Source organism: Sesamum indicum, linkage group LG11 (assembly GCF_026168435.1).
Source record: "Sesamum indicum cultivar Baizhima isolate 11 linkage group LG11, ASM2616843v1, whole genome shotgun sequence".
NCBI lineage: Eukaryota > Viridiplantae > Streptophyta > Magnoliopsida > Lamiales > Pedaliaceae > Sesamum > Sesamum indicum.
Window position 1 is genome coordinate 8,074,091 of NC_142667.1, and position 72,089 is coordinate 8,146,179.

General features: G+C 34.6%; 5 protein-coding genes and 3 pseudogenes across 6 annotated transcripts; 6 read left to right on the forward strand and 2 right to left on the reverse strand.

Annotated features, from left to right (window-relative positions):
- Nucleotides 1-12,477: 12,477 nt before the first annotated feature.
- LOC105173786 (isopimaradiene synthase) lies at nt 12,478-20,355 on the forward strand. Its single transcript, XM_011095665.3, has 12 exons — nt 12,478-13,072; nt 13,421-13,604; nt 16,956-17,149; nt 17,914-18,034; nt 18,134-18,231; nt 18,317-18,531; nt 18,643-18,752; nt 18,859-18,957; nt 19,023-19,238; nt 19,333-19,474; nt 19,581-19,826; nt 19,949-20,355. Exons 1-12 carry the CDS (start codon nt 12,601-12,603, stop codon nt 20,249-20,251), a joined length of 2,400 nt encoding a protein of 799 aa, XP_011093967.1. The 5' UTR covers nt 12,478-12,600; the 3' UTR covers nt 20,252-20,355.
- Nucleotides 20,356-24,328: 3,973 nt separating this feature from the next.
- On the forward strand, nt 24,329-29,261 carry LOC105173396 (protein NUCLEAR FUSION DEFECTIVE 4). Of its 2 annotated transcripts, XM_011095115.3 has the most exons (4): nt 24,329-24,798; nt 27,451-28,313; nt 28,610-29,130; nt 29,214-29,261. In XM_011095115.3, the coding sequence occupies exons 1-3, from the start codon at nt 24,490-24,492 to the stop codon at nt 29,115-29,117; spliced, it is 1,680 nt and encodes a 559-aa protein (XP_011093417.1). In that variant the 5' UTR covers nt 24,329-24,489; the 3' UTR covers nt 29,118-29,130; nt 29,214-29,261. The 2 variants fall into 2 exon arrangements, with proteins under 2 accessions (XP_011093417.1, XP_020553405.1); XM_020697746.2 differs by having other exon boundaries at nt 28,610-29,261.
- Nucleotides 29,262-30,715: 1,454 nt separating this feature from the next.
- On the reverse strand, nt 30,716-32,319 carry LOC105173398 (Nucleotide/sugar transporter family protein). Its single transcript, XM_011095117.3, has one exon. It carries the CDS (start codon nt 32,114-32,116, stop codon nt 30,860-30,862), a length of 1,257 nt encoding a protein of 418 aa, XP_011093419.1. The 5' UTR covers nt 32,117-32,319; the 3' UTR covers nt 30,716-30,859.
- Nucleotides 32,320-34,877: 2,558 nt separating this feature from the next.
- LOC148785074 (uncharacterized) lies at nt 34,878-37,421 on the reverse strand (annotated as a pseudogene).
- Nucleotides 37,422-39,056: 1,635 nt separating this feature from the next.
- Nucleotides 39,057-43,325, forward strand: AUG7 (nuclear matrix protein). The gene is made up of 9 exons (XM_011095118.3): nt 39,057-39,363; nt 39,445-39,530; nt 39,885-39,946; nt 40,719-40,810; nt 40,920-41,045; nt 41,178-41,268; nt 41,404-41,511; nt 42,057-42,155; nt 42,889-43,325. Exons 1-9 carry the CDS (start codon nt 39,230-39,232, stop codon nt 43,084-43,086), a joined length of 996 nt encoding a protein of 331 aa, XP_011093420.1. The 5' UTR covers nt 39,057-39,229; the 3' UTR covers nt 43,087-43,325.
- A 135-nt stretch (nt 43,326-43,460) lies between these two features.
- On the forward strand, nt 43,461-44,956 carry LOC105173787 (aspartic proteinase CDR1 pseudogene; annotated as a pseudogene).
- Nucleotides 44,957-45,815: 859 nt separating this feature from the next.
- LOC105173788 (aspartic proteinase CDR1 pseudogene) lies at nt 45,816-47,141 on the forward strand (annotated as a pseudogene).
- Nucleotides 47,142-64,404: 17,263 nt separating this feature from the next.
- On the forward strand, nt 64,405-67,064 carry LOC105173789 (3-ketoacyl-CoA synthase 20). The gene is made up of 2 exons (XM_011095668.3): nt 64,405-65,231; nt 66,037-67,064. Exons 1-2 carry the CDS (start codon nt 64,479-64,481, stop codon nt 66,802-66,804), a joined length of 1,521 nt encoding a protein of 506 aa, XP_011093970.1. The 5' UTR covers nt 64,405-64,478; the 3' UTR covers nt 66,805-67,064.
- Nucleotides 67,065-72,089: the final 5,025 nt, after the last annotated feature.

Below are 72,089 nucleotides of genomic sequence, written 5' to 3' on the forward strand. Positions count from 1 at the left end.
TGTATATGTATTTGGAATATGGTAAATTACAACGAGCTTTTTTAAAATTGATATAATTATAGGTACCTCTCGTTGTTTGAAAAATTATCTGTACCCCCTGATTTTAACAAGCGTCTAGTAACTAGCCCAATCTGTTAGTCTCAGTTAGATTTTCATTGATTTTTTTGCGATGAGCTGGTAAAAATACCCTTGTGGATTATGAAACACAACAATGTTTGCCTCTTTGTTTTCACACCTTTATTGTATGTTTTTTTATTTTTGAACTTTCTATATCTAATAGATATAAACACACTTATATATATAAATATAATATAAAAAATATATAATTTGATAATGAACAGTAATTTTTGTCTCCAGAAAATACAACATTAAACATACAATATTTATATTTATACATAAAAATTATATAAAAGAGACATGATTTGACGATGAATAGTAATTTTTGTCTCCCAAATCCCAACAACAAACGTACACCACTTATTTTAAAATATCTTAAATTATCTCTAAAAATAAATCCAAACATACACTCTATCTCCAACTCTTATTTATCTCTATTTTTCTCTCTATATCTCTAAAACACAAAATAAAACACTCCAAAAATAAAACCAAACATAATGCATGTCTTCTTAGCAACTGGATTTACATTCCTACAACAAGTTAAAATATTAATATTAAATAATTTCTTTTTTCTAACAAATTAAATATTTATAAAATATATGGCCGTTTGACATGATATTAAAGTAAGGTCAAATAAAAGGTTTTGTATTTGAGTTTTGTTGCCGCACATTTCTAAAAGAAAGATTTAGTATCGATCAGTGCCCAAAAGTAATTATACTTACTAGTGAAACATTGCGGTGACGGCGGCCGGCGGGTTTGAGATGCTTTCAAGCACTTTGGAAGTAGAATAGAAGACGATAACGACAGAATCTGTATAATGTTTGAATCTGCTCTGCGTGTGGGACAATTAAGGAAGGTGGAATTAGGAACTAAAATAATATTGCCTGGAAATGATATACTTATAAGTATGATGTCTCACTGATTGTTCGAGGATTCTATTTATAGACTACCACTTCAAATCTGTAATGAAAAATATGGCCCAATGACCATTTGTTGGTAGGCCCATTCGGACCAAGGCCCAAACCCACTTGGATGCCCACACTCACACCCTACCCGGTAACTCGACCCGACCCTATTTACTTATACTGCTGCCCTAGTTCTTGTCTCTCATTTCTCACTCACTCTGCGCTGACAAGAAACCCTTTTCTCTCTTCTTCTCTTCTTGCGATTCCTCTTCTGTCATGGATTCTGTTTTCCATGTCCATCTCCTATTATTGAGATGGCTTTCCTTAGCCAAATTAATGGCAAAAGGAAAGCCACCTTAGACTTGCCTTCAACGACTCTTTCTCGCATCTATAAAAGAGGAAATTCTCCTTGTCCGTAAATATACAGTACTGTACTCATTCTCTTCTCAAAAGCTCTAAAACAGTTCTCTGTGAACATCCTAAGTGAGTTGTGAGTGATCTTTGAGAAAGATCTCGGTGATCGGTTGTTTGTGTGTGAGACCTTTGTGGAGTAACCGTGGGTATTGGCCGTCCTGTTGAGTAATCTTTGTGACTATTGGATAACTGGAGGAATTGTGGTGATCTTGGCAACATTCTGAGCCTACTCTCATCTTCACAAGTATTTCTGATTTTTGTATATCTTTTATACTTAATATCTTTTATATTTGGTCTGTATTAAGGAGTTTTGTACTCCAGTTATACCTGTAATAGTTGATTAGGAATTTTTGAAAAGAGATATCACTGAGGGATTTCAACCCTACAGTGGTATCAGAGCCATCTCTGATCCGACGCTTCCGGTGGTGGTACTCTCTGAAACCCCTCCTCTTTACTTTCTGTTGATATCTCTGTTATACTCTTGTCATATCTTATTATTTCTATTTTACCACGGTTAAACCCCTTAATATCCCTCTTGGCCGGACCCTCGAGGTCGTCGGGCATCTGGACGGAACTTAGGCTGGTGAGCCTCGGTTCGCACTATTTCGGTTCAATATTATTGACCTTGTGATTTCTTGAATCTTTGTTGATCTGTTGTGATCTCTTAATCCTTGTGATATCTATTAATCTGTGTGATTTTCGTAGCACTGATCTGTGTGATCTCCTATAAAAACTGTTGATATATATTCTGTAGTGATTCTCATTATTTATCAACTGTTGTGATCTCTGTGATCTTATAACCCTGCTGCGACATATTCACTGTTATTGAATCTCACGTATCTGCTGCATTTCTCTGATTTATTGAGACACCATCTTTCTGATTTTGTCATCCTCGTCTTAATTGATTAAATACTGTGATCTATTGTGATTGTCTGGTATTTCTGTGAACTACTTGCTGAGAATACTTGCCAAAACATTTTCTTAATCACTAAAATTTGCTTAAAAACCTTTCTGAAATCTTTCTTAAACTTGTTTTAAAATGGCCGGTTATAACCTACAACCTTTTGATGGAAAAAGCGATTTTTCAATTTGACAACAAAAAATGAAGGGAATTTTGATTCAACAAAGAGTTTTTAAGGCCATTGATGGAAACTATTTGAAAAATGTTTCGAAAGAAAAGATTCAAGAAAATGATGAATTTGCTTACTCCTCGATTATTTTGAACTTGTCTGACACTGTTTTATGTAAAGTTGGTAAACAAAATTCTTCTAAAGAATTGTGGGATAAACTTGAGGAGCTTTATACTGAGACATCGTTGCCTAGTAAACTGTTTTTATTGGAAAAATTTTTTAGATATAAACTTGACCTGTCTAAAAACATTGATGAAAATCTGGATGATTTTACCAAACTTATACAAGACATTAAACTCACGGGTGACAAAAATATTGATGAATATTCTCCGAGTGTTTTGCTGAATGCTATTCCTGAATCTTATTCTGATGTTAAAGCTGCTATTAAGTATGGTAGAGACACTGTTAATATTGAAACTGTTGTGAATGGATTAAAGAGTACGAAAATGGACCTTAGGGCTAATAAATCTAGTCAAAACCAACACGAGGTGAATTCTGTTAGGGGAAGATCTAAGTTTAGAAACTCTAGATATAATAACAGAAGCAAAAGTAGGAGTAAGAGTAGAAATGGAAATCGGAATAAATTTAGACCTAGGGAGAACTCTAATAATGATGACAAAACCAGAGAGAGACGTTGTTATAACTGTGGTATAAAAGGACACTACATTAAAGATTGTAGAAAACCTAAAAAGGATAATCGAGATAGATATGAAGAAAAAGAAAAGGTTAATAACGTTTCTGATGAGAATAATGGTGAAGTCTTTGTTGTGTGCGAAGCAAACTCTGTGAATTCTTTTGATATGCATGAATGGTTGATTGATTCTGGCTGCACATTTCATATGAGTCCTTTCAAAGATATTTTCACTAATCTGTGATATGAGCATGCTGGTTTTGTTTCTATGGCTAATGAGAAAAGATGTGAAATTGAATGTCTTGGTGACATTTCTTTGTGTTTTAAAGATGGCTATAAAATGACTTTGAAAAATATCAGATATGTTCCTGATTTGAGCTATAATCTTATTTCTTGTACCGCATTAGAGGAAGATGGTCTTGAGGGTAGATGGGGCAAATGCCTCATGAAAATCATGAAGGGCTCATTAGTTGTTTTCAAAGCTGAACACAAGCGTAATCTTTATATATGCACTGTTTCTTATGACTATCTTGTTGCATCTGTTTCTGAATGTGATTTAACTACTTTATGGCATAAGAGACTTGGTCATATCAGTCAAAAGGGTCTTGATTTCTTAAGAAAAGATGGCATTTTGAATGAAAATATTGAGAAACTGGATTTTTGTGATGATTGTGTTCTTCGTAAACATCATAAAGTGCATTTCCCTGCATCATCCTCCCCAAATCCCTCCATGTCTACTTGCATTCTTGATTATGTGCATACTGATGTTTGGGGACCTTCGAATGTGCCTACTCATGGTGGTAATCGATATTTCTTATCTATTATAGATATTTTTCTAGAAAAGTTTTCGTCTTCTTAATGAAGCACAATTATGAAGTGTTTGAAAAATTTGAAAATTGAAGAGTTTTAGTTGAAAATCAAACTGGAAAAAAGTTGAAATCTCTTCGTACTGATAATGGTTTGGAATTTCGTAATCAAAGCTTTTCTGAAATGTGTGATAAACATGGCATAAAAAGGCATAAAACCAATCCCTATACCCCCCAACAAAATGGAGTTGCTGAAAGAATGAATCGAACATTGCTTGATAAAGTTAGATGCTTACTTGTGAGTTCTGGTTTGCCAAAAACTTTTTGGGGTGAGGCTGTTCTTACTGCTGCACATTTGATTAATATGTCTCCTTCTGTGCCATTACTTGGAAAAACCCTTGAACATGTTTGGACTGGTAATATTCCTGATTTATCTGCGTTACGTGTTTTTGGATGTGCTGCATTTGTTCATCAATCTGTTGATAAATTAGAACCTAGGGCCATAAAATGTGTTTTTATTGGTTATCCTGTGGGGGTTAAGGGATATAAACTTTGGGTACGTAGTCAACCCGGTTTTAAGGTATTAATCAGTAGAGATGTTACATTCAATGAAAACGAAATGCCTTGCTTAGAGAAAACTCAAACTCTAGAAAAGGAGAAAACCTTTAATAAGGTGGAGAACAACTTAGGGGATAACCAACAAGAGGGAGAGATAGAAAACACTTTAGAAACTGAACCTGAAAATGAGACTGAAAATGCAGAAAATCCTGAACCAAACCCATTAGAAAACTACCAACTTGCTAGGGACAGAAATAGAAGGCAAATTAGGGCTCCTATGAAACTTAGAGACTTTGAAACTGCCCTAAATACTGAAATGACTGAACCTACTAGCATAGGTGAGGCTATGAAATCCAAACAGTGGCTTAGTGCCATAAATGAAGAGATGAAGTCATTAAAAGAAAACAAAACTTGGGTTTTAGTTCCAAAACCAAAAAGTGCCTCCATAGTAGATTTCAAGTGGATTTATAAAATCAAGCAAGAAAATCCTATTAAATACAAGGCTAGGTTGGTAGCTAAGGGGTTCTCGCAAAAAGAGGGGATAGATTACAATGAGATATTTGCTCCTGTCGTTAAATACACAACTGTTCGTATTATCCTTGCTCTCACTACACACTACAATTGGGAACTCAAGCAAATGGATGTTAAAACTGCTTTCCTTCATGGTGATTTAGATGAGAATATTTATATGTACCAACCTGCTGGTTTTGATGATAAATCCAAGCCTGATTTTGTGTGTTTGCTGAAAAAATCACTATATGGTTTAAAACAATCACCTAGACAGTGGAATAAGAAATTTGACTCATTCATGCATTCTTTGAAATTCAATAGGAGTCATTATGATCACTGCCTTTACTTTAAGCATGTGCATGATTCACCAATTTTTCTTGTTCTTTATGTTGACGACATGCTTATTGCTAGCCCAAATTCTCATCTCATTAGTGATTTACAAAAACAGCTTTGTAATGTTTTTGAAATGAAAGATCTTGGAAATGCAAAGCAAATTCTTGGCATGAACATCTCTAGAAATAGAGAAAAATCTTCCATTCTTCTAAACCAAAAATCCTACATCATGTCTGTTTTGAAAAAGTTTTTCATGGAAAATGCAAAACCTGTTTCGGTACCCTTAGCTGCACATTTTCAACTTTCAAAAGATCAATCTCCCAAAACAGATTCTGAAAAAGCCAAAATGGAAAAGGTCCCTTATTCAAATGTCATTGGTTCCATTATGTATCTTATGGTATGCACGAGGCCCGACATTGCATATGCCATTAGTTGTCTTAGTAGGTACATGTCAAATCCCGGTACACCCCATTGGGAAGCATTGAAATACTTGCTTAGATATTTGTGTGGTTCTATTGATATTGGTATTACTTTTTCAAAAAACTCTAATAATACTCAACTTGTTGGGTATGTGGACTCAAACTATGCGAATGATCGAGACAGTCATAAGTCTACTACCTCTTATGTAATTACTTTCTGTGATGCATGCATTAGTTGGAAGTCCCAACTACAACACATCGTTGCTCTATCGACCACTGAAGCAGAATACATAGCAACAACAGAAGCTTTCAAAGAAGCGCCATGTGGCTTGATGGTCTTATAAAAGAAAATTGGGTTTTCAAAAGAAAAATTAGTGATTTTTTTTGACAGTCAGTCCTCTATACAACTCTGTAAGAACCCTATCTTTCATGATCGCACGAAGCATATTGATGTGAGATTCCATTTCATCCGCGACATCGTGGGTAAGGATGTTATAAAAATAGAAAAGATCAAAACAGAGGAAAACCCCGCTAATATGGGAACCAAAAGCCTCCCTGTGGAAAAGTTCATTGCTTGTTTAAAAATCTTGAGATTAATCCCTGACTAACTTCTCTGTTGTCCTAGTTGGTCTTTCTTGCAGGTACAAACTGGGAGGGCCTCCAGGCTATGATGATGATTGCCAAGATCCACTATACTCCAGACCAAGTTCCTTTTAGGATCATTGGTCCAAGGTGGAGTATGTAATGAAAAATATGGCTCAATGACCATTTGTTGGTAGGCCCATTCGGACCAAGGCCCAAACCCACTTAGATGCCCACACTCACACCCTACCCGGTAACTCGACCCGACCCTATTTACTTATACTGCTGCCCTAGTTCTTGTCTCTCATTTCTCACTCACTCTGCGCCGACAAGAAACCCTTTTCTCTGTTCTTCTCTTCTTGCGATTCCTCTTCTGTCATGGATTCTCTTTTCCATGTCCACCTCCTATTATTGAGATGGCTTTCCTTAGCCAAATCAATGGCAAAAGGAAAGCCACCTTAGACTTGCCTTCAACGGCTCTTTCTCGCATTTATAAAAGAGAAAATTCTCCTTGTCCGTAAATATACAGTACTGTACTCATTCTCTTCTCAAAAGCTCTAAAACAGTTCTCTGTGAACATCCTAAGTGAGTTGTGAGTGATCTTTGAGAAAGATCTCGGTGATCGGTTGTTTGTGTGTGAGACCTTTGTGGAGTAACCATGGGTATTGGCCGTCCTGTTGAGTAGTCTTTGTGACTATTGGATAACTGGAGGAACTGTGGTGATCTTGGCAGCATTTTGAGCCTACTCTCATCTTCACAACTATTTCTGATTTTTGTATATCTTTTATACTTAATATCTTTTGTATTTGGTCTGTATTAAGGAGTTTTGTACTCCAGTTATACCTGTAATAGTTGATTAGAAATTTTTGAAAAGAGATATCACTGAGGGATTTCAACCCTACAGAATCATTTCTTCATATTGTCTTTTTATTTGTTCACACGTGTCACATAATCCGTCGCAAATTCATCCTGGAATTGGTGGGAGACCAATTTGTCGCAATCCGTCACTATGGACTATTGCAAATTTAACTTCCTGACAAAGTCGTTGCAAAATTCATTCGAATTTGTAGTGGAGTTTGTAACGGTAGTGTGTATGTCGCTAGCTTTGACACATTTTGAGGATATCTGTGACGAATTTTGGACGAATATATCGGAGAAGTGGATTCCATGGCAAAACCGTTGCAAAGTTCATCTTGAATTGGCAATGGATTTGTAACCACTATACGTATGTCACAAGTTTCGATACATTTTATAATGAATTTAGGTCAACGAGTCTCTTGTTTGCAATTTCAAGAGTGATTTTAAAACTTCTGTCACAAAGACATCGCAGACTTCATCCTTAAAAAAATTTAAAAAACTGTTTAATTGAAAATTTCCCAGCAAATAAAAATGTTAATACCACCATTGCAAATCCATCCTAAATTTCATGACGAAGCTGAAGAATATTTCGAACCCATAAATTCAAAAATACAAATAGAACTGCAACGGGCGGGATGAATTTTATTTTTATTTTAAAATAAAAAAAATATTTTTGGGGATTGGAAATTTTTATTCATCTCAATTGTTAAACTTATTGGGGGAAAAAAACACATAAAAAAGTTCATTTCAAATTCGTCAGAAGATCCATCACAAATTTCATGAAGAATTCGTTACTGGATTTAGATTGTACCAAAAAACCGTTGCAAATTTGTGCCAAACTTCGTCAAACTTTTGTGCTGCACATGGAAATCCCATAGAATAAAATATCAGATTTCAACACCATTGCTCAAATATTATCTCTGACTGTCATATTCGAAGTTAATAACATAAGACTAAAATCACCACGAAAAAGCCAAGGAACATTAGTTATCTTTAAAATCAAAATTAACAATAAACAATCTTTTAATTTGTCTGACATCCAGAAAAATTTATTACCATCACCAGCACGAGATAAGATCAATATTAATTAGGAGTTAAGTCAAACCATATGAAATTATTAATTTATTCTAACAATAATGCGACGTGTCTAGATTTAAATATAAATGTACATAGATTTAAAGAAGAAAAACTAGTTGAAAACTTTATTTTATTTGCAAAACAGTCGATATGAACTCCCCCTATCATTAAAAATATTTTAGAATAAATATTAATTAGCGTGAGATTCGTGCTATGTTTAGATAATTATTTTCGAAGATAGAAAAAGTTAACCAATAAAATAGTCCTGATGAGTTGTGTGTTGTAGGCAAAGTTTAACATAGGATTAAAGGTAATTTTCGTCCCCTAATTTCAGGTTATTTTCGTTTTTGGGGTTCTATTTGGTCCCATAAAACTGAAAAAATCTCAATTTTGATACAAATTTGATTCGGAAAGTTGAGTCACTTGCCGAAAAAAGTGACATGCTAGGCATGTGACTTTTTAAATTAGGGCTTACATTGTGATTGGCTAAAAATAAAAGGTTTAAAGGCAATTTTCGTCCCCTAACTTCAGGCCATTCTCATTTTAGTCCCCTAACTTCAGGCCATGTCTTCACCACATCATCTTTCTCAGCCAATCACAATGCAAGCCCCAATTTAAAAAATCACATGCTTGGCATGTGACTTTTTCCGGCGAGTGACTCAACTTTCCGACCAAATTTGTACCAAAATTGAGATTTTTTCAGTTTTACGGGATCAAAATAGAACTCTAGTAACTTAGGGGACTAAAACGTGAATGGCCTAAAATTGGGGACGAAAATTGCCTTTAAACCATTAAATGTGGACATCCAACATATTGATGTGAGTGGTGAATATCAATTTTGTGGATTTTTGTATAGTCTGAATTACGAAGGTATGCAAAGCTACTCAAGTTCATAGAGGTCTTTTTCATCTAGTGGAGAAGAAAAAATATGGATACTGCATTTTGTACTAAAGTTTTTGATTTTGTGGATTTTATGAATTCTTTAAAAGATTTTTAAAATGTATTTTTTTTTTATCTCAAATTGATATAACAACCTTTTAATTTGTCCGGCAATGGAAAATTTTCATTAACCAATTTGTTAAATTTGTTGTGAAAAAGATAAAAGAACGCGATAGTTATGTATCAAAGAGTCCTTTTTTCACTTCTACCTCCCCCTATTTTCTCCTAATTTGAGGATTAGTGTTGATTCCTCAATTACCCTCTAAGCGACTCAAAACCCATGACCAAAGTCATAAGTGCAACGTGCTCTTGTCGACAGACCACCTTGTATCAGGGAGTCGATGTAAGAGTTGCACTCTTTATTTTTAAACAATTATTACCCCGCTCTGGTGCTAAAGGTGATGGCAATTCGTCTCACAGGTATAACGACTTACAATAAATCATGGTAAATAAGTTTTATTGACCACTATCAAATAAAATCGATGAAAAAATATAAATTTTCTATCAATAAAAAGTTTTTTGCCATGGCTAAATATTTTAGACACTATTACCACGGCCAACAACTATTGCGTGATCGCGATCAATGACTATTTGCTATTATCATTTTGTTCTGAACCATGATTAATATTATATTTTTTGTAGTGTCTGCGTCACAAAATGCAACTAATTACTAAATGTAACTAAATACTAATAAATTATCATCCACATGATGCATATATAAGACTAGAAAAATGCTAATTGTCTGACTTACTTTCTTTTTCTTTTTCCGTTTTTCTTCACATCTTAATAAAGAAAAAATATTTTTTAACACATTCCTCCACGCAAGTTCTATCTACAATTTAAATTATAGAGGGTTACTGAACTATGTAACACATTCTTCCACGCAAGTTCTATCTACAATTTAAATTATACAGGGTTACTGAACTATGTACATAATCAGATTGATTTTTATATTTCTTTTCACCCTTGATTTTTTAAGGACCAAAAGCGAATTAGTGGTATCGTTTGAGGGCTAAAAATGTAATTCTCCCCAAAGAACAACTTTTACATGTTAAAAATATTGGGACAATTTTACTTTTGGTTCCTTAAGTTTGTCATAAATCACTCCATGTTCCGACCTCACCAATTTTGGTCTACGAGTTTTTTTTAAAATGATTAAAGTTAGTCCTGATTATTAGTTGACCTTCTAAAGTACTAAATGACCTTTCAAGGACTAACTTTGATCATTTTAAGAAAATTTAGGGACCAAAATTGATTAGGTCGGAACATCGATGTCTTGATGCATTTTTTCCCTTAAAAAAGGTTTAACTGTTAGTTTAGACGATCAACTAACGATTAAGACTAACTTTGATTATTTTTTAACAAAGTTTGAAGATCAAAATCATTGAAGTCGGAACATGGGGTAACTAAAAGTAATTTAGTGACTAATTTAAAAGACAATAATAAAATATTTATAATTTTGACAATTATAAATATTTTAGAATTTCGAGATGCATAGTTCTCGAAATTCAAATTCACTGCAAACATCATTTCTAATCACTCTGTTATAATTTTCAAAAGAAGTCATAAGAGTTACGGCAGTACATAGATCTATACACTATTTGAACCAGCTGCCATGATCTATGTTTTGCTCTAAAAAATACAATAAGGGCAAAATTGACAATTCTAGACCTCCGTCCAAAAATTACATAATTTTGTTAAATATTAGGGGGTATTGATAAATTTTCAAAAAAATAGGGAGTATTTATGATTTTGTCAAATTTTAGAAAATTCGTTATAATTTGTCTGACAATTGGAAAATTTCATTAACCAGTTTGTTAAACCAGTTTGTCTCTTCTTTTCTTCTAATTTAAAGAGGATCAGTGTTGCTTTCCCAACTACCTTTCAAGCGACTCGAACCCATAACCAAAGTTATAGATGCAAGGTGCTCTTGCCAATAGAACACCTTGTGTCACGGAGGGAGTCAATGTAAGAGTTGGACACTTTATTTTTAATCAATTATTGCCCACTGGTGCTAAAGGTGATGACAATTTGTCTCTCAAGTATATCGACTTACAATCTCAAAATATTTTCAAAATGTTATAACTTTTCATGTGAATGGATGTATCATTTTATTCAAAACATGTACTGTTTTACCAAAATAAGTACATCACTTCAACCAAATGACACATTTATTAAGTTGATTAGACACAGGTAGATAATGATTGGGTGTCATCAACCATCATTCATGTATCACAAACTTGTTACGACTCGTACACCGTAACTAATCACTTGTTATGATATAATATAATCGAAATAAATTTATTAATTAAATTTATCTTTCACTATTTTTGAGCAAAACTATCACCGACATGAGCTAAGATTAAAAATAATTAGGAAGTTGAGGCATCTCGGAACTATGTATACAGACTCTCACATGCATTGAAAGGATTTGTGCATTTTTTAGACACCGATCCAACGCATTTTTCGCAAGCCAAATGTATGGACTAATTTACTGTTAAAATTAATCATTAATCCAGCAGGATTTTCGGGACAAAATCAGCTGCCCATCAAACCCTTCTAACTATAAAAAACAAAAATCACCATCTTAAATTACAAAACTAAAGTTGCATTTTTTCTCCTCTCATAACTAATTATTATTGTCAACTGCACAACCGCAAGGCGAGGTTGGACATGAAAAGTCAAAAGTATTATATATATATATATATATGATGTAGGTCGCACGAAATTCGAATCGAGTCGTAGAAATGGATCCCAAGGTTGGGTCGCTAGATCCTTCTTTCGAGCTACCTGTTAGTGGATACTGAGAACAAAACAAACATAAAACTAGATGGCTGTTCGATGACTAAGTTAGAAATGTGGGGTCGAAAAAGTGAGATCGAAAATAAACTGAGATCGAATGAGATCAGAAAATAGCGGTAAACAGTAATAAATGTGTGTTGAAATAATAATAAATGAAGATATTTATAGTAGTACGGTACCCTCTGTATTTGTGGCACGTGGCACCAATGAGAGCTTGCCACGTCATCTCTCCCAAAGGCTGCTGCAGTGGTTGACTAAGCCTGGTCAAATAGGTCCCACTTGGTCAGTTATATAACATAAAAATGTCATAAAATGCAAGGGTATTTTGGTAATTAAATACATCTCCCCCATCAATAAACATGTGTCCTTTTGCGTGCAAAGTGCAAACCATTGATCCTTAGCCTGGACTGAAGAATTCCTTACTACCAGTACCATTTTATGAGCGTTCTACCATAATCTGCTATTCATATTCATATCGCCTATTCTCTCCGCCAACCCATCGGTTTCTTGTGTACGGGAATGTTACTCTCTTACAAAATCGAACCCATCATCTCCATCCCAGACAACAACCTTATCTGGAGTCGCAAACATTCGTCAGGCAGATCATTGCCAGCCAATAATAGACCAATCCTCGGTCAACTCAAGAGCAGCCTCACCAGTTCTTCAACTGAAAGCAACCCTAGCCTCATCACCAATGCAGGTCAAGTTTCCATTGAGAAGATACGAAAGAGGCTGTTCAATGGGAAGAGGATATCGCCATCTGCATACGACACCGCGTGGGTGGCGATGGTGCCGGACACCGGAGGCAGCAGGCCCTGTTTTCCGCAGTGCTTGGATTGGATAATCGAAAATCAGAAGGCGGACGGGTCATGGGGCCTGCAGTATCCGGGACCGGGCCATCCCTCGCTGGTCAAAGACTCTCTTGCTTGCACCCTGGCATGCTTGCTTGCCCTCTGCAAATGGGATGTCGCCCACCAACTTGTCCAGAAGGGTAGCCCAATAAGTTTTTTTGGCTTTAATTTTTTACTATATTTCAAAGTCAATTTTTTAGTTGAAACATTTTTTTTAAGGTATATGGTAGTCGAGTTTAACTAATTTAATATTTTTATGTATTTTTTATTTTTTAAATTTATCATTTTATGTTCAAATTAATTGGATGAAGCTTAATTGATGATAACGGAATGAGGTCGTTGTTAGAAGAGCGTTAAAATTAAGGAGATATTTGAATTTTTAAAATAATAATAAAATTATTTATAACTATATCAAATTTGAGGAAATTTGATTGTAATAATTTGACCCAAAGAATAATTTAGAGTCGTGACTAAAAAAACAAATGCAGGTTTGGACTTCATCGGATCGAATTGTTGGGCTCTTTGTAATGACAAGGATCAATATTGTCCAATCGGATTTGAAATCGTTTTTCCCCAAATGATCAGTTGTGGGTATGACCTGGGTTTGACTCTCCCTTTGGACTCGAATTTAGTGGATTCCATGCTTCGCCAACGACATTCAATTATCATGAGGTGAGTTATTATCTTCTCTTTTCAATCTTTTGCAACGGTTTTTAGATGGTTGTAAGAAAGTCGGAATTAGATCCATTTTGCGACAGATTGTAGTCACCGTAGCAAAACATTAAAACGAGTGCTAGAATCGTCGCAATGAATATTGTTATTTTGATAGGCAACAAAAAATGGACTTTGTGACGGTCTTTTTTTGTGAGTATTAATGACGGCTAATTTCTAGGGCTGAATTTTGCGATGGAAACCCGTCACATGATGGGGACGTAGGTTGTCAGGATGGAATTTGAACGGATATCCGTGGTAGATGTAGTTGGTATAGTTGTCATAGTTTTGCGATGGAATTGTCGTTGCAAGATTTTGGGATAACTACTTGGGACAAATTTGTCTTTTGTCATGGGTGCAACGCGTTTTAGCATACAAAGTACAACTGGTTAGACAGTCTTAAATCTGTTGCAAAATATTTTTTTAATTTAATTAATGTGTAAAAAATATGTACTATTTAAAAATTATTATTTACATATAAAAAGAATCAAATTTAGGTTTGTTGCCTCCTAATTATCATTAAGATTAAGCCTTTCAAGGTCGGGTGTAAGGTCCTATGCCTCTAGGTAGACTAGGGCCTTGTTGACTAGGACGACAGACGGCTCATCAGTAGGGGCTGAGATGCCATCTTGGCCCACTACTTAAGGATGCCAAGGTGTTGCATCGTATAAAGCATCAATCCATGCTGCTCATATCCTATTGTTCACCCTTGTCATCGAGTGCTACAGATGCAACTTACGTCCTCATACAACTTGTGAAATTCGATGCTTAATAAATAGTAGAGAGAGATATGTGTGCGGATAAGTTATAAGAGTGCAAGAATATAAATGAGATGATAATTTCAGTATGAAGATGTTTGAGGCAGACGTAGAGACAGATTTGGGAAATGACCCTTGGAACATAGTCATTGAATTGAGAGGCTTTTGTGACGGATGTGGGGATGGGAAAGAGTTGTTGCATTTCCAACGAATTTGTGACAGATTTTGAATTGAAACCAAGAAAGTATTGTAATTTTACCCTGTTGCAAGTTGAGACAAAAGCAAAATTTGTAGAAAAAGCTGTGACAGGACTTGCCATACTATAAATCTGTTGCGAAATAGTCGCAAGTTTTGACGGATTCTGCGACACATTTCCAACAGATGCCATCTTTAAAGACAATCTATCTAAAATCCTTCGTGTCCTTGCAGATTAGCAACAAGTCAACTCCATCACAAGCCCCACAAAAATTTTGGACAAAATAAAATTTGCAATAACTTAGCGACAAATTGCGACAAAACACCCTCCCGCCAAGTGTGCACCCAAACTTGAGACAAATTTCATCAACTTTGTGCGACATTATTTGACCATTTGGTTACTTTCCTTCCCAAATTTGTTACAATGTCCCTGGCAAGTGAGACTATAGCTATCCTAAATTTCTGTCACTAATAAACTATTCTTTCGTGATGAAGAATATGATATTTTGTTAATATTAATAAATTCGATAAATTTTTCAGATAGAAAGATCTATTTGTTAGATGAAAAACAAACTTCAAAGATACTAAATATGATTTATCAAATCACAGAAAGTTTACATGTAATTATATCAAATCTCGGGGAGGGCTATATAATTATCCCTTTATTTTATCCGTAATCATTTATAATTTAGAAAATAATTCATTTTTTATAGGGACAAATTTTCATATATATATATATATATAAGTTATTTCCTTAACTATATAGGTGTCACTACAAAAAGATTTGCATCTTTGAAATAAATAGCAATAAAAGAATTCGTCGCTGCACTTAGTAGTTGAAGATCCCGTGGCTAAATTCCAGAGACAAAAAATTTTCATCTCTCTTTCGAGACGGAAAATTCAATCTGATTCTGTCTCAAATAACACCTAAATTTAGAATAATCCATTTAAAATTTATTAATAATTTGAGGAAAAAAAATTATAATTTTAGTCTTGTAATTTAAGGGGGTGGCATTTTTAGTCCCGTATGAATTGATTTTCTTATTCCTGTAACTTTATAATTTTAGCTATTTTAGTCCTTCTCCGACCAACTTGGCTGAAAATTGCAATTTACTTGTAATTTTAGTCCTCCAAATAAATTCATGTAGGACCAAAATGGCCAACTCCCCTAGGTTATAAGAGTAAAAATGTCATGCCCCTAAATTACAGGACTACAAATGTAATTTAATTGAGTGAAAATCACATGTAAAGTTCCCGGCCAAATTGACCGAAAAAGATGAAAATTGTCAAATTTTTATAGTTACAGGACTAAATTGTTAAAATCAATTCATTTAGGATAAAAAATGCCACCACTATAAGTTACAGGACTAAAATTGCATTTTTCTCCCAAAAAAATGACTTCCCATCTCTAAATTTGTATCGATCAAGACAAAAAACTATCATAATGTTTGGTTTCAATTTTGTTTCATCTTCGAGATGGGCCAAAATATGGACAATGTTTGCCTTGATTTGCTTTAGAAGTTTTGGTAGTGTTCTGAGATGTTTTGAAACAGTGCCTCATTTATTTTTTGTCAAAATAAGTACACTAATTATAAGCCCTACAACTAAAAAAATTATATACATACTCATACATATGTATAAATATATATAAAAGAGACATGATTTGACAATGAATAATAGTACTTGTCTCCTACTAAACAACATCAAACATACCATAATTATCTCCAAAAACAAAGCCAAACATACACACTATCTCTGACACGTACTTATTTAATTTTATTTTTCTTTCTCTATCTCCACAAAACACATCAAAATAAGTTAAAAATAAAACCAAAAATAGTGTATATATTTGTCCCTAATCTTTCATCTGATACCCTTTTTTTAGTAGGGTATGTGAATTTTGTATACGTGGAGTATAATCTGAGATGCAATAGTACCGATACGAAATCAGTTATGGTATATTTATGAATTAATTATCTCTAGTCATTTAAGATTCTAAAACACAGTGGTTGTATTTGGATTTGTGTCTTCCCATTTTCTGACACAAGATAAAACATACTCAATGTTTGTTTTTGTGTTTTTACACCTTATTTGCGTGTTTTTCTATTTTTCAACTTTTCATAAATATTTATATGAACAGTGATTTTTGTCTCTCAAATCCCAACATCAAACCTACACCACTTATTTTAAAATATTTTAAATCACCTATAAGCACAAATCCAAACATATCATCTATTTTTAACACACACTTACTTATCTCTATTTTTCTCTCTCTATTTTCAAAACAAAAAAACAAAACACTTAACACAAATCCAAACGCAAGGAGTGTTTTCTTGAAATAACTGTAATAATTGTTAAGAAATGGGAAGCTGGGATATGTTGCTGAGGGACTTGGAGAGTCTGGTAATTGGAAGAAGCTATTGATGGCTGAGCAAAGAAGCAATGGGTCGCTCTTCAATTCACCAGCCACTACTGCTGCTGCTTTGATTCACTGTCCAGACCAAAAATGCTTGGAATACTTGCACTCCCTTCTCAAAATTTACAACACATGGGGTACCTACTTCTTTCTTTTCTTGGTTAAAACCAATCATTTTTATTTCAATTATACGGAACAAAAAATTACGATTTTTGGTATCTCCCATTTGTGAGTGGAAATGTAAATTGGTTGAGGAAAAATGATGGTTGACAAAGACGAAGCTTTGTTCAGAAGGCCAGCGTCGGGGTCATTCGCTGGAGGGAGAAATTGAGGGATGAAATGCTAGGGTTCAAATTCAATTGAAATGTTATAATTCAAATTCGCTCAATTTGAACCTAATATTTCATCCCTCAATTTCTCTCTCCGATGAACGATCCCAGTGCCGGCCTTCTGACCATAGTTTTGTCATTGTCAACCCATCATTTTCCCTTAACCAATTTCCATTTCCATTCACTCCCTTTCAACCAATTTTCATTTCCATTCACTTCTCCTCATATAGGTAGAAAGAGTGGTCTTTTTTTTTTTTATTTACTTTTTCTTACGCCAGCATCCTACGAGGATGCCACGAATTTAATTCAAGCCAGTTGGCAGTCGGAATCTTAAGCCCCAATTTATCCGACTAAAATCTAATAATTTTTGATCGAAAGGACTAAAATTGCCACTAAATTAGAACTTATAGGACTAAAATTGCCCGTCCAATACTTACAGGACTAATTTAATAATTTTGCCCCGTATTTTTATGCTGATTCTTTTTACGTGCTTTTGAATAAAAATAAATAAATAATACAAGAATAAAACATTGTTTACTACTCGTCCCATATTTTACTTACTATGGATGCAGTACCTACTATTTATCCTATGGACATATACACTCGACTCTGCATTGTGGATACCACGGAAAGGTTGGGAATAGATCGGTATTTTCAATACGAACTCGACAGCATTCTAAATGAAACGCACAGGTGATTGGTTTAGAACACAAATGTCCCAAGAATTTACGTGCATATATGTATTGTATGTCCGCAGTTAGTACAGCTGTTGCCACTGCTCTTATGAAACAGGTTATGGCAGCAAAGAGAAGACGAGATTTTTGAGGATATTAGGTGTCGAGCCATGGCATTTCGACTCCTGCGAATGAAAGGATATAATGTCTTGTCAGGTATTTGAAATTTTTATCCACTCAAAATTTAGTTACCTATTTCATCAAGATTGTGAGACTGGTTTTTTCTCGAGCATTGGTTTAGATGAATTGGCAGCGTTTGTCGATGAAGAGCATTTCTTCAGCTCGGTGAGTGCGCAATTCACTGGTGTGACTACAATTCTTGAGCTTTACAAAGCTTCACAGCTCCGAATGCACGAAGATGAAGCTGTACTTGAGAAAATACATTCTTGGACCGGCATGTTTCTGAAGCAACAGTTGCTAAATCAAACTATTCTGGATAAGCGATTGCAGAAACAGGTACTAGTTATGATTTTCATAATGAAAAAACAATTTAGCATGGTGGCATAGTGACTATTTTCAGCAAGCGATAACTGTAACGTTTTTGTGACTGTAAACGTTCGAATTAAGGTGGAAGGCGACCTGAAGGACTTTCGAGGAACATCAAATATAATTGAAAGAAAACTATGGATTGAGCTATATGATGTCAACCATTTTCAAATCCTAAAAACAGCATACAGGTAGTGATATGTGACATATAATTGCATAGGATCTGCAGTTTTAGTTAACTGGTCTAGACCTTTCCCACATCTTAGTATTTGTATTCATTTGTGTTGTCTGGTTTAGGTGCCCCACCATTTATAATGAAGACATTCTTGAATTTTCAAGGAAAGATTTTAGTATTTGCCAAGCTCAGTACCAGAAAGAACTTCAACTACTCGAGAGGTATTCATGTATACTTTAAAACCTGTTCTTGATTAGGACATCATGTACTAATATAGATTCCACAGATGGTACAGCGACTGTAAGATGGATGGCATGACGTTCGGAAGGAATATACTACACGTTTCGTATTTTGTGAGTGCTTTAATCGTCAGCGATCCTCAACTATCCGATGCCCGTATTTGCTATACAAAATCCCAAGTTCTTTTTACTCGGATCGATGATTATATGGATCACTATTCTTCCATGGATGAAGCTCGCGACTTTGTTGAGTTAATAAGGAAGTAAGTTTCACTTTCACATGCAATTGAACTGATCATATATAAGACCATCCATTGAATAAGAGCAGAATATGTACATATTTTTCTTGGCTTACAGTTGGAGAAAGCAACCGTCCGCAACTCACTGCTCTCACGACATTGAAATTCTGTTTGCGGAAGTATACAACACAGTAAATGAATGGGCAGAAATTGCTTCAGCACAGCAAGGTCGCTGCGTCAAAAGTCTCCTAATCGAGCAGGTACACTACCCAAAACACGGGTTTTTTGGGATGGATTGTTGCAGTGGATATGAAAAATATAATACTTGACAGCATTAATTCCCTCTCACGATTTTATTTTTAGCAGTGGCTTGAATTGGTAACATGTATGATGAAAGAAAAGGAAGCCTCAAGTGACAATAAAGTACCGACCGTGGACGAATACTTGTCCTTCTCCTGGCCGACTGTTGGAGGCAAAATGTGCAGTTTTATGGTAGTCCATTTCCTTGGAACAAAATTCTCCCAGGAGATGCTAACAAGTGCCGAGTGCGTTAATTTGTGCAAGCATGTTTCTATGGTAGCACGAATTCAGAACGACATACGTAGTTTCAAGGTAAGCTCTTCGCCTCTATATGATCAGTTCTTGAAAAACGTCCATGTATATACAAGTAGCTGATGAATGAGGTAGGTAAGGGAGTGAAATTACGGTATCTAACACGAAACGCAACTCTACAGAGAGAAGAAGAAGAAGGGAAGATAAACAGTGTGAGACTGCAAGCAGCGGAGTGTGGTGGAGCCAATCCAGTAGAAGAGGCTATTGCAAAACTAAGACAAAGGATTGAATATCACAGGAGAAAAGTGGTGCAGTTGATTGTTGAGACAAAAGACAACCTGGTTCCTAAAGAGTACAAGAATTTGATTTGGAGGACTGGGGAAGCTGGCTATTACATGTACTCCGAACTCGACGGCTATACCTCCCAGCAGAATGTCATCAACGATATGAAAGCATTTATTTATGACCCGTTGAATCTTCCTTAACTATGTTTGTTGTGTGTCTTATCCCAACTTTGTATACTTATCAAGAACTCCAATGCAAGAACACTTCGGTCATTTAAAAAAACTATTCTACTATGCAATTTGCATATGCAAAGTGAACTATATAATGTATTATCAGTTTGTAAAAAAAACAAATTGAATTATTTGAATTATGGGAAAGAGAGGGTCCTTTTTTCTTTCTTGATAGGGAAAAGAAAGTTGAATTATGGAGATGGCGAGAGAACTATTCCAAGACCTGCTGCACTTCGTCTTGAGTAGGCGGATATTGAGATTTTAGGTTGCTAAAATAATTATTCGATCCCGACGTTAAATTTATGGTATCTGATAGTCAGGTAGCGTCATATGTCTAATTTTTTTTTTAAATATTTTAAAATTAAGATTTCAAAATCACTATAAAAAGCCCCCTCTATATAGTTTTGGACGACCTTTGTTAACTTAGTATTTTTTTTGTTTTCTAAATTTATAAATTGTGAATATTTAGATATTTTATTTTAATTATTAGTATATTAAATAAAAGTTAAAGCTAAAAAGTTTGACTTCAATAAACTAAATTAAACAATAAAATGTGAAAATAAATAAAATAAAATAAAATCTTGGAAATTAAGTTAACCATTATAAAAGTAAACATTAGACACTAACATTTGGATTTGGTAATTTATTTATAAAAGAAAACTTGGACCAACCTCACTCTCATCAAAAAATGGATCCTAATCCATCCCGACTAATTTTGTAACTGGTTAATTGTATGAAACTTACTTTTTTTTAAAAAAATGAGAATGATAAAATATCTTCTTATTTATCAAAAACAAAATACATTAGTTTTTCGATATATTATTAATAAGAAAACAAAATATGTTATTATATATATTCAAATATAAATATTATTTATAATTAATTTTAGATCATAGTTTTTAATTTTGTGAGTCCAAAAACCTTGAAGATAAATTAATAATTATATAGAGGGTTGGGTTCAGAGCGAGTTGCCATTAGACTTCAGACCCGCCGGTTCACAAAATTTTACCGCGAACCCTGCCCGTGTTTACTTAAACATTCACTACAAGAAAATAAAAATTAACGAGAAATAAAGAAAGAATTAAATGCAATTTACCTCCTGTAATAAAAAAATGAACAAAACTTTTTTTTATGAAAAATAAAATAGCAATTTAGTCTCATGTGTTTTTATCAATAACAATTAAAATAAACGAATTTTATATATCAATAAACGAATAAAATAACAATTAAAAAAATATTTATAGAACGAGTTATAATTAAGAAAATGGTATAATGATTAGTGGTAATTAAGTGTAATACCGTAGGGGTGCTACAAATACAATATTTTATTATTATATAAAATTAAAATAGATGTATTGACTAATAATTCTAACATATAGTGAATTTTGAATATAAATTTGAATTCAATATTTAAAGTATTTCTAAATAAAAAATTAAAAAAAAAAGGTCAGGAACATAAGTCCTCGAGCAAGCTCGCGAGCACCGCTAGCAAAAACAGTCGAAATGGTTTTGCTATTTCAAATTTGCCATTAAAAATGTTTAAAAATAGATTTAAAAAATCTGAAACATTTTTGACTGAAAAATAAAAAGGTTTTAAATTTGTTTCTGTTTTTTTCATATTAATTCAAATATTTTTGCTATAAAAAGATATAATTTGGAGACATTCGCCCTAACGCCAGCAGCTAAAATCGAGACGGGTGGACGCCCATGTTGGATTTCTTTATGTTCACTCTTGTCTTCATAATACTTCAAATTACATTTGAATCTTAAACTCAATATAAAGTATAGTTTTTTCGATAAATTTCCAACGTGGGGCAAATAATAAGAGAAAAATAATTCTACTCCCACATCTCCTTTATACTCTTCAAAGTTCAAAATACTCCCATCATCTTCTTACGTGGGATAACACGACTCAATCTTTTTCCACTCAATCTAGTTTGTGGATTCTATTTGAATTGATATCCACTTTTGAATTAAATGTTACAAATCAGCAACTTTATAATGCCAATTACAACATTAATAACTTAAATCCAAAAGTTTGAAAAAAATGACGCTTTTAGTCCTCCTACCAAACGGACGCTTAAAGATGGACGAAAAAGCTGGCATTCCATGTAATCATCGATGATCATCTGTGGCTCACATGCAGATTTTTCATTCATTTCTCAACGCCCGTTTGTCAAGAGGATCAAAAGTGTCATATTTTTCAAATTTTAGGACTTAAATTGCTGATTTCGTAAAGTGTGGAACTACAACTGCAACAACACGTATCTAATGGACCAAATATGTGATTTTGCTTTATTTTTGAAATACTAATATCTTACAGGTCACTTCTATTTAAAGTAATTTTCTATTAATATGTCTGAACATTTCTTGAAGCATCTGGAAATGTTATATTTAGTAAAAGTACAACATTATTAAAAAGTAGCAGCGATAAGACAAAACAAAAGTGTCAGTGATAAGACACAACATTGACACATTGTAACTACCAAAATCCACATAGTGGAAAGTTTTAAATAAAACGTTCTAAGGTATATTATGTGTATAAATTTCTCAAATCTATAAATAAAGTAGTTTTTATAAGCGTTATTTGTATTAATACTAGCTGTCGTGATATATCTGTTCTGTACGTATTAAATAAATAATCCGTCATATTATAAATTATATTATAAATGAGAGTAAAATATATACAAAAAAAATAATTATCAATTAATGAAAATTTTGAAAATTAAGTTGAATATGTTAATTATCTTATCAGTTGAAAAATATTTTTAACATCATCGAAAATTGATGGGATTGTATCATTAACAGCCGAATGCAGAGTGTCGTTTCATTTTATATTAGTATAGATATAGAAATACGGATAAAAGAAAGACATTTTTCACTCATAAATGGTATTCTGTGATACCACTACACAAAGTTTTTGTTGTGTTGATAATACCCTTAAGTTATTTTTTTTTCTTTTTTTGAAATATGATTTGTTGGTTTATATATTTTCTAATTTATCAATATGTTTTAAAGTGTGAAAGATTATTTATTATATGTATGTAGAAACGGCGTGCCACAACGACTAATATTTTTCTACACTACTATAACAAAGAAAGACCATTTTCATTCACAAATGACGTTTATAGCATCACTACACCAAATTTTAGAATATCGGTTATACCTTAAATATTTGTACCATATAATCACCTATTTATTTTAAATAGTCCAGATCATCTTTTAGCTCCCAATGCAGCAACATTTTATCATTTACGATTACTCCAGTTAATCACTTGATTCGTTTTTAATTATACATTAATTTTAATTTTGAAATCACTGTCGTATCTATGTAGTTGGAAGAATTGCACTTTTGGTCCTCCAGAATAAAGTGTGTCGCACTTTCGGTCCCACAGTTTACAGGTTTAGCACATTGGTTCTCATAGGCTAAAAGTTGTAGCACTTGTTGTGTAATATGATAAAAAATTATAGCATTGTTTTTGTACCAAATATTACAATTTTTTAATCTATTAGATCAAATATGTTAAACTCACAGACTGTGTAACTAAAAATACAACATCCTTTATTATATGAGACCAAAAATACATTTATTTCAATCTTATTTCCGTTTCATACTAACATTTAATTAATAGTTAGCGTAAAAAATTTATCATACAAATTAAAATTTTAACCTATTTTTAAATTAAATTTTCTAGAATTTTGAGATGTATAATTATTTGTGGGGAAAAATATTATTTTAGTCCGCTAAATATGTCCATTTTCGTTTAGGTCCAGTAACTTACGATATTGCTTACTTTTAGTCCTCCATATTTTTGGATAATTTTACCCCTATGAGTGCATATGGACTAAAACTGTCTTTTAAAAGTTGCATAGGGGTAAAATTGTTCGAAAATCTGTCAAAGGACTAAAAGTAATCAATTTCGTAAGTTATTGGACCTAAACAAAAATAGATATAATTATCGGACTAAAATTAAAATTAGACATACTTAGCGGACTAAAATAATATTTATCCCTTATTTGCGTGCAAGTATTACGCTGGCCAGCTAACAGATTAAATGAAACAGAAATTCATAACAGTAGAACTTTGTCTTAGGCCCCTCTCCTCATGAAGTAAATAGAAAGAAAATCCTTGCTCTGTTACATGCACGCTTCATCAAAACCTGACGAACCGCCGCAAAATCGCGAACAAACACCTCCCTGCCTGTGTAATGGAAGTGGAATCGAGGAAATGGGTGGTTTTGGTGGCGACGACATGGATTCAAGCGTTTGTGGGCACAAACATGGACTTCCCGGCGTACTCCACCGGCCTGAAATCCGCCCTGGGCATATCGCAGGCGCAGCTTAACTACATATCGGTGGCCTCCGACATGGGGAAGGCCTTGGGGTGGTGTTCGGGGCTCTGTCTCTTGTATTTTCCGGCGTGGGCTGTTTTGTTCGTCGCCGCTGTCATGGGACTCGTCGGTTATGGCCTCCAGTGGCTTCTCCTTCTCGACATCCTCACTTTGCCGTATTTCCTGGTTTGTTGTTCTTCCTCTCTGCTCCCCCCCCCCCCCCACACTTTTTTTGGATTAAAACGGTTATAATTGAATTGTATACAAATGTCCACTTGTCCGACGAATTTGAACGTATGACCTCGTACTTGTTCATGAAATATCAATTTCAGCCGTTACACTAAAACATTATTGATTATCAGTATTATTTTCTGAGAGTTATTGAGTTTTCTCCAAGTGTTGAAACCTATGATGAACCCCACACCAAGTGTAGAGCTGCTGCAAAAATTGTTGTTGGTTAAGGGTTGGTGAAGCATCATAATGTATGTGGCCACCTACCAAGCTACTTGGGCATAATCCCAAGAGTACGAATATTATACGCTTGTTATATTATTAATTATTTTTTTTTAATTATACATCACCTCACAACATATTGCACTTGTCGTATAATTGACTTTGATTCGACTAAATTCAATATAAGTTAGAATTTTCCGACGTAATAGGAAATTAGATCTTATAGACTTTAATTCTTGTGCACAATCTATAATATAAAATATTTTTTTTAGTATATAGATGGTGTGAATTTTACAGATATAATATTATTTTTGCAATATAAAATCTGAATATTTATATATATGTTGGTGTACCTAATAAACTAATAAAGAGAGTAGTAATTTTAGTTGGATGGGGTAGGGCGTAATTGAGGAAACGACAATGGCCATCAACTGCAGCAAATAAACAAATATGGGTTGGTTGGTCATGTTTGCCTGTTAAGTGAAGCAAAAGTGGTTGGTTAAAAAAGTGTAAACAAACTCCAATATAAAATTATAAGAATATTATATTTATTATGTAATTGGTTTAATGTTATTAAATTTGATTTGAATAATAATTTATATATATATATATATATTAGTTAACTCGTGCCGAGGCACGGGATAATTGTATTATTGATAAAAAAATATAAATAATTTAAAAGATAAAAATAAATAAGGTATATAATTACCTAAATAAAAAAATATTTTATTTCATTAAGTGGTACAATAAAATTAAAATATAAAGCTACCATAAAGAAGATATGTGCTTTAAGAATAAATAAATAGAAATTTTAAATAATTTAAATTAAGGAAAAATAAGTATTTAATAAATAATTTAATATTAAAATTATTAGAAAGAAGAGAGCAAATGGGAGGGAATCTTCAGTTTTGGAATCACATGATAATATCTTTGATTAATTATTATGTTAATGCATTCTTTTAGTGCAATAACTGACAAAGCAAATTAGTAAAGTTATAGATCAGGGGGAAAAAAAAGGAAAAATGTAAGCAATTATCTTGTGATATCGTAAATATGTAAATTACCCTCTTATAAAAAAATAAATAGTGATTTACCTCCTTATATTTTTTAAAATACAATAATTTACCCCTTATGATTATTAAAATGAAGCAATTTACCTCCCTGTATAAGGAGGTAAATTGCTTCATTTTAAAAAGTACAAGGGGGTAAATTGCTATATTTTTTTCATAAGGGAGTAATGTGCTCATTTTCAATATCACATGAGGTCAATTTCATAAGGGAGTAATGTGCTCATTTAAGAACAACTCTGTCAATTTTATAAAATTTGATGTACATTAGTAAAAACTATTAAATTATAAGGGTAAAAAAGTAATTCGATATGTATGAGGCACACATTAAGTAAATGCAACCCACCACACCATATAACCTCCAACACTACTATAAATACTAAAATATTAATTTTTTAAGGGAGAACGCTATTCATTGATTGATACTTTTTTTCTTGAGAACTGCACTTTTTACGGAAATTGCATTTCACCTGGTGTGTAATTGTATCGTGGTAAAATTCCTGATCTAATCTTTTAACAAAAAAACCTCGACCACATCAAAAAATTCTTACTTTCACCAATTGAAAAACAACTACATGGAGAGAAATGTGAGGGTGGAAAGAAAAATCGCAGTGCAAGTGTAGTGTAAGATTTCACAGTTTTGTGATTGAGTTTTGTGCTGTTTCTAGAGACCCATTATTTATGATTTTACAAACATTTTATTCTCTGAGTGATTTTAAATATTAAATGGGAATATTAGGTGAATTTGATAAAAATTGATTTATTATTAATGAAAATTTTAAAATTGTTTAATTTTCCTAATTCATAATCCTGAAGTGATTCTCTCTTTGATGATTAGATTTTTTTTCGTAAACACTAATAATTATAAAAGAAAAAATTGTTATATTTTCAATAAATATACATATTTTTATATATACTAATCTATATTTTTGCTTGCTATCTATATATAATGTTAAGATATTTTAGATTATTATATATCAAATATTAAGTAATCATATAAGTTCTAAAAATATCTCATGACATCAAAATTTTAGAATAAATTACGAATCAAAAGTCCAAAATAAGTTGATTAATAATTGGGTCACCAATTAAAATTCATAACAAATTTGGACTTTTCATATATTTAAGACGATAAATTTTCTTGTCTTGTAATTATTTTTACAGATGCGGAATTTTATGCGGAATTTTATGCGAAATAAACTTAGCCAAACACCCTCTTAGTCCTATTCCATGTTGCCAAACTTTTGCTTCAAGTGTCGAATTAGTGTGCAAATTACTGACAAAGGAACAACTTTGATGATCTTTCTGATTTCTGCAGGTACTTATGTTGTCTTTGCTGGCTGGCTGTAGCATCTGCTGGTTCAACACAGTATGTTATGTCATCTGCATCAAATATTTCCCAGCGAACAAGGCTCTAGCTCTATCACTCAGTACAAGTTTCAGCAGTCTGAGTGGTGCCATGTACAACCTCATTGCTAACTCAATTAACCCCAATGATCACAAACTCTTTCTCCTCCTCAACGCTGTCCTTCCGTTGATCACATCGGCTGCGGCCCTTCTCGTGATGATCCGTTACTCACCTCCTGATGCCCCTCCGCTTGACGGCACTCACCATCATGACACTGCCAACTTTCTTCTCTCGACTGCTGTGGCCATTAGTGCAGGCCTGTACCTCCTTGTTCTAAATTCAGTGTCATCAGATGTAACTGTTGCCCGTCTCGTCTTAACTGGAGCTATAGTTTTGTTGGTACTTCCCTTAGTTACACCTCTAATGGTACCGGGAGTTGTCAACATTAGCTTCCAACAAGAAGACTCGAGTTTCATTTTGATTGATAAGGATCATAGGGAGCTCTTGGAAGTGCAGATGCAGAGCCCTAACGGTTTCTTGGATAGGGACTTGAAAAAGGAGGATGTTGACAACAATCCGCTGTTCAAAGACGAACGGCCAGTGGTGCTGGGAGAAGAACACTCCACTAAGTTGCTCATTACTAGGCTGGATTTTTGGCTGTACTATGTTGCATACATGTGTGGAGGAACAATAGCACTAGCTTACAGTAACAACCTGGGCCAGATTTCTGAATCGCTAGGTTATCATTCAGATGTTCGCTCACTTGTTTGTCTCTATTCTGCTTGCTCATTCTTCGGCCGCTTGCTTTCTACTGCGCCAGACTTCTTGCGAGAGTAAGTATCTGAACATACAACTAAAGATAATTACGTACACTCTGAAGTTTGGACATATAATGGTAAACATCCTTTTGTTTCGGAAATATATCAAATCAACCTAAAATAACTTGATGCAGTTACATTTTTCTGTAACGTAAAACATGGCTGCATGAGGTATTAACATAATTTTCCATAATAGAGGACCTCTGTTGTAATATACACAAACTTCAAGGAGTGTATAATTATCCTGACAAGTTCATCCATTCCTATGATAACACAAAGTTGATAAGTCAGCTGGTTTTCAAACTATGCAGCAAAATGTACTACGCAAGGACTGGATGGCTTGCTTCAGCCCTTGTCCCAACCCAAGTTGCATTCCTTCTGCTTGTTTCATCAGACAGTAAAGCAGCACTGACTACTGCCACAGCCTTGATTGGACTGAGCTCCGGTTTCGTTTACTCAGCAGCAGTCTCAATAACAGCAGAGCTATTTGGCCCCAACAGTGCTGGAGTCAATCACAACATTCTCATTACAAACATCCCACTTGGATCACTAGTGTACAGTCATCTTGCAGCTCTAGTTTACGAAGCAAATATAGGAAAGTCAGATAAGGTTGTGTCACAGGATGGATCAAAGGTATGCATTGGCTGGGGTTGCTACCATGAAACCTTTGTATGGTGGTGGTGGATCTCACTGTTGGGTCTAAGTTGTAGTTTATTGCTCTCCCGTAGATCTAAGACTACCTATGACCGGTTGGAGAGACAAAAACATAGAACTCATTTTATGTTGTTGAGACCCTTTCCATCGAGCGATGGATTTTGAGGTTTGAGCTCAAGTAAGATTATACTTAACTTGTAATGTCCAAGATAACTATGAAGGGAATCCCCCTTTTTAAGTCCTGTTTTCTTGATATTGCAGATTTATCAGAGTGCAGGAGAAAACACTGCAAGAATACAAGTTTTGTGCCCTCTAGTTCCTCTTAAGAGTAAAAGATTGAATGCAGTTTTTTAGCTGTAAAGAGCACATATACTCACCTCCAAGTGTGCAGAAAAGGCATGGAAGACATGTGAGAGTCGGCTGTTCGGTGAAACATGAGACACCATTTGGATCGATATTTGTGAGACGAAGATTTGAACAGAATTAACAGCAGATGCAAGCCCAGAACATGAGCTTGGATCATTCAACTCAAAAAGCTGAGCCGATCCAACATCAAACATTTTTGTATACGGAAAATTACCCCTGAGGATATGAACTTTGAATCCAGGAGTTGTTCTGCTGACAGATCTAGTATAAGTGAAGATCACTAGGATGTATAATTCAATATCATAGTGGCAACAGAAATACCAAATGAAATCAGTTCTAAACAAAGATAAATTTTCTGAGACGATGTTTCATCTGCAAACCAGATTTTTATCGCCTTCGCCTATTTCAGGAGTTGAATAGCAGTCCACACACATGGGTAAAGTTATTTTACAACCCCCATTCCTTATGGGCTCAAGGAAGTCATCCATATAATGATTTATATGAGATATCAGAGCAAAATATGGTACAAATAGCCAATTGCAATACGCAACTGCATTTATGCATCACATAGAGTATTAAACTTTCAGGCCCCAGCCAATATTTGTTCCCCTGTCCTGATTCCTGATCTATCTGAGGGGAAAAAAGATGAACTCCTAACACCAAATCCTACAGACTAGAAAGAAAGCAAAACCAGATCCACAGCAACAACTAGATGCTGAAGAAAGACAAGCTGTGCAAAACCACATATGGAGATCATAGTTGAAGGCTATATAACAGTACCTTCTCTTCTTTATGTTCTCTGTTGCTGCACTGACATCCACTCATAAATGTTGAGCATCCACTGTTAGGCTTTTTCTCCAAAGTGAACCCATTTTTTTCTCCTCAGTCTAGGAACATGCATCTCCTTAGTTAAGAAGTTAATTTGGCAAGACAGACGACAGACTTTATCAATCAAAAGCAAATTTCAAACTAAACGAAAAAGGACTACAGATGCAGGGATAAGAATATTTGCACCAGACATCTCTTCTGATTCTTGAACTATTAAAAATATATCAATTGTCACCAGAACAATTCCATTAAAACACTTGAAATAGAACGAGATCGTGCTGCCTTTCGCAAAAGCTGGCCAAGAAAATTTCAAAAACAATGACAGCAATTGAAACATATATTTAGCAGAAGCTATGATATATATATCCAGGAAAAGAAATGAAATATCCTTTTAATTAGGGTAAAAATGATAATTCCACCATACTTTGGAACCAGAAGCCTAATGCTAGTAACCATGTTACAAGCGATAGTATTTTCCAGTTTTACAGCCACATAAATTGATGCAGTGTTAAGAATATCCATATTTTAGCATGATTCCCAAACATTCGCATCTTAAATGCAATGTCTAGTGAAGAAAGATGAGAAACATTTAGAACTCCTTAAGCAGAAGGCAATAGCAAACAAAAATTCCTAACAGCTCAGAATGAACAATGAAGTGACAGAAAAGAGCCCAGTTCTATGGAAAAACAACATGAAATTTAGAACACATCCTTCTAATTCTTCTTCTCTTCAACCTTTGGTTTCTTAGCCGTTGCCTGCGAATACAAGAAAGTACCAAAAATAGCAATAGCCGATCCAAGCGCGTTTAGTGGCCGAACCGGATTCCTGAAAACCAAGACAGTAGCAATAATAACCACCACTCTCTTCATCGTGTTACCAACGGAGAATGAAAGTGGGCTAATATCATCAAGGGCTTCGTATGAGGACTGGTTATAGAGATGATAAAATATTCCAGACAGCATCACCCATAGGTAAAATGTCGTCGGCTTTCCAATGGTCGCAATAGCCTTGTGGTATCCTGCAACCCACTGAGACCCTTCCACAAATACGGCCACGGGGAATAGATACAAAAGCGAGATTATACTAATCCAACCATACAAGTTCAACCCATTAACTTCTTTGAAACTCTGCAAGCTCTTCTTGGAGTAAATGTTCCGAAGCACAAACCCAACATTACTAATCATAGCACCCCAAAGACCTTCAAAGTTGAAGGAAACTTCAGTAATGGCAGCCAATGAGCAACCAAAAACAATGGGGAGAATTGACAGCCAGACTGATAAAGGATATGAATCACCAAGAAACGATGAGAAAACAACTGAAAACACAGGCTCCGCAGATTTGATCACATGAGTGAAAGAAACAGCCACTTTGGAGAATGAAACACATGCTGAGATGTGGCCTATAGTGTGGAAAAGTGCAGGTCCAAGAAGCGCAACAATAAAGGATTTATCAATCTTTGGACAAGGCTGAAGCTTCAAAGACCAGAGGATAAACATCCAAACAGACCCACAAAACAGCTGAAACGATGCAAGAAGCCATGGATATGGAAATATATTCAGCACCTTCTTATTGTAAATATTGAAAACAATATTCTGAAAATACCAGAGCCCAAAAACAACAGCTAGCTTGAGATTCTTGTTTGGCTTCGAGACTTCAATTTCACCATCCGGGCTGGATTCTTGCGGGGCTCCAGCGGCTGCCCCGAGCGTCTGAGATGAAAATCTTGAAGAAACTCCAAAAGGGTGTCCCAAGAATCTCCGAAAATCCAATCCCGATTTAGAGATCTGGCAAACCGGGTGGCTAAAACTCGAACTGGAATACCCGAACCCAAATGAGGAACAAGACGCATTTCTTTGTTTCTGAGTCCTGTTCACAAGATTTGGATCCAAAAGCGGTGCATTAATGGGGCATCTACCCCTGGATTTGGAGACAGTGACCTTTGAGGGTGGAAGAAGGTTTAAAGACAGCATTTTTGCTGATGGGATTCACAGGTTTCTCTCTCTCTCTCTTTTGCCTCAACTGGAAAGAACCCAAACTAATGCGGGAAAAAGCCTTATAAATCTATACAAGAAAACACATTGAAAACAAGAGGTGAATGCACTTACCAACTACTGAGCAGCAGCAGCAGGTCTAGGTTCTTTGCACATTTATATTCACACAAAAATCATTAGTCTTTTTGTTGTATTTATTTATGTTTTGTGGGTTTTCTTTGAAACCTTGTCTCAATCTGTCTGACCGAATTTCATAAATTAAGAAACCAAACGCGCCGCACGTGTCTCGAGAGAAATAGGAAAGGAACGGCGTCGTTTTAGCGTGTGTTGTTCTTCAAGTGGCGCTTATCAGCTGACCCCACTCATCAGATAGTGGTAGGTGGAGACGGGAGAGTATACAATACCCACAATTTAAGTGAAACATTTGATTCTCTTTGAAGCGAAATTTCAGTGGGATTGTGGGATGTTTTCTCTGTCCCCTCCCCTCCCCTCCCCTTCCCCCTTTTTTTCTTTTTAAATAAAGGGTATTTTTCATATTGATGACAATGGAATGGGTTTGGGACACACCGAAACTCGCCCCCACTTCGTGAAACCTCACCCCCTGTTCCCTTAAAAACCTTGCCCCACCTTGCCATCCCGCCTTGGATTGCCCTATCTCGTCCCATCCTATCAAATTTAAATTTTTATTTTTTAATTAATTAATATCAATTTAACTTCAATAATTTAACATAATTTTTTTATATAATATAAAAAATATATTTTAACTAATATTTTATTTTTTTAATAAGTAATATTAGTTTAGGTTTAAATGCTTTAATATAATTTTCAATAATTGTATAAGACAAATAATACATTTAAATATTTTTTTTCTATAAGTAATACTAATATCGTTGTAGATTTAGGTAATTTAACACAATCTTTTTTATCTAAAATAAATTTTATAGTATACATAATACATTCAACTATTTCTTTGGTATTTTATACGGATATATGAGAACTTATTTAAAAATTTACCTATAATATCAAAATTTTCTATTAATAAAGTATTACGTATGAATAAATAAATAACAAAAAATATTAAAAAAATAGACCGGAGCGTATCTGTGGTGGGTTCTGTACAAAACGTGTAACTCGCCCCGAATCCGACCGAATCTAATATTTTAGGACTCAAATCCAAGCTCAATAATATGAGTAATAAACCGGCCCTATCTAGGACGGGACTTTGAAAAATAACGTTCAATTGCAATCCCTAATTTTTTACTTGGCTCCTTAACTATTATGCATAATTTACTATGAAGTACACTCAACATCTTAAATTTTGATTATATTTGTTTAGTTCAATAAAAAGGTAAAGAAATAAAATAAATAATTCATCAAAATTAGTAGAATTAATTAATTTTAAATGTTTATAAACAAAATTATTAATGAAAATCTATACTATCTGATATGTACCTAAGTCTCGCAACATATCAAATGATCTTTACAAAAATTTCAAGATTAATGAGGGTCTAACCTACAAAATAGAGGTTATCACTCCAATGCTTAAGTGAGTAACGATTTTTCTAAATGAAATAAAAGAAAACTTAAAATAATATGAGAATAATGGTTGAATCTGTTGATGCGGAGATAAAATTGCATGGAGTACAAAAGTGAGCTTGGAAATATCCAAAATTCGAGAGAAAGGAGTGTGAGAATGTGAGAGACTTGTTACAAAATGATTGTATGTCATTGGAAAGTTGTATGTGTTAGCTAAATAACAAAAAAAAGTATAAATTATATTTTGTCATCCGAACTATACTCATTTTATACTTTGAAATTTATACTTTTTACTATGTCAACTTGCCATCTCAACTTTGCAAAATTTCTACTTTACCAAATATGATCGTTTTTTTTACAGATTTTATTATCGAAAAAATATCACATGTTGTGCATACACGTTCTTTTAAGTTGTAGCTGGGTAGCCTCCGATATGGCTAGGCTATTAAGTCAGAGATGGGCCTTGAGACGGAATCAACTACAATTGGCCTATCGCTTCTGTAGACTATTCCTGGTGAGTTGCCTACCCGAGCCCGAACTCGCTTAAGGGAAAAAGAGCAAGCAACTGAAAACATAAAAAATACCAATCGAACAACCCTTAAATATCACATGTAAATGGCATGTGGTTTTTTTGACAAAAAATTTGATGGAAAAATAGTTACAAATGGCAAGGTGCAAAATTTCGTAAAATTGATATGACAATTTGACACACACACACACACAAAAAAAAAAAAATTTGATACCAAAGTATAAACATGGTCATAGTTCAGATGAAAAAATATAATTACAAAAAAAAAATTGATTCGTGATCTGGACTTATTTGGAAAGAGTTATGACCATTTGAACTGTCTTGTTAGGTCAACCAAAACAATCCAGGAACCGATTGGCCTGCTGCTTGAAGAGTTGATTTCAGCCGAATTACTTGAAATTAGTTGAAGTATGACATGTCACAACATATATTATAATATTAAGTATAGGCCCCCTAAAATAATTACTTTTGGTGTCTAAAATGTATAATTTCAAATTGCCCCTCATAGTAAATATTTAAAAAGGAATAAAATGATTTAAAAAAAGTGAATTTTTCATCCTAAAATTTATTTTATCAAAGTAATTTCTCCTTTCCATTTTCCTATCCCATCACAATGCATGCAGCCGACCGTTCAAAAAAATCCACTACCTATGTTCCCATCCTCACTACCGTTGGTCACACTTTTCCATTTAGCATGAATCCCACCATGCCAACTCTAGTATCATCAGGAAAACTGAAAAAATAGGTCCATTTTTTGGGATTGTCCACGAGCCTATCAGAAATTAGGATTTGATCATTCATATTAATACCAGGAACCTTACCCACGGCCTCATAAATTGCTGCCCATTTCTCCCCTTCTAAGTAATCAACAAACAATTTCTTGCTTAACTCACCCAAGACGTGCATTTGTACTTTCACAGAAAGGGGACACAACATTTGTCAATCCATCATCATTTGAAACCTTTAATCCCTTTCTTTTCTTGGATGTACTAGTACTTTTCCTATTTGAGTAGTGGACTGTAAATTAGGATCATGGTTTACCTGAATTTCGTCTGATGTTTCCGTGTTATTTCCTACGTATCCAAATTCAAGACACCATTCGACACTGGAAACGTAGTAGTCTTGAGTGTCGACTTGACCAAAATTTGATTTCGCCACTTGGACAAACTCGTTTACGGTTTCTAATGTGCGCTCACCATTAGCTCTGTGCTTGTCAAAATATTTCACGCTACGCTGGGAAAAAAGGGGCCATGACTTGTAGTGCATTGTCCTTGTGGTGCGATTGACTTGTCCAACAATACAGATAATGCAGGAAATAGTGTTAACAAGAAAAAAGTAAGGGGTATAATGCATGTTGTACTGTGCAATTTCTTGAAAAATAATTTACTTAGAAAATCAACTTTACCTTGCAGTACTCATCCCAAACATCCTGTGTGTCCACCGTAACCATGCACCTGTTCTCATCCCATCCCAAACCACTCTTGCCCACCATGCTTACTAGTGTACTATAGTACTTCTTCCAAATATGAATCTTATTATTGATGTGTGGTTCGGCCCTAAGATCCGTTAGGAAACTGTTTGCACATTAGGGCCTCCAATTGGTTCAAATATCCAACTCTAAACTCATTTTCGCATTTCCAACTTGTACTACATATGGTACGTAATGCATTCACTAGAGCCTCTTCTTCACATTGGGTCCATGTACGTCTAGTCTTAGTCTTATCTGAATTTGCCTTATATCATCTTGGTTTGCTAGTTCCTTCCTCATCCAATAGGTTCATTTGCAAAGGGACGTAATTTCAAGAAATCATTTAAAATGAAACCATGTAATCGGGCACTATGCATTAACATAAAAAGAAATATCAGATAAATGAGAAACTTGGCAAATTAAGAGGGTTCATTTATGGAAGAACTGTGATGAAATTAAATTCACACATTAATACATCCAAACATTGGCAAAATTAATAGCTAGTACAACAGTCTTGGACATCATAATTAATTAAAAATGACAATAAATTGGAAAAGTTGGCCTTCTGCAAAGATCGTTCAATGACACAACCATTCTGTATATATATTTGAAGCTAGCTCCTCATGTCATACGGTCCATGTAGTAGTTGTTTCAATGGAACTGACAAAGTTCGTATTTGGAAGATCTGTGTTGTTTCGGACTTCAAGAGGAATTCACATTCCAACGGGTTATCATGCATATCCATACGTATGTAATTGTGCAATTGACAACAAGTAATAATAATACTTTTTGCACGTCAATGGAGTAGTACGAAGGGCTTCGCAAAATTCCCCATCTAGTTTTTAGTAAGCCGAAAGTGCGTTCTATAACATTACGTGCCGCTGTGCAATGCATATTAAATAACTCAAGTGCATTTTGGCCCACCACCATCACGATCTCATTCTTTTAAATGATATCTTACACCACTGTAAGGGTGAGGAAACCTTCCTCGTTAGCACATCCATTGTCACAAAGACAATACTTACCTATAGATAAAATATTAGAATCTAAAACATAAAAATTACGAGGAAAGTAGATAACGTAATTGCAATTATTGTGAATAGAATTGAATTTAAATTAAAAAATATTGGTAGGCACTTTCAGTCCAGTTGGTCTACTAACAGCATCATGCAATACTCAACCATCGGCGACACTTCCCTCCCAACTAGACAATACGTATGTAAGCATTCCTTTAATATTACAAACACTAAATACGTTTAAACTTCTTTAGCCCTTGCAATTACAGTAACACCCTTTTTCAAAATTTGATACTCGTACTTCAATGTGCGTCCCGTCTAGTCCCCAAGACATCCCTATTAAAATGAATTACAATTAATACTTTAACATTTTGAATAAACAGAATCAATACAAAGTCTATGTTTTAGACATTTGAGTAACATATTATGGCAAGAAAACTTTTTTACCTTAAATCATCATCAGCGAGAATCTTGGCATCTTTCACTAATTGGAGTTGGATGAGGTAATAACAATGGCTGCAAACGGAGCACAACCCTCAAAACCAAGTGAAAATGCTTACTGATTGTTCGATTGCTATGTATGAAGTCACGCTTGACCATACAGTTCTTCTTGTGGTGAGCAAGCACACTAAAGAATATTGCAACTTGTTCCGTAACAGTAAGATGTCTAGTTGCTAGTACACCAACCGAGGATTCTAGGATTCGACAGAGACGACCAAATGAATTTCTACTCATGCATAGGTTATCCAGGCATTTCACATCACTAATTTCAATTATTTGTTTAAGATGCTTAACTTGGTCGGGTATCCTAATCTTTATGTTGTACCGACGAGTACCAACTGATCTAATACTCTGACATTGACATTGTCGGCGTCGAAAAACATACCAAAACAAGTACAATGCAAAGGTAATCTCAAGGATTATAAGTTGAATAGCCACAAATATTTTTAAATGTTGAGTCATTCATACTATAAATCAAGAAAAACTCAAGTATAAACAATTGTATAAAACTGGTGATAAGACTGAGAAAAGTACATATTAGATTATAAAAAAACGTGTACAAAAAGATAACGTTTAGGCTTATAGCAAGATCCATAATTTTTTACCAAATAGTTGGACACACAATATCATAAAACAAAGAGCACACACCAATATTTTGGAGTGGGGGTCCGACCTACATTGTTTATTTGTGATATTAGTGGTGTTTAATTGCAATGCAGTTATTATGATTTTCAAAATCAATTTCACTGATTCAATACAGTAGAACTATAAAAAAAACATTTAAAATGCAAATGAAATACTGGAACCCAAGCATGTTGCTTGGTCGACCATAAAATATAACTTGCTGAAGACAAAATAGTACAACTGTATTATGTTGAAACAAATTTTCATATACAATAGAAACAACTCCATAACAATTTCTTAAAACAAAAAGTTGTTATCACCACCACTCTGTCAAGTGAAGATCTACTGGACATTTTTATATTAGGCAGAAGCACAAAGATCTACTAAAACTCCAAAAAAAAAAAAATCAAACATTTACACACCTTCACACTAAACGAACAACAACATGGATAGAGATTCCCAAGCTTATGAATAATAGTTCCCGATACACCTAAGATAGATTTGAAAAGTATGTCACTACAGGAAGGAAATGAGAGAAATAAATCACAAGAAGAACAATATACCGAAAAGTGAGAAAGTGGAGCTAACCTTTGGAAGAAATGAGAAAAACAAAGAAACTTCAACTTGAACAAGGAGAGATGATGAATCTTGAAACAAATTCAAGTCACATTTTGTCAAAAAAACATATGACATTTCTTGGATTTTGACATGTGGTTGTTGAAAATTGAATGCCAAACTAGGGTAAAATAGACTTAACGTGCCTACAGTTTAGGACATGATTGGGAGAGAAAAAATTGTCACAAAGTGGTGGGCCATCCATGACTTAAATCACTCAATAATACCGAAGAGTTTTGGGTCATGCAGTGAATGCCGAGCCATTCCCATTTTTAAGTAAACATATTATTAGATGAGATTATGGGTTTTATCATGGCTAATAATACAAATCAAGTTTAATTGCAATTTTGTAAGCTCGATGCTGATTCAAATAAGTTTAGTTAATGATATATTTGACTTGACTCGAATTATTTATCATGCTAACTTGTGAGATGTATTTTATGCTATCAAGCTATGGTGATTGGTTCTATGAGAATTTTTCTCATATGAAAAAAAAAAAAAAAAAAACACATCTCAATTACATTTTACTGTTCTCAAACACATTTATTGTTCTTTAGGTAAGATATTCTGATTTGTGTCAACTGTTAGTTTGTATTTTGTATACAGATTATTTGGTTGAATGGACTAATATAGAAACAAAAAAAAAGAAAAAAAAAAGATGCAACTTCAATTTGAAAACAAAACCAAATTCAACCGTAGCAAAATACAAATTTTCAAATCAACAGACTCCCCTTTTCACTTCCTGCAAACCTGTGAAAAACCCCAATTGGCGAAGATTTTCCGCAATTGGGATTTGTATCAGAATGGCATCCAAGCAAATGGAAGAAGTCCAGAAGAAATTAGCGATGTTGAATTACCCGAGAGCAAATGCCCCTTCCCAGTCGCTGCTCTTCGCCGGCATGGAACGCTATGCTCTTCTCGAATGGCTCTTCTTCAAGTCCGGAAACTCCCTCTTTGAATTGTGTGAAATTTTTTGATGATAGGGTTTTTATTTTTGTCTATTTTGACTATTTTGCAGATTATTGGGTGATAAGTCGCCGTTTTCGCAGCAGAATCTACAAGGGGATGCTGTGGATCGAGACGAAGAAACCTCCAGGATACAATGTAGTTGTCATTTTTCTGAACCCCTTGTAACCCTTTTCTATATATTTTGTAGTCTTTTAACTTTTAAACTTCTATCAACCATTTATCCCATACAAAAATGTAAAACGGTCCTCTAGTGTAATTTTGTTCAGAAAATCATGATTAGGATTGAGAATTCGCCGTTTTGGGTGTTTGGAGTATTACTTGATGACATTCTTCGTGCACCTTGTTTTCTATGTTGATCATTGTGAAAAACTGACTTTGTGCTACGACTACTTGTGGCTTTTGGACGATATTCTGAATGGAACAGAGTTCTAATAGGGAATATGTGAATTACTTGTGAATTACCTTCTTTGGTTTTTTGAAATTTTGCAGATTTGGCAGAGATCGCAAAATTTCTGGGTATTACCACTACTATAGACACTGAAGCCATTCAAGTAAGTTTAGATTTAATCCTCTCTGCTTCCATTTCCGCTATTATGTATATTTAGTTATGTCTCCTGCCAGATCTTGCATTCGATGACTTTGGGATTGAATTCCAGTCTGCCAGACCTTCTCCAATCAAGGCTGTTCTTTTATACTCCTTTCATTATGTTTATTTTCTAAGGAAAGAATATAGCTAAGTAATACTTGAGTACTATATTTAGAACATTCAGAAATTCAAGTAAATATGGTCAATTATTCTTTGGCCAACGCTCTCCGGATACATCAATGCCACCTGAATTCATCTTTGTTTGCTATAATGTCATTAATTGTTTTAATTTTTATGCTGTACACAAAATCGTAACTTTGGTTCCTCCTTTTGTGCATTTTGATTAAAGAAAACGTGCAAACCTTTTCATGTAGCAGCACGATCCGTTCTCTTTTCTTGTATAGTAATGCTTTTGTGATAATCTTGTCTTCACTAAGTGGGTTTATGGGAATTTGGCTATACAAGGACAAAGAATTTGCAATACCGCTTCTTAGGAATGATATGTTTCTCATCTAAAGTCAGTTTCACCATTCTTCTGTTTTGACTTTAAACCTGTTAAACCAAGGTTTAAAGATTTAGCTTCTTTTGTTTTTCCGACTTTCTAGAAAAACTGACATGCATATAGGTTTCTGCTGGCCATTATAGATTCACATTTCTTCTGAATATTGCCTATAATAAAGGCATGCTGAGTGTACGTATTTCTTCCTAGTGATGCATGGTGTAACTTTTGGTTGCAGGGTCGTGGAAGTTATGAAGATCGTACTGAAATGCTGCGTCTTATCGTAGATCTCGTGGAGGCAAGCATGTATGCTGATAATCCTGAGTGGAGGTCTGTATATCTACTGCATTTATTGTCAATAACAAGTACATCTCTATCACTTTGTTGTATCCTTAAATTTATATAAGCAACTAGTTGCAGTTATTTTTACTTTTTCCAGTGTAGATGAGCAAGTCGCTAGAGACATACAACTAATAGATGCCATAGCTGAGAAACAGGCTCAAATTTTTTCCGAAGAATGCAAGTTGTTTCCTGCAGATGTGCAAATACAATCCATATATCCGTTGTAAGAAGTCATTCCTAAGCAGCATTCCTGCCCTGAATTCTTTCAGATTGCTATACAGAAACCATCTTACTACTGTATCTCTTCAGCAGATATAGTGACTTATCTGTTCTCTTAATCAAAGTTTACTTGTAGGCCAGATATATCTGATTTGGAAAAACAACTTTCAGATCAATCAAACAGGCTTCTGAACCTTCAAGAGATGGTTGATGATCTAGCTTCAAAGGTTCTTCTCAAGCTTTTATTTACCACCTTCTTTTATTTTAGAAACTTCACCTGGTTATGGCATTAATTTCATTCATCTGTTCTGGATGCATTGATGTGTTCAATAGCCACTGATTAATGGTATTGCCTTCTGTAGCATCCATATAATCCTGATGAGGACTATGTTGAGGTTGAAGCAAAATTACGGGCGCATCTGGAATCTTTTCTTGAAACTGCAAGATCTTTTAATACCATTTACACCAAGGTTTGCTTTTTTTTTTTTTTTTATTTTCTGCTTGTTGCATTGTGTAGCTTAGCTCATATGCTTGTTCCATTATTTCCACTAATTTAAAAAATTATCTGTTCCTGCAAAAATTAAGGACTTAGAGTAAATGCTTGCAGTTCAGTTGTCTGTGACTTTGGTTGAAGAATACTGAAAATGCCTGAGATCGATGAACCTAACATCTGGAATTTCTGTTATGTTTTTGACATTCCACTATCCTGTGAAATTTATACATTTATCATATACCTTTGCTAGAGAAGAGTCTATGGAGACTGGTATTAAAATAGCTGTTAGAACTAAGGTATTGACTGACTTTCTGTTTGAATGAACAGAGCTCAGAGTATAAGTTTCTTGAATGTAATTGATTATGCATTACATTACATAATGACCGTAATAAATTTTGAATGTAACTTTAGTCATTTTACTGGTTGAGAGCTCAATTTTGCTCTATAGTTTTGTTCAATCATGCGTTGTGCTCAAATATGTTGTTTGTAAATACTGTTTCTAACTACTTAACTATGGTGCAGGAAATACGTCCGTGGACACATATGATGGAGGTTCCACAACTTCATGGTTTTGGACCAGCTGCAAATAGATTGTTAGAAGCATACAAGATGCTTCTGAAGGTACCTCACTGCCAGTTGGCTTCTGTTAGTAAATAATTGGTTATTCATTGTTGAGAATGCTGTTTTGCTCAATGTTTCAACAGCTTATGGCTTTTCAGTGGTTCTCATGTGTTTTATGGTTTATAAGAGAAGGATTCCTTTGATTGCCACTAGGGTTCGACTTGTTGGAGGTCATTTGAATACTCATCCACGCCCATATCTTCGTTCTCTCTGTTCACTTTCACCTGCCTTTTCTGTACCTTTCATCCAAGAACCTTTGGGGGTTTGTCACGTATATTAGTCCTTTAGCATCTCTAAGTAGGAAAAAACTTTCAGAATTCCCTGACACACCTTTTCGCTTTATGAGTATCACAAAAGCTTCTCTAACTGACCATCGGCTGTCATTGTAACTTTTTTTTTGTTATAATATATAGCACAAAACTCAGTCAAATTCTAATTTTGATTGGTTAATATGCATTAACGGAACTTTTGTAAATTAAGTGATATTTGTAATAATATTACTTAACCTCATTGATGGACTTTTTCTGGCTTTCTTTCCGCTAGTTGTGTGACTGGACATTCAGTCAATTAGCCCATGGACAGTACATCTTATGCAGGCTACTAAGAAAATATAGAATCTGTTATTTGTATGTCTGCAAATGCTCAATATTCTAATTTCTTGTTTTAAGTTGTTTGGTAAATTAGAATTACGATGAAGGGGATGGTAAGGCATTTCTCTCTTTCACTCTGACAGTTTCTAGGGAACTTGAAGAACCTTCGGGATTCGCATGCAGCAGTAGCGGTTGGGTCTTCTGAGACAGTGGCAGGCGAGCCATCTTCAGTTATGAGAATAATTTCAGAGTGTGAGACTGCTTTGACATTCTTGAACCGGGATCTGGGAATTCTTTCTGCATCTATTGCACGGGAAAAGGGTGAAGAGGCATCTTTGTAATTACATGTTGTCAAGAGATTCAAAGCTGAAGGGAAGAACAACCTCTTCGGTTATAATTGAGTGGGTCAATGTTTTTAATGCACATTTCATTCTTTATTTACCTCAAATCATTGTCTTCAGGTGTGTATCATGAGATTTGATGTCTGTTGCTGTATTGGAAAAATTGATAAATTCCATGCTGAAACATTTGTGGTTGACTAATGCAATGAATGAAAGTATCCAAATTTATCCTTGTTATCCATGAGGATCTAGCAATAAAGGCATAGATTTCATGTAAATATTTAAGGAGGTTATCCATATTTAACACTTCAATGTCTACTTTTCTGTAAAAGCTACATCCCTTGTACAAAGAGAGCCTCAGTGATAACAATTTAGAGGCGCTATTTCCCTTGTGTACTGGATCTTCTTATTGTAAATCAAGAGTGTCGATTCTATGGCAGTATTTATGTCACTTTGCTTGATTCTTTCCATTTTAACATCTTCTGTACCTCTATCTGCATCTTCTCATACAGAACTATGCAATGATGGTTTTAGCACTGACCTTATTCACAGAGACTACTTAATTTCTCCTCTGCACAACTCTTCAGTGACTTACTGGGACCTTATTCACAAAGCCTTACAGCGCTCCAGGAATCGTCCTGATTATTTCGCTTCCAGGTCATTTGCTTCAAGGATGTCCTCAACCTCAACTACACTGCTGATGGCTTCCAGTGGAGATTTTCTCTTGAAAATATCCATTGGCACACCATCTTTTGAGATCATGGGCATTCTTGATACTGGCAGTGTTTTTACATGGGTGCAATGTGCGCCATGTGATAATTGTTACCGTCAAAACCAGCCTCTTTTCACTCCCAGGGAATCATCAACTTACAAAGTGCTGCCTGGAAATTCAAAACTCTGCAAATCCCTTGGAGGGAGGCCTTCTATTTTAGGTGACAACACATGCAGGTATTCTTTGCAGTATCTGGACAGATCTTATTCTCATGGTGCCATATCTTCGGACACATTCACCATAAGTTCTACATCAGGTACACCAATATCTCAACGTAAATTCATTTTTGGCTGTGGTTATGAAAATTTAGGCAACTTCAATGAGGAGGCATCTGGAGTAATTGGCCTAGGGTCGGGACCAGGTTCTCTTGTCAACCAAATGAATTCTGTGATTGGTGGGAAGTTTTCCTATTGCTTACTCTCTCAGTCACACATAAAAAATTACAGGTCCAGCAAAATTTATTTTGGCAGCAACTCTGTAGTTTCTGGTGCCAGTGTCGTTTCCACCGGCCTACACATTTTCAGAAACTCCTATGCTCTGAGGTTTAAAGGAATAAGCGTCGGGAAAAAGACTCTGGCTATGACCCATCTCTCCAATTCCTCATCATCATCCAAAATCTTGGGTTTCTTCAACGAACGGATCATCATCGACTCTGGAACCGTTCTAACACATCTTCCCAAGAAACTTTATCAACCCCTGGAAGAAGCAATGAAGAAGGAAATCAAGTTGGAACAAGCTCATGCAAGAGACATGCTTAGGCTGTGTTACAAGACTCCTGATGGCCAAATCAGAGGTCCTATAGTTACAGTGCATTTTGTTGGTGCAGATGTTAAGTTGTACCCCACAAACACTTTCCTTAGAGTTTCTGAGGATGTCCACTGCCTTGGTTTTGTGCCTCATGATGGTGTGGCCATCTTTGGTAATTTGGCACAGAGGAACTTCTTGGTAGGGTTTGATCTCAGAAGAAAGACTCTGTCTTTCAAACAAACAGATTGCAGCAAACAGTAGTTTGGACACTCTGAAACTTTTCTTATATGCACCGAGTGCGATAATACTAAATAGTATGAATCTACAGCTATTATTTTCTTGCTTCTTGAACTTTTTCTTCTAATGATCGGTTTAACTGATTTCCAATTTAAAATATGATATTTGTAATCTCTTCATCTTCAATAATCTTAAGGATAATATATATAATAAATTGATGTGTAATAAGTTAATCGATGATAAATATAAACTTTTACTTAATTTTTTTGCTGATGTCAGCAATTACTGTGAATTTTTATTAACGAATGAATTCATCAAACGTTAAGGTATTAGATGTACTTTCCAAATAATAAAAAGATTATGTACAATTACACCAAACACAAGGACGGGATATTATAAATATCCCTAAAATTAATGCTAAATGTTTGCTACAGATTGCAGACCATGATATTCAAAATTTTAAAAATATTTGCTATTTAAATTTGATTGATTTTTGAATTCATTTTAAAAAAAGTTCTCTTGATATAGATTTCAAGAATTTAAAGTAACATCAAATGCCCTATCAAACTCCCCTTTAATGGACCATCTGCCCAAAATGGGCAGTTCAATAAACATTTCTTAAATATGTAAATAGTTTATTTACTACATTAGTATATTTTGAATTTGGATCATATTGCGTGACAACTGTTGGTTTGTAATGACTATTTATATTAAAAAATTTAAGCCATGCCCCAATTAGTAATTTCTGGGGATTTTCAATAATAATGGTATAAAAGTATTACCAATTTTGTGCAAGAAATTAAAATCCCAAAACCTATCAAAGGATTCCTTTACCATCCCCATCATTGGCAATTGCCCTGAACAAGATTTGCTCAATATAAATTCATGTCCGCAAGATTTCATTTTATTACACAAAGCCCTGAAAACCATCTTCATTAAAAAGAAGGGGAAAAGAGAGAACATGGTTAGGACCATGAAAGTTGATCCAATTGTCACTGCTTGTACATCCTTAATCTTTGCTATTTCTATCACTAGAAGGTTTCACTTGTGTGAAGCACAAGGTTTTAGCATTGCCCTCTTGCATAGAGACTTCTTACAATTTCCTTCCCTCGTTTCTTCCTCGACGTCTTCGGAACGAGTAATCAATTCTTTGCGACGGTCCTTCAATCGTGTCAATGCTCTAACACAAGATCATGTGCTATGGTTGGCCTCGACTGCTGTTTTTGCAGATAACGGAGAATATCTCATGAAATTCTCAATTGGCACGCCGCCAGTTGAAACTCTAGCTATTGCTGATACAGGCAGCGATCTCACTTGGATAAGATGCAAACCTCCTATTAGCCTAGGCTTTCACCAAAAAGCATCACTTTTTGAACCCACTCATTCTTCCACGTACAAACCTATTTCTTGTACTTCTAGTCCATGCAATTCTCTCCTTGGCAGCGCTTTCTGCGACGGTTTTAAAGGCATTTGTCGCTATACGGCAGAATACGGCGACGGATCATTTAGTAATGGTGATCTTGCTACAGAATCTATGAAACTAGGAACCGTGACAATTCCCAATGTGACAATTGGATGTGGATACCATGACGAGAGTAGCTTTGGTGCTAGTGCATCGGGCATCGTCGGTCTCGGGGGTGGCAAAGCGTCTCTAATTACAAAAATGGACCCTTTAATTCGAGGCAAATTTTCATATTGCCTGGTACCACACCTCAGTGAAACATCAAAGTCAAGTAAAATGAGTTTTGGCGATCACGCTGTAGTTTCAGGCCACAACGTGGTTACAACACCGATCATCTCTAAAACTCCTAACACTTTCTACTTTCTGACATTGGAAGCAATTACCGTCGGCAACAAGAGAATTGACCTTTATAGCCCTTCAACATTTTCACAATCGAATGATTCCGAGCCACTTGGAGAGGGCAACATCATCATAGACTCAGGGACAACATTGACATTTCTCCCAAGGGAGTTGTACAACAAAGTTATAGCAGAAGTGAAAAGTCAAATGAAGTTGAGAGAGATTGATGATCCACAAGGGCTCTTGAGTTTGTGCTATCTTTCCATAGAAAATGCAGCACAAGTGCCAGAAATCACAGTGCATTTCAAAGGGGCAGATTTGAAGTTGAAGTATGTAAATATGTTTGTTAAAACTAGCAAAAGTGCTCTTTGCCTTGCTTTTGCACCAGCCACTAGTGTGGCAATTTATGGTAATTTGGCACAAATGGATTTCTTGGTGGGGTATGACTTGGAGAAGAGGACTGTGTCCTTTAAGCCAACTGATTGCAGCAAAACATGAGTTTAAATTATGAATATGGAGAGCAAGTTGTTATTTTTATTTATTTTTGGGTAAATCACAGATGGCTTTCCTTATATTTGTTATAATTATAAATATTCTATTATTTTTTAACATACAAATACTTTTTTAAATTATAGACCGTCTTACAAAACCCTATATATAGAGATGGCAATCGGGGCCTCGATCCGATTGAGGCAGGTTTGGTAGTCCTTTTAGCTGGGTCCAGATCCTAATTTATTAGACTCGACCGGGTTACGGGTTTTTACCGACCATGCCCCAATTTATTTTAAATTTTTTATTTATTTATTTAATCATATGTAATATATTATTAATATAAAATTATGGCATTATATATAAATTCTTAAATAATTTTACATATATCCAACTCTATATAAGAAATACCAAAAATAAATTAGTTGAATGTATTATTTGTATTATATAATTCATTTTAGCTAAAAAAAAAACTATCTTAATTTAAATAGATATTACTAATGAGAAATTAGAAAAATAGACGAGTGTATTGTTTATATTATATATTTCCTTGTATACTAAAAACTATGTTAAAGTATCTAAATTTAAAATAATATTAGTTACTGGAATAATAAAAAATTATTTGAATGCATTTTTTGTATTATGTGATTCATTTTGGATCAAACATATGTTAAATTACTAAATTTAAAATGATATTATTTGGTTCTAGGGGTCGGCCAAGGAAGAGGATCCGTGGTATTCAACTTATTGAGCTTGAGGGCGTCTCAGTTCATGGAGCTAAGAGGAGATTGTACTTGATCGATGATACTTTTGATTCAAAATTGGCGGAGACTGTTGGGTAGTCCCGCCGGGAGCCATGAAACTCTTAGAATGGAACTGTTAGGGGATAGGCCCCTCTTGGACAGTTGGAACGTTGACGGTGCTCATTTAGCTCCACCGGTCTGGCTTGGTTTTTCTCTCCGAAACCAAGTGCAAATGTTATATTTTATGGCCCAAGACTTAAAAGCCCACCCACTTGAGTTCACATTGGATGGCCCACTACCAACCCATTTACCCGACCCGACCCGATTGCTACACTACTGATGGGTAACCCTAATTGCTTGTCCTCATTTCTTCTGTCTTTGGACACCTTGCGCTGACTCGTCTCTCTCTCTGTATCTTCTCTCCATCTCTTCCTTATTTCTCCACCGTTTTCCATGGGTGGTTTCCTTAGCCAACTCAATGGTTTACGGAACGCCACCATGGTCTTCCTTAACCGGCACATATTCATCCCTATTTAAGGGATTGCTCTTCTCGGCCCTAAAACACATTGATACGAACAGAAACAGTACCTTCTACTCTAAGTTCTTTGTGAAGCCTTCTACGATAAAAGTCTTCGTGACCAAGGTTTGAGGGAGAGATCTGTGTGATCGGGTTTCTAACCTGTTGTGGTATCTCTGGGTAGTGGAGCAACCGTGAACTCGGTTTTGTGGGTGCGGGACTCTTTTGTGACCGTGTACCCTTCGTGTGTTCAAGGATCTGGTTTTGACTCTGAGCCTATTCTCACTACTACTTTATTCTGTTTTGATTTGTGATTTGTTCTGATTATTTTGTAACCATTTAATTTCTGTAATTATTTGGTTTGTATATAATTAAGGAGTTTTGTACTCCAATCTCTTGTAATAGTTGATTAGGATTGTCTGATATCCACTTAACAGTGGTATAGAGCCACTCTTCCAATCCGTCAAAGTCTGGTGGTGGTAACTCGCTTAAACCCTCCCTTTAAATTTCTGCACTGTTATTTCAGTTATATTATCTCTCGTATTATTTGTTGAGGTGCTTATCCCCCTGATTACCCTCCTGGCCGGACCCTTGAGGTCGTCGGGTATTTGGACTGGGTGTTAGGCTGGAGAGGCCTCGGTCTCGTGGCTGTTGATTTATTATTAACTGTGGATATCTCGATTTCACTTTAAACTGCTAATACTGCTTTGTGCTTGTTCTTGGTGAACTGATACTTACGATATTTGTGAAATCTTGGGCATATCTATTACCCCTGCTTTGTGCTTGATTCTCAGTTCTCAGTGAATTCTTACTTTGTGATATCTTATCTCGAGACTATATTTTGAACCGTGGATTTTGTTTTTTTAATATATATATCTCTTTGCGAACTCATAACTGGTGAAATATGTGATTTACTTTTCTGGCATATCTGTTGTGACTATTACTTTGATCTGTTGAGATTTTTTGTGAGCTGTGATTGTTTCTTACTCAAATCCGCTGCAAAACGATTTCTGAAAAAATCCTTCATTAAACCGTTTTTTCTTGAACCTTTTTCTAAAAGAAAATTTCTAAATGGTCGGATACAATTTGCAACCTTTCGATGGTAAGAGTGATTTTTCAATATGGCAGCACAAAATGAAGGGTATTTTAATTCAACAAAAGATTTTTAAGGCCATTGATGGTAGATACTCTGATTCTATTTCTGATGAAAAAGTTTTGGAAAACGACGAATATGCGTATTCTTCTATTATTCTTAATCTGTCTGACAATGTTTTAAGAAAGGTTGGTAAACAAAACACTGCAAGAGATTTATGGGAAAAACTTGAGGAACTTTACACTGATGTTTCGCTGCCTAGTAAACTGTTTTTACTTGAAAAATTCTTTAAATACAAACTTGATTTATAAAAAATCATTGATTAAAACTTGGATGATTTCACTAAATTAGTTCAAGATATTAAATTGACTGGCGATAAGAATATTGATGAGTACTCTCCTATTGCGCTTCCAAATGCTATACCTGATACATACTCTGATGTGAAAGCTGCAATTAAATATGGTAGAGATAGTGTGAGTCTTGATATTGTTGTTAATGGATTAAAAAGCAAAGAGATTGACCTTAAAAAAAATAGACCTAGCAATAACCAACATGAAGTGAACTCTGTGAGAGGAAGGTCTAAATTTAGGAATTCTAGTAACAGACACAATAGCAGGAGTAAAAGTCGGAATAAAAACAACAATAGGAGTAAATCTAGGAATAGAGATTATTCACATAAAGATGATAAAATCAGAGAGAGAAGATGTTATAACTGCGGCATAAAAGGTCACTATATCAAGGACTGTAGAAAACCTAGACGTGATAATAGAGATAACAATGGAGAAGAAAAAGAACGAGTGAACAATGTTGCTGATGAATCTGGTGAAGTGTTTGTTGTTTCTGATGTGAATTCTGTGCATCACATGAGCATGTATGAATGGCTTGTTGATTCTGGTTGTACATTCCATATTAGTCCTTTTAAAAACATTTTCTCAAATCTCAAACTTGGTGATTTTGGCTTCGTGTCTATGGCAAATGAAAACCGTTGTGAGATTAAAGGCATTGGTGATATTTCTTTGATTTTCAATGATGGTTACAAAATGACTCTTAAGAATGTTAGATATGTTCCTGAACTTAGTCATAATCTCATTTCATGTGCTGCATTGGAGAATGAGGGATTAGAAGGTAGGTGGGAAAATGGCATCATGAAAATCATGAAAGGTTCTCTTGTTGTTTTCAAAGCGGAGAAGAAACGTAATTTGTATTTAGGTTCAGTTACTTATGATTCTATGGCTGCATCTGTGAGTGTGCATGACAAAACCTTTTTGTGGCATAAACGTTTTGGGCATATCAGCCAAAAAGGACTTGAATTTCTGAACAAAGAAGGCATTCTGTGTGATAAGGTTGACAAATTGCAATTCTGTGATGGTTATGTTATGGGAAAACAACATCGTGTGCATTTTCCTGCTGCACCCTCCCCAAATCCCTCTATGTCATCTTGCATATTAGACTACGTTCATGCTGATGTATGGGGACCTTCTAAGGAACCCACCCATGGTGGAAACCTTTATTTTCTTTTCATTGTTGATAATTTTTCTCGAAAGGTATTTGTTATCTTGCTAAAGCACAAATCTGAGGTTTTTGAAAAATTTGAAATGTGGAAAATTATTTTTGAAAACCAAACGGGTAAGCGGCTTAAATCTTTGCACACTGACAACGGTCTTGAATTTTGTAACAAAAACTTTGATGATCTTTGTGATAAATTTGGTATTAAGAGACACAAAATCAATCCCTACACCCCATAACAAAATGGGGTTGCTGAACGTATGAACCGTACCTTATTTGAATATGTGAGATGTTTGCTGATCAGTTCAGGATTACAAAAATCTTTTTGGGGTATAGCTGTTTTAACTGCTACTTACTTGATAAACTTGTCTCCTTCTGTGCCTTTGTTGGGTAAATCTCCTGAAACTGTTTGGAGTGTTAAGAAACATGATATTTCTTTCTTACGTACTTTTGGTTGCTCTGCTTTTGTTCATCAAAGTTCTGATAAACATGAACCTCGCTCTATGAAATGTGTTTTTATTGGTTATTCTCTTGGGGTTAAAGGGTATATGTTGTGGGATCGTAGCCAATCTGGTTATAAAGTGATTATTAGTAGAAATATAACCTTTAACGAGGATGAAATGCCCTGTCTATCAAAACCCGAAACAACATAAAAAGACTTAACCTTTAATAAGGTGGAGGATAACCAAGAAGAGGGAGAGTATGTAGAAACGAATAGTGAACAAAACATAGAAGAGCCCATAGAAAATCCCAATCCCTTAGAAGATTACCAACTAGCACGAGACAGGAATAGAAGAGAACGAAGGTTCCCTCTAGGCTAAATGATTTCCAAGTTGTTTTGAACATTGAAAATCTAGAACCTTCGAACGTAGACGAAGCCCTTAAGTCCAAAGAATGGCTTAGTGCCATGAATGAGGAAATGAAGTCTCTTAAAGACAATCATACTTGGGAACTAGTGCCTAAACCTAAAGACTGCTCCTTAGTGGATTGCAAATGGATCTTTAAAATCAAATAAGAAAACCCTTTAAAATATAAAGCTAGATTAGTAGCCAAGGGGTTCACTCAAAAGGAAGGGATAGATTACAATGAGATCTTTTCGCCTGTTGTGAAATATACTATTGTACGTGTTATCCTTGCCCTTACTGCTAATTTTGATTGAGAACTGAAACAAATGGATGTTAAAACTGCTTTCGTGCATGGTGATCTTGATGAATGCATATACATGCGATAACCAGTTGGCTTTATTGAGAAAAACAAACCCAATCATGTTTGCTTGTTAAAAAAGTCTTTATATGGTCTGAAACAGTCACCAAGACAATGGAACAAGAAGTTTGATATATTCATGCTTTCGTTGAATTTTAAAAGGAGTGATTACGACCATTGTCTATATTTCAAATTTTTGAATGATGTTCCTGTCTTTCTCGTTTTGTACGTTGACAACATGCTTATTGCTAGTCCTAGCATAAACTTAGTTGAAACCTTGCAAAATGATCTTTCCAAAAATTTTAAAATGAAAAATCTTGGTGACGCAAAAAAGATTCTTGGCATGGATATTTGTAGAAATAGGAAAAGGTTTTCCATACTCTTAAATCAAAAGTCTTATATTCACTCTATTTTGAAAAGGTTTTCTATGAAAAATTCAAAACCCACTTCTGTGCCTTTAGCTGCTCATTTTCAATTATGTAGGGACCAATGTCCCAAAACTGCTTCCGAAAAAGAGAGGATGAGTAAGGTTCCTTATTCTAATGTTATTAGGTCTATAATGTTTCTTATGGTATGTACTAGACCTGATACTGCATATGTTATAAGTTGTTTGAGCAGGTACATGTCCAATCCGGGACCGCTCCATTGGGAGGCTCTAAAATAGCTTCTAAGATATCTACGTGGTACCGATAATATAGGTATAAACTTCTCCAAATTTTCTGATTCTATTGATCTTGTTGGTTATGTGGATTCGAATTATGCTAATGAGAAAGATAGTAGAAAATCCACAACTTCATGCATTTTTACTTTGTGTGGCTCATGCATAAGTTGAAAATCCCAACTACAACACATTGTTGCACTATCTACTACTGAGACCGAATACATTGCTACTATCGAAGCTTTCAAAGAAGCAATTTGGCTCGAGGGCCTTATTAAAGAAATTGGTTTTCTAAAAAATCGGCTCACTGTATTTTCTGATAGCCAATCATCTATACAACTTTACAAAAATCCTGTTTTCCACGATAGGACTAAGCACATTGACGTAAGATTTCACTTTATTCAGGATATTGTGAGTAAGGAGGTTATCAAATTGGAAAAGGTAAGAATTGAAGAAAACCCAGCTGATATGGGTACAAAAAGTCTTCCTGTTGATAAAGTTATTAACTGTTTGAAAATTTTAAATTTAGCCCCCGACTAACTTTGATATGTTTTCCTGCAGGTACACAAGGGCAGGCCTCTAGGCAGTGATGATAAAAAATCAGATCCATAACTCCTGACCCTGTTCCTTTTAAAGACTTGATCCAATGTGGAGTGTGTTATATTTTATGGCCCAAGACATAAAAGCCCACCCACCCGAGTTCACATTGGATGACCCACTACCAACCCATTTACCCAACCCGACCCGATTGCTACACTACTTATTGGTAACCCTAATTGCTTGTCCTCATTTCTTCTCTCTTTTGAGACCTTGCGCCGACTCGTTTCTCTCTTTGTATCTTCTCTCCATCTCTTCCTTATTTCTCCATCGATTTCCATGGGTGATTTCCTTAGCCAACCCAATGGCTTAAGGAAGGCCACCATGGCCTTCCTTAACCGGCATATATTCATCTCTATTTAAGGGATTGCTTTTCTCGGCCCTAAAACACACTGATACGGACAGAAACAGTACCTCCTACTCTAAGTTCTTTGTGAAGCCTTCTACGATAAAAGTCTTCGTGACCAAGGTTTGAGGGAGAGATCTGTGTGATCGGGTTTCTAACCTGTTGTGGTATCTCTGGGTAGTGGAGCAACCGTGAACTCAGTTTTGTGGGTGCGGAACTCTTTTGTGACCGTGTACCCTTCGTGTGTTCAAGGATCTAGTTTTGACTCTAAGCCTATTCTCACTACTACTTTATTCTGTTTTGATTTGTGATTTGTTCTGATTATTTTGTAACCATTTAATTTCTGTAATTATTTGGTCTGTATATAATTAAGGAGTTTTGTACTACAATATCTTGTAATAGTTGATTAGGATTGTCTGATATCCACTTAACAACAAATCTAGGAGATGTAATAGAGTAAAGAATTTGGTGAATCATAATGGGATAGGGGTGGATTTGGTAGTAAAAAGAGGAGGTCTTCTTCTATTGTGGCAAAAAGATGTCGACGTCTACTTACAATCCTTTTCAATGCATCGTATTGATGTAATTGTTTAATCTAACGAATGTCCAAACGTTTGGTGATTACAGGGTTTTACGAGCATTTAAAGGTGCCAGAAGGAGGGAGGGATGGGATCTTTTAATGCGGCTTTGACAAGGCTCGGTCTTTCCGTAAATGTGTGCCGATGACTTCGACGAAGTTTTGGAGCAGCATGAAAACAAGGGGCCCTTCTTAGAGCTCACTTGTAGATTAGAGATTTTCAAGACTGGCTTAGCGATTGTGGGCTACAGGATCTTGGCCTTGAAGGAAATGCCTTTACTTGGTTCAATCGAAGGGAGGAACCACACACGGGTCGAGCTCGATTGGATGGAGCATGTAGTGATACCAAATGGTTGACCTATTTCCGAGGGCCAAGGTGAGCCATGAAGCCGTAGCCTGCTCGAATACGCTACTATTTGGATCACTTTAGATGGGGAGTCGACGTGGTGTCTGGCTTGTCACAAGCGTCGTTTCCTTTTTGAAGCAGCATGGGTTTCTTCCCTGGCATGTGCAGATGTTATTTAGCAAGCATGGTCTTCAGTTCAGGATCCTCTATCCCGTAAGTCGCTGATTGAAAAAATTCGTACGAGCAGAGTCCATCTTATCCAGTAGAATAAGGACAACTTGGGGAATATCAGGCAAATCTAAAGAGTTTGATGAGAAGATCTGTGGGATACAAGAATGAGCTATAACCTCTTTGGTTAAGGCAGAAATTGAGACGCTCAAAGACTCCCTTGAAAACTGGCTGCTACCGGAGAAGTTTTGTGGACACAACGTGCTAAGGCTCTTTGGTTAGCTGTGGGGGATCGTAACACTAGTTTCTTCCATGCTAAAGCTAATGAACAACGATTGAGAAAGAAAATTAAGAACGAGAATGGGGAGGAGGTGAGTGATAGGGAGGGTGTTCAAGGGGTCATCTTGCATTATTTTCGTTCCATTTTTGGGTCTACCCATCCCACGGTTGACGCCATGGAGGAGATACTTGGGAGCTTGGAATATCGCATCAATACTGCTATGAATGATGAGCTCTTAACACGTCAGAGGAGATATTAGAGACAGATGCATCCATTAATTCACCGGGATCGGACGGTATGTCTCCAATCTTTTATCATAAATACTGGTCCGTTGTAGGTCTTGATGTCTGCACATTTGTTTTAGAATTTCTGAATAATGACTCTTTTAATCCTCTAGTGAATTTTTCTCAAATTGTGTTAATCACTAAGGGTCCAAATCCGATTGATATGTCTCAGTTTCGCCCAATTAGTCTGTTAATGTTCTTTTATAAACTTGCCTCCAAAACTATCACCAATCAGATCAAACCTTGATTCTGTAGTCTCTACCTCCAAATTGGCCTTTGTCCCTGGATGCCTTATCACTGATAATGTGCTTGTCGCCTATGAACTTAACCACTATCTGAGCATAAGAAAAAGGGAAATAAAGGTTATGTATCATTGAAGTTGGATGTCAGCAAAGTTTACGACCGAGTGGAATGGAGTTTCCTTGGGAGGGTTTTGCTTAGATTAGGCTTTTCATCCGCATTTTGTGTTACTTATTATGACATGTGTTTCAATGGTTTCTTTTTCCTTTCTCTTGAATGGTAAGCAAGTCAGATTCTTATGACCGGAACGAGGTCCATGTCAAGGAGATCCTTTGTCTCCATATCTTTTTCTCTTGTGTGCAGAGGCCTTTAGTGGTTTGATTCGCAAGGAGGAAAATGATGGCACTATCCAAGGAGTAGTAGTTTCTCGGTTGGCACCACCAGTTTCCCACCTGCTTTTTGCCGATGATACCTTGATCTTTTGCCAAGCCACTCAAGAAGTAATGTCTTGTCTTTGGGGGATTCTCCTATTGTCTGAGGAGACTTCGAGGCTGAAAATTAACTTGCACAAATCGGTAGGAATGTGGCGAAGAGCACACGGTTGGAGCTGGCAGGAGCTCTAGGAGTGGCGGTGGTCACCAAGCATGATAAGTATATCGGCCTTCCTACGCTTGCGGGTCGCTCAAAGAAAGAATTGTTTGAAGGTATCAAGGATAGCATTTGGCGCAAGTTTCATACTTGGTTTGTGAAGAAGCTTTCCAAGTGAACGTGTTGTTCTCCCAAATTTGGTCCTTCAGACGATCCCTACTTTTTCTGAGTTGCTTCCACTTTCCGAATTCGTCCCTCAGCGAACTCTACAGTACGATGGTAGATTTTTATGGAATTGCGGTAATGATTCGAAGATCCACTGGATATCTTAGGCTATGTAAGGTTCGTAGGATTTTTCATATAATTGAGAATCTAATTGATAATTATTAAAAAAATTTAAATTTAATTATAAATAAAATATAGGTCATAATTTAAATATAATAAAATTTGAACGAAGTAAATTGAAGTTCATTATAATATTTGAGAGCAAATTACGTTAACTAAAAAAATTCGGAAGGAGGTAAAAGATATTTTAGAAAAGTTCAAATTAAATATATAATAATAATAATAATAATAATAATATATACATATATTTATAAAATATATAAAAGAAGGGGAGTTGGCACGCCTCAACCCCCTTTTTAACAAATATATATATATATATATATATATATATATAAACATGCTTATAAAAGAAAAAGAAAAGAAAAGAGAAGGAACATTCACACACGCAAACAGACATTGTGCAGCGAACAGGGGTACGTGATTTTTTTTATTTTAATTTATATATTCATATGATTTAATTAGTTTATTTATAATTTATATTAACCAATATACTATTTAACTGGAATATTTTATGAGTTTGACTATTTAAATTAGTGTCCAATTAAATATTACATTTGATATAAAAATGATTTGGTTAATTAGATTATTAGATTTGTTAGATTTAAATATTACTATAGTTAATTTACACAATTCCATAGGAATGATTAACCAAATACGTAATTTTATGTATTGGGGTTTAATTAAATTATATAGTAACGAGGAATTGATAGAAAATTCATAGAAATATACCGAAAATAATGTTTAAGAAATATTATGTTATTAAAGAAGGAAAATGAGGTCTTCTAATGATAATCTAATTTATGGATGTTATTAAAAATGATAGTTATAAATATATAAGGGGTTTGATTAAATGAATTCTTATGGGTTAGTTGACATATTAAATATATATACTTGAACAACTTAGAAAGTGTAGTTATTTAAAAGAAAAAAGAACAAAGGTTTGGACTTCAACATAAATGAAATGTTAAACGATTGGTGGAAAATGTACGAATATTACATAATATTTTATCTAGAGTTTATGATATTCTATATATATTGATTGTATGTATAATACTCTATTATAGGACATAATGACAACATAGAGGGTTGAGCAGTCCCTTGTGTTAATTGAAGCATTTTGAGGTTTGAGGTAAGCATAGCTAATTAATTGATTTATATATATATATATATATACCTATATGTGTAGTATTATATTTATAGGTTGCTTATGTATTCGGCCGTGAATTTAAAATTATATTTATATATGTGGATATAATATATTGATTGTTTGTATATATATGATCGTTGACTATCTGTTGGATGACCTCAATATCAATAAAATTATTATTACGTGTTATATATATTTGTATTGTACGAATGTGAGATAAATAGTTATATGATCGTATAGATGATTGTTGAATGAAATCGAATGAAAATGTTATTAATGAGAATAATTATTATAGAGAATTGAATGATAAAGTTAGTAATATTGCTATTGTGAATTGAAGTAAAAGATAAAACTTACCTAGTTGGGAATATAGTAAATGGTTTACGGTAATGTGATTGATAATGTGATATGAAAAATAAAGGAATTAAGCTAGGTAACATGGCGCGTAGGGTACCGGGATATATCAGGTAGTAGGAAGTATTCTGTGCTGGTGTGGGGATGCCATGCTTCTGCTGATGTCCTGTGCTGATATTCTTACACACTAGAATAAAAAGTGTGGGGATATTACAAACAATAGGTATCTTGTGCTATATATGATATGACATTGACTAAGATAACAATGGCCGGTAAAATCAGGCTGATGTACTCAAATTAGAGTAAGTAGGACCCGAAGATAATAAACGATAACGTCAAATATTATGTCGTGGATTGATTTACTGTTAGGGGTATGTACTATTCCTTACATCTGCAATTGCCATATTTCGAATATTTGTTAGTTGATGTGATTGCATTGTACGTGATTTGCTCCCTGTGTGTATATATATAGATTGGTTAACTATACTTATTGAGTAGACAGTTCATTCCTTGCCACGTACTTTTCAGAAGATAGGTCACACTGATTAGCCAGATTGGACTTAGAGCTGTGTAGTTATTCTTATTAGGTGGATCAACCATGACATCTGAAGCTGTGATTTTTGGTTGTTTGGTTGCTAAATATTCTAGTCTTTTGCCTGGTTGTATTTAAAATTTTGTACTCTTGGCTATTATGCTATTTTCGTTTGAGGTTATGTACATGAGGACATCTGGTGAGGGTAAATATAAACTTTTGGTGATATCTATTATCTCTTGTGATATTTATATATTATATTGATGAAATAGAATTTATTTTACGGATTGAAAAGAAATTTCTTATAGAATGATCTGTAATTAAGAAAATGGTGAAATAAAAATAATTAAATGTAGTGAGTGTGGGATGCTACAGGCTAAGCTGTGCAAGAAAAAAGACGAGGGGGGCTTCGATTCCTAGCGTCTTAGAGAATGCAATCTCGCTCTTCTAGCCAAACAAGCATGGAGAATCACCTTATGCCCAAGGGGTGTCTTACACTCTATTCTTAGCCACAAATTTTTCCCTAATTCCAACTTCTTCAAGGTACGGTTGGGATTGTGGTTTCTGCTGAGGTGACTGTTGGAGAGTCATTGCTAGAATTCTTTTCAATTTGGCTCTAATGTGCTTCTTTCTTGTAAATTCTCCTAGATCCCGCAGATTCTAGTTGGTACTTTCTTCAAAGACCTTCGGAGCCTTCCGCACATCAGTAAATACCTCGTATATTTTCAGGATCCAACGCACATAAACACAAAAGAGGAAAGAAAAAGGAAAAAAAAGAAAAAGAAAGAATATTATTTTATCTCGAACTTAAATAAATAATTAATACTAGGATATAATTCGAAATCTGACCATTAATCATCCCAATTATATTATGATTAAAGTTTTACTTTTAGCTTCTTCATATGGGTTCTTGACCATACATATTTAAGACTATACATGTGGGAAGTATTGATCTTAATTAACCTCTCTCATGTGAAACTTTTTTGTCCGAATCAGATGAATCAAACCAATCACAAAATAAGTGTATCATATTTGCTATATGATTAGTCATTTTCTTTGAATTGTAAACTAGTCGCACGATAAATATATTGCACTTACCATGTAACTAGTTCAAGTTCGCTCGAATGTGACCCGAACTAGAAATTGGAGAAGTCCATAATTCAAGCTGTAAATTAACAAAATAGCGTCCATCCAAGCAATTTAATCTGCACATTTACATGCTGCCTGCAACCTACCTTCTGTGTTGTTGCTTTGGTTGCACTATAAGAAAATAGTCCAATAGTTATAAAAAAATGTAATTTCAAAATCAGTATCGAGTTAATTAGCAAATAAAACTTTAGTTGTTAATCTACATTATTTAACTTATACTTTAAACAATTCATTGCTAAATTCATTAGCAAGTAAATTTTTGTTGCTAAATTAATTAGCAACTAAATTTCTTGTATAAAATAATGTAGACTAACAATGAAAATATTTCTTACTAATTAGCTCGACACTAAATTCTTTGGCCGGAAAACACACTAGCTAGGGTGCAAGTCGCAAAGAGAAAGGTGTTTTCAGGGTGGAAAGTGCTATTTGTTTTTTCTATGGTGCAAAGTGCATTTTAGCTCTATTTCCAGGGTGCAAACTGCAAATAACCTGTTAGTTTCCTATATCCACAATTGTAGTATTAAAAATAAATATTTAGATGATAATTTGATTGGCTATACATAAACTGTACTCATATAGGCAGCCCCAGTTGACTAAAGTGACAGTTTTTTGTCTTTAAACGACTATAAAGATATTGAAACTTTTTATTTTATTAAATTATTTGCAACTAGTGCATGCATGTAAGTACATCTTGGACCACCATAAAATTATCAACATCTCTTTCGTAATTAAGCATAGGGAGAATTTCATCCAACAATATATATGCATATGAAAAAATAAATAAGTTTGTGTAGCATATAAAAAATTAGGGTGAATTATATTTTGCCATTCGTAATATACCTATTTTTATATATTTGTATTTATTTTTATTTTTTTTGTCAACTTATCATCTCAATTTTATAAAATTTGGACTTTGTTATATGACCATTTTTTTGTTGAATTTTTTGCCATAAAAACATCATATGTTGTGCATATGTAGAAATTATCACATCACATAACCCTTAAATATCACATGTGCATGAAATGTGATCGATTTTGGACAAAAAAACCTGGTAGAAAAAGATAGTTATAAACGACAAAGTACAAAATTTTATAAAGTTGAGTTGATAAGTTAAAAAAAAAAAAGCAAAAAATAAATATTAAAATATATATAAAAATGATTATAGTTCGAATAACAAAATATAAATAACCCAAAATATTAATACCCGTTGTTGGCCAAAGCCTCTAATAGTCAAATTAAGAGGGGGAAGTGGCAAATTAATTATTAAATAATTTAGTAAGGAATATGCGACCTAATTCATAGATGGAAGGCGAAAGGTAACTATATCCAACTCAATTTTGGTATGGTATGTGTAAGTAATGCATAAAACGTTTAATACCTACATGAACAGGTTCTACGGGTGATCAACAAAGTCCATGGCCTAGTCTACGACCCCATCGTAGTGCTTATCTAAGACCGTTCATATAGTCGAGCTTAAGTCATAATTTTTTATAAAAAGAGTTTGCGTTCGCGCTATCCTTGCTTAAAGGAAAAAAAATATAGAAAAAATTTAACTCCATGTACACGTAAGTGTTAGTGAGGGGTCCAGTTCTGTTTCCATTGGACGGGGACCCCTCATAGGATAGAATTGCTTCACTCCACTTTGCCATAAAATTATTGTTTTAAACAATTAGTAACATATAAATAATGGTATAACTTAAAGAAAATAAATATATTTTTTTCACTATATATAGTTATACTGTCACCAGCTTCATTTGTCACGTTACACATTTCTGTCCTGTTCTTACACTTTTTTGAGGTAAAATTTATTTTTGGTTCTGTAATTTTAGGTTATTAGGATTTTTAGTTTTGTAATTTATTTTATTTACACATTTAATTCTTTTTTTGATAAATTTAGTCCTGAATATTTCATATTTGGTTATTTTTATGGTAAATTTAGTGCGCTATTGATAATTTTAATCATAACGACTCATAGTTACAGGACAAAAATATAATCTATTGTAATGTGAACGGGACCACAATTATCCACACGTGACTGAATTTGGTAAAATAAAAAAAAAAGACCAAATATGATATGTTTAGGACTAAATTCGTCAAACACATGATTAAATGTGTAAATAGAGTAAGCCACTGGACCAAAAGTACTAACGACTTAAAATTACAGGATCAAAAATATAATTTTGACTTTTTTCAAAATTATATATATTGTGCCTAGACAATAACTATTGTTGTTTAATACGTATGATTGATAGTGATTTTTATATTATCACTTAATAGTTTATTTAGTCGGGATGAAAAAGTGTAAGTATAAGAAAAGTAGAGAAAAGTGGATGTAGAAGAGAAAGTTTGATATGTTATTAGGGAGAATAGTTGGTGTTGAAGTAAAACTGGATGTATATGTAACCCCCTTCAGAGTCCAATCCCATTTTCAGGAGAAAAACAACAAAAAAAAATGATATATTTTATTTTTATTTACTCTATTACCCATATATATAACTTTCCTCTGCTTCTTATTTCTTTGTAGCTAATAATACCGGTGCATAACTTTTTAGAAAAGATAATCAAATGATCAGAAAAGCTACTTCGATGTTCATCATTGATAGTAATTTTTATTTTATTTAAACTGAATAATTTAAAATAAAAGATCAATACTCATTTTGTTCAATATTTTTATTATTAAAAAATATTTTTGTTCTTAGATAAATATCTTTACTAATAATATTTTCAAATGCTTTATATACTAAAATTATAAAAATTATTTTGTTCTCTATTTATTTTTTTCATTCCGAATAAGGAGATTATTTAGGATTTACTTCCATTTCAATTATATATTTTTTTTTAAAAAAATATTCATTCTCTTTTTATTGCCTTTCACTCCCCCGTCTTCTCAGTGACGTGACTTTTATTTTTTTCAAATGGAGGAAAACAACCATATGATTTGCACGTAGTTTTTTTTCATCAATTGTCTAAAGAACAGTGGTAGGAGAACTGAAAGTAAGAGTTTTTCCCGACAAAATTACACTTTTAGTTTGATAGGAGGTTCAATACTTTTAGTACTCTGCTTCACAAGATTTTCAAAATAATCTAAAAAATTGAGAAAATTCGACATATTTAATCCCCTACTTTAGGAATTTCACCACAACAAAATGGTTCAATAGTTACGAAAAGTTTTGATGCTAAAATCAGTAGTGAGCTAATTAGCAAGTAAAGTTTTGGTTGCTAATTTACATTATTTAATATATATTTCAAACAATTTCTTGGTGAATTCGCTAGCGACTAAACCTTTTGTTTCTAAATTCATTAGCAAGTAAATTTTTTGTATTAAAAAATATAGATTAGTAATGAGAATTTTATTTGCTAATTAGCTCGATGTTAGTTTTTTCGTTGCTATTAAGCCATTCTTTTTTTGTAGTGTTTCATTAGAAAAAAAAAAATAACTATTAGCTACAAGTTTAATAACTATACATGGACTAAAAATCTTGGTAAATAATTTTTATTGACCACGGTTAAATAAAATCGAGGCAAAAATATAGATTTTCTACCAAAAAAAAAGTTATTTGTCATGGCAAATATTTTACCCGCCATCGCAGATACCACGGCCAACAATCATTACATGACTGTGGTCCATGACTATTTGGTACCGCTATTTTGTTATTAACCATGACAATTAGCCATGGTTAAATATTGTAATTTTTGTAATGTTTCTAAAATAATCTCAAAATTAATAAAAAATAGATATATTTAGTCATTTGCTCAAATTTTCATTAAAAAAAATAGATGATGAGGACACGTGCAAACTGTTCAAAGCACTGATTACATGTATATTGCCAAATAAAATACTTTTCTTGCTAAAATCAACAACAAAAAGATTCGCTTGTTAAAATCAGCAACGAATCGTAATTACTAAATAAATATTTTTTTTCTAAATTCGTTGCTAACCTAAATTAACAATAAATTTTACTAATTTTACGAAAATGTGTTTTTATTAATAACATCATTTCTTCTAACATCATAAATGATATATAAGTATATATATATTGGGAAAAATACAATTTTGGTCTAGCTTCTTAGTGGTTGTGGCAATTTTACTCCAAATTCAATTTAAAATAGCGAATCAGGACAATAATTTTAAAAAATTGGCGATTTAAAGACAAAATGCCCTAATTTTGCCGGAATTGTGTGTTGCGCACATGACCACAAAAATTTGGGAATTCTCCAAATTTCGACGAATTAGCTTACACGAAAGTATTTTTTCAGTCGATTTACGTGGATTTCTAAAACACGTCATCTTTGCCACGTAAGCACCGGTTGAAAAGATCTTCCACGTAAGCTAATTCGCCAGATTTTGGAGAGATCCACAAATTTATGTGGTCACGTGCGCATCATGTGCGTGGTTCCAGCAAAATTAGAATATTTTTTTCGTAAATTATCAATTTTTTAGAATTATTGTCCTGATTCACTATTTTAAATTGCGCCCGGACTAGAATTGCCATCGGCCTAAAAAACTGGACCAAAATTAGAATTTTTTCCCTAATATGACTTAGAAGATTGTTCACCGTTCAGTAACACATTGTATAATAACAAAGTGGGATTCAGCCTTTCCTTTGCCTATTTATAGGGAGTAGGAACACTCTTTTCTCCATCCTCGCTCAAAACTCTCACAACAACAACAATGGCAGCACAAAATACCAGTCCCAGTTATCACAAACAACCCAATAATCTTTCCTTCTCTGATCAGCTCAAAACCTACACAAAGCTTGTAATTTCCAAATCAGTGTACCTCTTCATCATCCCTGCAATTCTTTGTGCTCCAATCCACCACCTCTCAGCTCTTTACTTCGACCAAACAACCATAACTCAGCTCTACAAATATTATGCAAACGGTCGTTGTTCTTTCATCGTCGGGTTCGTCTCCTTGTCTTCATTATTAATGGGAACCATATACATTTTCACCACAATCGTGCGTCGTCCTAGAAGGGTTTACTTGGTGGACTTCGCGTGTTACAAGCACGACCCGTCGTTCCTCATCTCCAGGGATAGTATTTGCCGGAGACTGGAGACTGTTGTAAGCCCTGAAAGCACTGAATTTTGTAGAAAAGTGATGGAGAAATCTGGAGTTAGTAATAATGTGTTTGTTTATGGCTGGAACCAGTTCCCACCGAAATCCGCTTTCGACTGTGGCCGGGGGGAGGCGGAGACTGTGATATCCGGAGCTGTGGGTGATCTCTTGGCGAAAACTGGGGTGAACCCTCGTGATATTGGAGTGGTTATAGTGAATATCTCGACGTTCAATCCAGTGCCGTCACTTTCCGCCATGATCGTTAACCGATACAAGCTTAGAGATGATGTGCTGAGCTACTGCTTGGGCGGCATGGGCTGCAGTGCTGGAGTGATTGCTGTGGACCTCGCCAAATGCCTTCTACAGGTTAGAAATATAAGAATTTGAAGATTGAAAAATCCTTCCCACCAACCAACAATACAAGAAATATTGATTTTTATAATGGCTACTTACTATAGGGGGAAAAAAATAATACAATTTTAGTCCTATAACTTATCAGGGTGGTAATTTTGATCCTACACATATTGATTTTCGTAATTAATTTTGTAATTTTAAAAATTTGATAATAATTGACTGAAAAATTACACGTGATTTGCACATAACCCAATTATATTGCAATTTTAGTTTTGTAACTTAGGAAACGTTGGCATTTCTAATCCTATAACTTGAAAGAGTTGACATTTTTTGTCCTTCGTGGATTTATTTATAGGACTAAAATTACAAGTAAATTGCAATTTTTAGTCAAATTGGTCGAAAAAGGATTAAAATTACCAAAATTATAAAGTTACAGAACCAAATTGCGAAATCAATTTGTACAGGATAAAAAAGGCCACCATTAAGTTATCCCCTTCCTATATGGTTAAAGGTGAAAAGTATGGTAAAGACTGATTAACTACAAACGCGTAATGATTATTATTCGTATCTTTTGCAAGCGATGTCAGAATATTAGCCGCAAATAAAAAGCATAGCAAATGTTTTAGCTACAGCTAAATTATAACAAATATTTATTAATTGTGGTCGACTCTTAATTTTTTTTTTAATTGTGATATTATTAATAAACCATTATTTTAAGCTGCAATCTTTACAATGATGGAAATTAATAATTAAATTTTTTGTAGTGCAATTATATAGTTAACATTATATATTGACATCCTGACTACAACGTCCGCAGGTTCGACCAAAAACCTACGCCCTAGTTATGAGTTTAGAGAGCCCAACCTCAAGCTATTATGTGGGTGACGACAGATCAAAACACATCTCCAATTGCCTCTTTCGCATGGGTGGCGCCGCACTCCTTTTATCCAACCGATACTCGGACTACCAAAGATCGAAATACGAACTCGAGCACACCGTCCGCACCCACCATGGTGCGGACGACAAGGCCTACACATGCGCATTCCAAGAAGCAGACGATGAAGGAAACCTCGGCCTATCAATATCGAAAGACCTAACGGCAGTTGCAGGAAAAGCCCTGAAAGCAAACATCGCAGCTCTTGGGCCACTAGTCCTTCCCATCTCCGAGCAACTCTTGTTCCTCGCCAACAATATGGTGAGGAAATTATTCAAAATTAAAGGCATAAGCCCATACGTTCCTGATTTCAAGCTCGCCTTCGATCATTTCTGTATCCATACCGGCGGAAAGGCTGTGTTGAATGAGGTGGAGAAGAATTTGAACCTCACAAAATGGCAAATGGAGCCGTCTAGAATGACGCTTTACAGGTACGGTAATACTTCAAGTAGTTCGATTTGGTATGAACTTGCATATGCAGAAGCGAAAGGGCGAATCCAGAGAGGTGACTGCATCTGGCAGATTGCGTTTGGAACGGGTTTCAAGTGTGGCAGTGCAGTGTGGCGTGCGTTGAGGACTATCGATCCTGCCAGAGCGGACAACCCCTGGAGCGATGTCATTGATCACTTTCCCATCAACGTCACCAACTGAGTTTGTACTTGTAGTTTAATTATTTTGGAAAAGTCCACAGATATATATGACCTTATGTTATAAATTGGTGAAATTGTGTATTTCGTATTTTATGTAATTATAACTGAGGTGCAAAACTTATAGCACTTGTGTTTGAGGCCTTGTTTTGATAGATTGGATTAAACATGATAGGACACTTTCATGCCTAATCCAATATATAGTTTGGTGATTATATCCCAACTAATAAGGGATTAGAAATTAATTCCATGGTTTAAAGGCAATTTTCGTCCCGTAATTTTAGGTCATTCTCGTTTTAATTTTCTAAGTTACTAGAGTTCCATTTTGGTCCCGTAAAACTAAAAAAATCTCAATTTTAGTACAAATTTAATCTGAAAGTTAAGTCACTTGCCGGAAAAAGTCACATGCCAGGCATGTGACTTTTTAAATTAGGGCTTGCATTGTGATTGGTTGAAAAAGATGATGTGGTGAAGGCATGACCTGAAGTTAGGGGACTAAAACGAGAATGACTTAAAGTTAGGGGACGAAAATTGCCTTTAAGCCTTTTATTTTCAGCTAATCGCAATGCAAGTGTTGGAAATGACTAAATCTCTTAGCCAAATACTATCCATATTTTAACACCAAATATTATCCATATTTTAACAAACATATCCGTTGGCAATTTTTTTTGTGTGGTTGGTAGAGAGTCCAACTTTCTCAAGCAACTGAGCTACACATTTATAAATAGTCTCAGCCTCTATGCATTTGAGACACACCAAAAATCAAGAGTACCTTTTCTTCTACCTCTTTCCTCTTCTATCACTTCTGAGTGTTAATTTTGTTCGTTGTTTCAAGCTTTCTTCCACGAGTGCGCGTGTAAAAAAGTAATAACTGTGTTAACCTTGGGGAGCGATCGGTTTATACTATCTGCACCATGGTAGTACCGAAATTTCACTTTCAATACAGTGGTTTTTCCACGACACAGCTCTATTTTCCAACAAGTTGAAAAAGCGAAATATTATAATGGTTGTTCCAATTATGAAAACGCTGTCAGATTTCTCCAAGCTAGAGCCACTTGATGGACCAACTACAAACGATGGTCCCAGAATTCCCTTCACAATTCTTGGTTAGATAATAACATTGTCTCCCAAGTTAAAAACCCCGGAAAGGAAGGATTTTGTTACTTCAGGTTCACAATCTGTATATATGCTGCCTCTCTTTTGCTTTTGTTATTTCTTTCTTTTACTTTACTTGATTCGGCAATATGTTATAATGTTGCATGCTATTGTGCTCAGCTCGTTTTAGTCTTGGTTATGATTCACAAAACCTGGGTGGTTTTTGAAATAACTTTTGTTGGTTCAAGTCAGTTAATTGTTGCACCTTTTAAAAATAAACAATTTGCTTGAGATGGCTGATGCAATAAAGCATTATGACCTAGAAATGCTGTTCAAATACCTGGTAGACAAAGAAAGTTTTAGAAATCATTAAAACTTTATATCAAGAAGGTCACGGGCACTTTCATAGGGTTAGAGTGTATGCCATTCACATTTTATATATGCTGCTTACTCAGGTTTTGTTAACAGTCTCGAAGTCTATCTTTGCCTTTATCTATGATACTTTGATGGGCTAATGCTTTGGTGGTAGCTAGACTGGATGTGAAAAAAAAAAGAAGCATTCATTTCAAGCCAGAAGTAGGCCATTTTAGAGCTCAAGGCGTGCCCATGAAAATGAAGCTGAGGGAGTTTCCTGTGAATGATTATGCGCTTCTCCTAGGTGGAACTTCCATCAGTGCCCTCCATTTTCTTCCAGGACAGTATGTGCATGTCACTGGAATTACAAAAGGGAAGGGTTGTCCGGTGATTGGAATTTTTTCTATTTGTATGCCATAAATTCTATCTGTTTTACTCTTTTCACTTCTTCTGCTTTTCGTTTCATTTAACTGAATATAAGTATCACCAGAAACATGTGGCTCATTGAATGTCAAATGTGTGGAGCTCCTTATTTGGAATGTGCTTCCTTTTCTATATAATTACAGAATAATTGTGGAATTTCTTTTGAGAATCTGTAAATTGAGTGGTTATGTGAGGGCTCCAAATAGATTATATGCACAGTGCACACTATTTTGTGTAGTTTATATGTGAAAATGGTAATATCCTATCCAATCCAATCATTTTGTGTTTGGTGCAATTGATTAGTAACATGATATTAGAATCTTGTTAATATTTGATGGAACTTGTGTTTTTATAATTTGCATATTTTTACTTGCAATATTGATTTCTAGTTCCTGGTTTGAAAGTAACAGAATGAAAAACGGTACTGAGTTTAAAATTATTATCCATTTGTGCCTCTTTCCATGAGCTTAATTGTTTCTTATGAGGTTGTAAAGATGTTTGCATCTTTGCTTTATTATTTCTCTGTCTCTGTTATTGACTATAGTTTCTATAGCTCCATACTAGATTATCTTCTGTTTCTAGTCGATGTTCATGTCAGGCTCAGTCTTCTTGGAGTGCCTATTTATTATAATAATCACAATGGTCTAGAGATGACCTTCCCTTTATCTCACTCTCAATCCCATTCTTATACTTCATATACAAATCAATTTTAGTGGGTAATGTCTGTTCTCTTAATTTTCAAGGAGTCCTTGATAGTTCATTTTTCTAATGTTGAAATTCTGTTTTGTCAACAATGAATAGGGGACTCCAGCTTTTGGTGGAGAATTGGTAATGGAAGCACTACATTTTTCTTATATTTTGGTCTATTTGTTGCTCATGCAGCTGCAAGTAGAATGTAGAAGAGTATTAACCTGTAATTGTCTGAAATAGGAAAGATTTCATTTATCTTCACCTGAAGCTGAATTAAAAAAGATTGTCCAAATCAATTTTATGGCTATGTGGTATCTCTTAAAAGCTGTGGGTAAAACATTGCGTGATTAGAAATCTGGGGGATCTGTAGTATTCTTAACCTCTGTAATTGGTTGAATGAGGGTTATATCAGGGAGCTATTTCTTGAAAATCTATAGAACAAATTTGTATAGCTTGCTCTACTATGGAATCTGAATTTATAGCTCTTGAATTAGCAGATCAAGAAGCAGAGTGACTTATTGTGAGATGTGCCATTGTGGGGGTCAACTGTGTCAGTGTCTCTGCACTGTGACTCCCAAGCTGCTATTGGAATTGCCAAGAACTATGCTTACAATGGCAAAAGGAGACATATTCGTATCAGACATGAAGCAGTAAAAGAACTCCTAAAGAATGGGATAATCTCCTTGGATTATACGAGGTTCGAAAGGAACTTGGCAAATCCTCTCACGAAAGGACTAACCAGGAGAACTATCTTTGAGTCTTCGAGAGCAATGGGGTTAAAATCCCTTGATTGATGAAATATGGTATTGACCATATAAATCCATAGCCCTGTGTTTGGGTGGTTCTAATAAGGACTTGATGGATAACTCTGACTTTGTTCAGGAAGATAGCCTCATAGCTCAGTTGTTGAGTGGTTTATAGACTTGATGAAGCTATCTGGATGAGTGTGGAGGTGGGCCGCCTTCTATGAAAGAAAAATGAAAGTTCTTTCTAGAGCACTCATTAGAACCTAAGGTGTAAGCGCATGGCCATTAATAGCGCTCGGAACATTATCGCGGAACAACGAACAAAAAGGAATTCATACGTGATTGTGGGGGGTCTCAATTTGAGCTATCGAAAGTTCAAGAATCATATCAATCTCGTTAGCCAAATTGATTGTCTCACTTCACTACGCATTAATTCAATCGAAAGATATTAATGCTTAAGTATATCTATTCCTTCACTCAGAAATCATACTCTTATTCTACATTAGTCATTTGTGGGGGATTGTTGGAAATGACTAAATCTTTTAGCCAAATATTATCCATATTTTAACACCAAATATTATCCATATTTTAACAAACATATCCGTTGGCAATTTTTTTTGTGTGGTTGGTAGAGAGTCCAACTTTCTCAAGCAACTGAGCTATACATCTATAAATAGTCTCAGCCTCTATGCATTTGAGACACACCAAAAATCGAGAGTACCTTTTCTTCTACCTCTTTCCTCTTCTATCACTTCTGAGTGTTAATTTTGTTCGTTGTTTCAAGCTTTTTTCCACGAGTGCGCGTGTAAGAAAGTAATAGCTGTGTTAACCTTGGGGAGCGATCGGTTTATACTATCTGCACCATGGTAGTACCGAAATTTCGCTTTCAAGGCAGTGGTTTTTCCACGACACAGCTCTATTTTCAAGGCAGTGGTTTTAAGCCTTTTATTTTCAGCTAATCGCAATGCAAGTACTAATTTAAAAAAATCACATGCCTGGCATGTGACTTTTTCCGACGAGTGACTCAACTTTCTGACCAAAATTGAGATTTTTTCAGTTTTACAAGATCAAAATAGAACCCTAGTAACTTAGGGGACTAAAACAAGAATGGCCTGAAGTTATGGGACGAAAATTGCCTTTAATCCTTAATTCCAAAGAAGCTTGTATAAGGTGAATAGTAATTTATCCTCCTGTGATATTGAAAATATGCGCATTATTTCTCTATAAAAAGAATATAGCAATTTACTCCGTGTATTTTTTAAAATGAAGCAATTTACCTCCTTATACAGGGAGGTAAATTGCTTATTTTAGAAATCATAGGAGGGTAAATTGTTGTATTTCAAAAAATATAGGGAGGTAAAACACTATTTTTTTTTTTCATAAGGGGGTAATTAACTCATTTGCAATATCACAAGGGGTTGCTTGCATTTTTCCCTAATAATACATATCATGTTTATTTTTTCAAAGAATATATGATTTCAATTGCTTAATTTATATATACATCTATGATTTAAGTTTTTAATAAAATACTCTCTCATAGATATAACTATAATATCATGTCAAACTAAATAATACTAATTTGGCTAAGCCATGGTATCTATTTTTAATATTTTAACCAAGTTGCTATACTACGTATTTAACAAACGTTTAGGAGAAAGAAAGAACGAAGTTTGACATCCTCAAGTCATGGAGAAAAGCTAAAGACAATGGACCTAAACAAGGAAACCAACTTATGGATATAGGCTTGATTGTAATTATTACCCCGTATATTAGGGTTCGCAAAATAAGGATTTTATATAAATGGGTGATGATTAGTATGTACCCAAAATTATTATTTTTTACCAATTACAGGGCTTCGACCGTCAAATTTTCAAAAGTGGGTAGAATTTGCTGACGTGTACAAATTTAAACCTTTTTAAATTGGGGGAAAAGTTCACCAGACATGATTTTTAAAAATATCCGGCACATAAGCATCGATACG

Bases quoted from the DNA above. Each gene is read 5' to 3' on its own strand.
- LOC105173786 (XM_011095665.3), top strand. From the start codon at position 12,601: ATGTTACTCTCTTACAAAATCGAACCCATCATCTCCATCCCAGACAAC. The intron at 18,232-18,316 runs GTATTTGAAATT...GCATTGGTTTAG, and splicing joins AGGATATAATGTCTTGTCAG to ATGAATTGGCAGCGTTTGTC. The intron at 19,239-19,332 runs GTAAGTTTCACT...CTTGGCTTACAG, and splicing joins TTTGTTGAGTTAATAAGGAA to TTGGAGAAAGCAACCGTCCG.
- LOC105173396 (XM_020697746.2), top strand. From the start codon at position 24,490: ATGGAAGTGGAATCGAGGAAATGGGTGGTTTTGGTGGCGACGACATGG. The intron at 24,799-27,450 runs GTTTGTTGTTCT...TGATTTCTGCAG, and splicing joins TCACTTTGCCGTATTTCCTG to GTACTTATGTTGTCTTTGCT. The intron at 28,314-28,609 runs GTAAGTATCTGA...CAAACTATGCAG, and splicing joins GCGCCAGACTTCTTGCGAGA to CAAAATGTACTACGCAAGGA.
- LOC105173398 (XM_011095117.3), bottom strand. From the start codon at position 32,116: ATGCTGTCTTTAAACCTTCTTCCACCCTCAAAGGTCACTGTCTCCAAA.
- AUG7 (XM_011095118.3), top strand. From the start codon at position 39,230: ATGGCATCCAAGCAAATGGAAGAAGTCCAGAAGAAATTAGCGATGTTG. The intron at 41,269-41,403 runs GTTCTTCTCAAG...TGCCTTCTGTAG, and splicing joins TTGATGATCTAGCTTCAAAG to CATCCATATAATCCTGATGA. The intron at 41,512-42,056 runs GTTTGCTTTTTT...ACTATGGTGCAG, and splicing joins TTAATACCATTTACACCAAG to GAAATACGTCCGTGGACACA.
- LOC105173789 (XM_011095668.3), top strand. From the start codon at position 64,479: ATGGCAGCACAAAATACCAGTCCCAGTTATCACAAACAACCCAATAAT. The intron at 65,232-66,036 runs GTTAGAAATATA...CAACGTCCGCAG, and splicing joins TCGCCAAATGCCTTCTACAG to GTTCGACCAAAAACCTACGC.